The following is a 72089-nucleotide window of genomic DNA, read 5'->3' as shown; positions in this document are numbered from 1 at the left end:
AAGTGGTAGTAGGCAGGCAGGCAGGCAGGCTCGAACCCCTATTGTGAAGGAGGAAAAGAATGTGGAAAAAAAAAAAAAAACGTGACGTCGTTGCCAAATATATCCATCGCCAAACCGGAAGTGGTAAAGGTTTAAATTAAGGCTAGTCAATCGAAAACTTTCGAAAATATTGCCGAAAAAAGCGACCCCTCCTTGTAGAAAAGTGCCCAGTTGAGGATGAAAGAATTAATGTTTTTAGCCAATTTTTCGATATTTGTCGCCCCAAAGGGTCGAGCTTCAAAACGATACCGATCTCATGAAAATACGTCACCTCTGTCAAAAGTTTAAGGCAGATATACATACATAGGTGTATCAGGATTTTTGTAGGAATTTTTGACACCCCTAACACGAAACTGCGAATAAAATATAAAAAAACTCGTAATTTCTCTTTTAAAAGTCGGTTGTTTATTTTCTTTATGGATTATACTTCGAAAATAAACTATTAAAGTTGTTTTAAAACTAATAGAAATATATTTTTTTTTATTTTTTTAAAAAACAGTAATGAAATTAATTGAATTTTACGAGCTCAGTATTTTTCAATTTTTAAACTTTAAGAATCTATCAAAATTTTTCTATTGATTCTATTTTTACGATATTTTCAGGGTCAATGTGAAATTTTATGCTCTTTCCAATAAACCGAATATAATATTTTAGACAAACGTTTTTTTTTTAATTCACGCCCCTCCCCCCATTTTCAAGTGTCTATTAAAAAGTAAATAATTAATTTACTCACCAAAGTTTTATATATTACAAATTGGAGATAAAGGATCAATAAATAATATATTCAAATTTAAAACAAAAAAAAAAATAGTGTTCTTTAGAAATTTACCTGTAAAGTCCGAAGTCTAAAAACTTTTTTTTTTTTTAAAACCATGTTGTTTGTTTTTTCTTTTTTTTTTTTTTTTCTTTTTTTAAATGAAACCTTGGTCCTTGCTCCTTTAATTGAAAAAAAAGGGCTTGAATTACATTTTTCGAGGAGTTATAAGCTGGGAAAGACAGGGGGTCGAATTAATTCACACCTCCCATTTTGAAATGTCTATTAAAAAGTAAATAATTAATTTACTCACCAAAGTGTTATATATCACAAATTGAAGATAAAAGATCAATAAATAATATATTTAATTTTAAAACCAAAAAAAGTAGTGTTTTTTAGAAATTTACTTGTAAAATCCGAAGTTTAAAACCTTCTTTATTTTTAAAAAACACGTTGTTTGTTTTTGTTTTTGTTTTAATGAAATCTTGGCTCTTGCTCCTTTAATTGAAAAAAAAAAAATAGGGCTTGAATTACATTTTTCGAGGAGTTATGAGCTTGGAAAGACGGGGTGGAATTATTCAATATTTTTCACGAAATTTCTAACACACCTACGTACATACATTTAAACAGGCAGGTGAGATTTATATTATAGATTATATTCATCTGCATTATTTATTGACTTTATTTTTTGGAAAACGCAGAAAAAATAGCTTGGACATGATAATAAATTTGATTGAGCTGGCAATGAATGTCTTAAATTTAAATAAACAAAAAAAAATGCAAACAAATACAAAGACTTGAGTTTTTGTATAATTGTTTATTCTTGAAAAAGAAAAAAAAATCAAAATGATTGGTCCTTATTTAAAAAACAAAATTATAGAAAAATCTTTATGATGTACGTACTCGTCACAGAAACGAAACTGTCATATTCCAAAATTCACAAAAAGTTACCAAGTAGTTTTTTTTTGTTTGTTTGTTTGTTTTTTGTTTTGTTTTGCTTTTTTAAAGAAAATCAAATTTAATGACCAAGTTAGACGTAGTGTTTTGATTCGCCAGGATCTATGAATAAGAGAGACAACTCTATGCGAACTATCGAAATCAAAATTAGTCTTATAATGGATACAAATTAGTATTAAAATCGGTACAAATCGTAAATTTTGATTTTCTCAGTAAAAAAAAAAAAAAAAAAAAAAAAAACTTAATTAATTTACATGATTTTTGGAATATGGCATCTTCGTTCCGTGACGAGAAAGTACAAAGATTTTTTTTTTTTGTATTTTATTTTTAATAAGTGCAATTCCAAAAAACGCACCATGATTTTATACGTGACTAGTCATACAACTGATGCACCAAATATTAACAAGTGATTTAAAAAAAATCAACACTGAATGGTTTTAAAAAAAAAAATAAAACACCTCTGAAGTTTTATTTAAGAAAAAAAAAAAAAAAAATCGGTATTGATGCTTTCTTCTGTTCGTAAGGAAACAAAAAGGGGAGAGAACTATGTTTCAAGGGAGGTAATTGTGTTTATACACATATCGAGGTTTCACTTTCTCTTCTTAACATCCGTAATATTAGAAAGGTAATATGTACATATGAGAGGGTCATGATTAAAAATTGAAAAATAATTGCGGGGGGGGGGGGGATAAATGAAAGAAAAGAAAAACTTAATGGAATTTTTATTGTCATTCAAATAAATAAAAAAATAAATAAAAATTTAGTCCCAAATTCTAGAAGAAAGAAGTCATAATCAAGGAATTGTTGGGTTCAGTAGATACATATTTCAGATGGGATAAGAAAACTAAATGATCCAAGTTCAAATTTCAATTAAGTTGAAAAGGAAATACAGAAAAATCTATTTCAAACGTAACTGTCATGGAACGAAAATGACATTTTTGAAAAATCACATAAAAAAAAAATATTAGATCATTTTAACTAAGAAAATCAAATGTTAGATTTTTTACCATTAACAGTATATCGTAGCCATTACAAGATTAGTTTTGATAATCTCGGCGGTTCGAATTGAGTTGTCTCCTTTATTAAACATGGCGGATCAAGAAACAATGTCAGGTTTCCTCATAACATTTGATTCTCTTAGTTAAAAAAAAAAAATACCTGATCAATTTACATTATTTTTGGAATATGACATTTGCGCTCCATGATAGATACATATACCATAAAAAAATTTTCTGTATTTTTATTTTTAAAAATTTAGGTTGAACTCTGGATTTGCACCAAATTAACAGACGACTATGCTAGAAAGTTGATTCTTAACTGAAGAAACGAATATGATTAGGAGAGACACACATTATAATAAAGTAGAAAATTTTGAAAAAAAATAAATAATAATAATATATAAAAATATTTAATGAAGAAAAGATAAATTTAAATCTGAATTTTTTCTTTATATAAAAATGTATTTGGTGCATGTGCAGATGAGTGATGTTTAAACCAACAAATTTCAGGTGAAAACATAACATATTTACCTGCCATGTATAAATTCCAAAAAGTTACCCAGATGTGCTAGATTCAGTTTTATAAAAAAAAAAAAAAGAAATCAAAGAATAAAACTAAAATAAAAAAAATAAATAAATAAATTTTTTAAAAAAATCAACGGTCTGACATTTTGTATTTTGAATGGCGGATTATCAAATTGATCGATTGCAGTTACCTCCCCTGAATTTTGAGAAAGTCTTCATATCAAAGCATACCATAAAACTATAAAATCGATTAATTCACTTCAGTTTATTCGACATAGGTTAAAACATGTTAAACTATTATTAAGAAATGCGCGGGAAGATAAAATAACTAAATAAACAGGGAAGTGAACATGAGTTAAGGCTGCTACAAATTTAAATGGTCGAAAATACCAACTGTCCAACTTCGTTTTGAACTGATCGCGTGTTAGTATGGTAACACGCTCAAGCGTCAAGGAGCCAATATGCAGATGGAAAATACGGCTTTGTATCGATTAAGCCAAAATCTTCGATGAAAGAGCTTCAGATCGTGTCCTCTGTTCATGTTCAGGTGCCGGGGTGAAGAAAAAATCCCGTGGGAGGTCATGAATGCCATAAAGGAGGTTATAAGCCAAAATTAGGTCGCCCTTAGTCTTTAGCGCTCCAGCGAAAAAGGTTCAGCAACTGCAGATAGGTCTCATAAGGAAGGTCACTAAAACCTTGCACCGACAGAGTCGCCAGCCTCTGTACTCACTCCAGATGCTTAATATGATGAACCAGGTATGAAGACGACAACTTGATGCCATACTACAGCAGAGGTCAGACGAGCAATACGTAAATAGGTAGGAAGATTTCTGGAGTGAGGTTAGTGAAAGAGCGCTTGATGAGAAAAAGGGTACTTCTTGTCTTGTTGGCAGCCTGAATGCAGTGACTTGACAGCTGGAAGACGGACACAACCAGCATCCCGAGATCTCTAGTTCCCTCACCATTTTTACTTGTAATTATTTTTTCTACTTTTTTGGAATTTATAATTTCAACATCACATGTAAGTATGTAATCATGTTTTCACCTGAAAGGCGTTTGTTTAAACCATCACTTATCTACACAATCAAATACTTTTATTTAAGTTTACAAAATAAAGAGTGGACTAGTACAATGCACACACACTCCTTTATATATATATATATATATATTCTTTAGTTAAATTTTCAGCTGATTATTATCGATTGGAAACTAATCTACCAGATTATCTAAAAGAAAAATTTTTTTAATTCAATTTTTAAAAGGTTTATAGGATATGCTCAGTTTCTAATATGTTCCAGTAAATCGATCCCCCATATTGGAACCAGTCGACATTTGAAGGTCAAACCGCTATAATAAAAAAAAAAAAAAAAAAAAAAAAAAAAACACTCAAATTCGCAAAAATTGGCCTTTTCAGGGTTGCCAGATTGACTTTTTAAGGCCAAATCAATAAAATTTGGTCTTAAAACGTTGACTGGTTCTAATATGGGAGATCGGTTTACTAGAACTTTGTTAAAGAAACCGAGCATCCCTTAAAAAAATCTTTAAATAACGAATTTTACTTTCTTGCATATTTTTACGGGGGTGGGGATAATCTGGTCGATTAGTGTCCAATCGATAAAAAATAAAAAAATAATGGAGAAAAGATTAAAAATATATATATATATATATATATATATATATATATATATAAGGGGTGGGTGGGGGTCATTGTACAGGTTAACCAAATAAAGGTACAAAAATAAATTGAAAAAAAAAAAAGAAAAAGTTAGTAAAATACATTTAATTGGGTAACATCGTTAACAATCAACAATGTTTTCTTTTGTGTGATCACATGAAGTTTTGAATTTCTTGAACATCAAACTTTCTCCACCAGCATACCTATTCAAGCTACAAAGATAACAATTATTTGATTTTTAACTTGTTGGGTTGCAATACTACTGTTATTAATGTTGACATTGAATCAAAATAAATACTGGACCTTATACAAAGAAAAGCGACAGATAAAACAAGGGAAATAAATCGTAGGCACTTCTGCATTATGCGGGTGGTCGCCATGTTTTTTGGTGTGTATCACTAAACTGTCGCCAGGTGCTCCTTTTTGGAAAAAACTTTCCGTTTGGAAAAGTAGGCTTTTTTTTTTTTTTGAGTCTGGACTTCCATTCAAAAAATGTTTCGGAAGAAAAATATCGAATATTGCTTTAATTCGGAAAAATGTTGTATTTAAATTATTAATTTGTTTCTGACTCTTCAATTTTGATTTAAATCGAAAAATCTTTGATTAAAATTATTTGTTAAAAAAAAAATTTTTTTTTTTTTTTTTTTTTTTTAAATCCCATGTTGCTTTAATTCCAAAATTGTTTTATTAAAATTATATTTTCTTAGGCAAACTTTTAAATAAATGTTTTTACAATTATATATTGATACATTTTTATACAATAAATGTTTTCGTTTTGAAATATTTTTGTGTTCGGAAAAAATTTTGTTTGTTACATATTTGGCATGTTATTTGACCAAAAAGAAATTGGGAGTTATCTCCCCCTAACAATAGCAGCCACCCAAATACTGCAGAAGTGCTAAATCGTGAAAAAAGAAAGATAAATAAATAAATAAATAAATAAAAATAAAAATAAAACAATGTTTCAATCGTAACAAAAGGCGGGTAATCATTTTCTGGAAAATAAAAATCTTATGCCAATTTTCGCTAGTTGTCTTTGAAAATTGTTTTCATTAAGAATTAATTTTCTACCTGATCGTTTTTATAATTTTTGGATATGTCCATTAATGTGACATGACGATTAAGTAGATACCATTGGTTTCATTTGAAATTGAATATTTCAATTTTCGAATTTCGTTATTATAATTAAGAAAAACCAAAATACGCTTTATTAATTAAGCAATCCGAGTTATGTCCCTGGTTTCTGCAATCTTATTTTAAAAGTCTATCTGTCGCTTTTTTTTTGTACAAGCATCTAAATATAAACATTTTTTTCTTTGTTTTAAATTGAAATAAAAGAGAAAAAATTAAAGAAAAGGGGCGAACTTGTATGAGAATGTCTACCCTCTAAAAATTCATGTTTTTCACCCCTTTTTTAAGTTTTTTTTTCCTACAATTATCATAGATTACAGAGTTTTATCATATTAGCAGAAAATAATTTGAAAAAAAATAAAAATTAATGACTTATAACGTTCTAATCACGTGACACATTGGTAAAAAAAAAAATGGACAGTAAGTCAGGTAGGAATGAAGTAGAACGTTATAACGAGAAAGTGAACCCCCTTCTAAAAAGTCATTTTTTCTTTTTTTTTTTAATTTTTTTCTGCTAATATGATAAGTAAGTCTGTAATCTATGATAATTGTCGAAAAAAAGTTAAAAAAATAAATAAATAAATAAAAAAATTAAGGACGGACATATATGGAAGTGAAAGCAATCCACAACTTCATGAATAATTGTAAAGAAGTGTTGTTTCATTTTTTTTTTAAATAAAATATAACTGAACTTCTAATTTGTTAGAAATTTATTTATTATTTCTGTTAAATCAAATTTTAGTCTTTGCTCACCTATATTACAAAAACAAAAATGAAGAAAAATCGGATGTACCTACCTGTGACGAAAGGAAAATATCATACTCCAAAAATTATGTAAACTGATCAAATAGGTTTATTTTTAAATAAGAAAATTGTATGAGTATAAAAGAGCGGCTATCTTGCCCACCATTTTTTAAACAATCTAAAACAGAAAAAAAAAAAAAAAAGAAGATAACTCTATGATCAAAATTTTTGGTATTTGTTGTAGTGCGTATGAATTCCAATTAATCACTTAAAAATGATTTTCTTTGTAAAAATAAAACTATGTGATCAATTTATGTGATTTTTGGAATATGATATTTTCATTTCTTCACTAACACACACATTATACAGGTGTTTCTTTATTTTTGCTTTTAACATTATGGGAATTGTGAACAAGAACCCAACATTTTTTTTTATCTATAAAAAAAAAAAAAAAAAGAAAATTAAAAAAAAAGAAAATCAAAAAAAAACTTTTTTTTTTTAAATTGGCTTCTGAACCCATATTTGTTTTTTTTTTGTTTTTGTTTTTTCAAATGTTAGTATTGTAGCATATGCACATAAGAAAGGCAAAACTTGCAGGGATGAGAAATTGGCAGTCCTTCAAGTGGTAAGATGGAGGGACTGTCTACCCAGCGAGCTTTCTTGGTTTTAAGCTGGGTTTGAACACAAAACTCTGGCACGAAAAAAAAAAAAAAAGAAATTGTACAAATACCTCAATCACAAGGCAAGTAGAACAGAGTCTAAGATTTTTTTTTTTTGTCTCTGATGTAAAAAAAAAAAAAAAAATAATCATCACTCACAAATGACTACATAAACTACTTGTGCAAAAAAAAAAAAAAAAAAAAAAATGATGGTGACCAGGCAAGAATTTTTACAGAAATACCAAAAATACTTTTGAAGCACCAAAAATACAAGCATATTTAGTTTTATTGGGGTTTTGTCTTTGAGAAAAACAAACAGCAAAGAACCAGATTAAACAAAAACAGAAAAAAAAAGGCAATTTTTTTTCTTCCAAACCGTTTTACTATAAAGATATTTTAGTGAACCTGAAGAATCTTACACCTCCATTTTTTTTTTTTTTTTTTTACTTTTCGTCTTTTTTTTGCAATTTTTTGCAGCGGATTATTATCCAATGTACACTAGTCTACCAGATTATCAAAAAAATGTTTAAAAAGCCAATATTTAAATATTTGTAGGGGTGCTCAATTTTAAATGCAACGTTCTTGTAAATTAATCACCTATTTTAGAACCACTCAACATTTTAGACCAACTTTCACGAATTTAACCTTTTTTTAAACAGTTTAGCCTTCTTTTGAAGATTATTTTAGAAAGCGAAATTTAAAAAGGCTAAACTGCCTTAAAAAAGGCTAAATTCGCGAAATTTGGCCTAAAAATGTCGAGTGGTTCTAAAATGGGTGATTGATTTAGTAGAAGGTTGCATTAGAAACTGAGCACCCCCTACAAATATTTACTTTTTTTTCCTTTGATAATCTGGTAAACTAGTGTCCATTCGATAATAATTCGCTGCAAATACTGAAAAACTGACAAAAATTTAAAAAAAAATAACAAAAGAAAGAAAAGAGGGTGGGCAAGATTCTTCGGGTCCGCCGATATGTTGATTATTTTTGGTTCTTATCCCCTCATATGAAAAAAACAAAAGTAAAGAAAAACCTGTATGATATACGCCCATGTAATGAAACAATATCACATTCCAAAAATTATGTATACTAGGGAGACCTGTGAAAATTCATATATAATATATTGCTGCTTAGAATTCTGTGGGCATTCAGCATGAATGGAGACCCTGCGATATTATTGCAGCCCTTTTGTTAAACCTGTAAAAGTATTTATCCAAGTAATCTGGTCGATGTAGTATCAGAATATATCTTATTACAATTTAAAAAGGCTAAACTGCCTTAAAAAAGGCTAAATTCGCGAAATTTGGCCTAAAAATGTCGAGTGGTTCTAAAATGGGTGATCGATTTAGTAAAATGTTGCATTAGAAACTGAGCACCCCCTATAAATATTTTTATCCAAGTAATCTGGTTGATGTAGTATCAGAATATATCTTGTTATTACAATTTATCTTTAATATCCGTATAATAGCCTGACATATTTGCATTGTATGGATGCCTGGTGCAAACGAAAACCCCACAATATCAGTATACCATCTTTAGACAGAACAGATACTACCCTTGGATCCAAGCCAGAATATCGAGAAATTATATTTTAGTTTTACATATTGCCCAAAACGACATTTAAAATTTTTTTTTTTTTTTTTTTAAACATTGTGTCTTTGGTGATCGGGAGATCCTATTTATTTAAAAGGAAGACAGAAAGTGATAACCTACTACAAACATTAAATTAGTGTATCTATATATTAATTTAATGTTCGTAGTATGTTTTCACCTTCTATCCTCCTTTTTAATAAATAGGATCTCCTGATTGAATAATTTATAATCTGGAAACCGCGACACACGTACGTTAAAATTACTACGGTATTAATATATAGATGAATCAAGTAACTTTATTTTTAACTAAGAAAATAAAATTACCAAAGGAGTGATTTTCTCGCTCGGCATTTTGGAAACTATTTAAAAAAAAAAAAAAAAAAAAAAAAAAAAAGAGATAGCTCAATAATTCATACTTGCCAGATTTATGAATTCCTAATAACAGCTAAAAAATCATTTTCAAAAATAAAACTACTTGATCAATTTACGTGACTTTTGGAATATGATATTTTTGTTTCGTTACAGATACATACATCTTATAGCTTCCTTTATTTTTATGTTTTTACTATAGGGGGCATTCTGGACTTTAGTTTAGAACGTTATTTTATCAGTTTAATCCCCACTCTTTTTAATTTTTTTTTTTTTTTTTTTTATATCTACCTTACAAAAAAATTAAATACATGCATTCGAATTTTGGGTTAAAATATTTTCAGATTGTTAAAGTGTATATCAATTTTGTGAAACTATACAATGAAATTCCTCAAAATCGAATTTTGAGATTCATAACAGATGATTAAATTCAGTTTTTTTTTTTTTTTTTTTTTTGGTAATGTTCAGATATGGCATCCTAGAAGGAAAATGGCCGCTGAGTTCTTAAAATGCGACCAACAAGTCTTGTAAATGATTTTTATGACAATGATTTTATGTAGACTGAAGAAATAACAATATTTTAACTTGTCATGAAGTTGTTTGACACATTCGAAATGATTCAATGGATGGCCAAGCTTCGGTTAATCGCCAATTCTTTGAGGTGAGAAATCTACCATTATTCACAGTCAATTGATGGTTGGAAATTGAAATGTTAAAAAACATGAGTTTCATTGTTCAATAGGATAAAATACTTTTTTTGGAGCAAAGCAAAAGTTGCCGATGAACAATTATCTTTATAATTTATATATGGAGCAAGGATTTCTTTCAGTTTTTACATAAAATTCAAACTCAGCGGCCATTTTCTTTCTAGTTTGTAGTTGCTACACGTTATCATTTTTCTTTTTAAATAAAATATATTAGCCGAGAAAATGATTTTGTGGTGTTACCACCACCCCCTCTTTTTCGAGGGTCTTAAATTATTAACCATCACGGTACTTGTCCAGAAATCACTCCCCACTCATGAGAAAATAAAAATAAAATTCTGTATGATGTACATATCTGTACAGAACACAAACTGGTTATACCTAGTGTGGTATTAGCCCTGGGTTAGCTATGCTGGTTTCCTCCAAAGGAGGAAGTTTACAGGGAATATGAAATTCACAAACAGTCCCCACCCACATGTTTATCTTGGTCTGGGGAAAATGATATACAAAACCTAGCATTCCCAAATGGTCACTCATCGGATACTGGCCAGGCTTCATGTTGCAAGGTTAGTTTTTACTGTGGCGAAGATTCAGCTCTCAAAAAAAAAAAAAAAAAAAAAAAAAAAGGGACACTCTGGATAGGAACAAAAATAAAAATTGTCTCAGTCATGAAGGATTTCTTCTATATTGTCCGAGGGTAGAAAAGTGAGGTGTAATATCAAAACAAATATTACACTTTGCTCCTGGCCAAATGGTGTTTCTAACGAGATTATGTCGTATATAATCACCAGTAGAACATATCCAAACTCAGGAAAGTCGTCGTACTGAATATGTCATAGTCGAAGTTGATGTCCTTAGCATGAGGCCTGCATACCTTCCGACGTCTCCCTCACATGGTGTTTTCAGTCTGTATTTATGGTCCAACCAGCCAATCAATTTTTTATTTATTTATTTATTTTTTACATAGGAATCAATTATTAAGGCCCAGAGGCCACTCGAGGATAAGGGTTAATTAGTCAATGGGATTATAACGTAGTAAACATAAGTAGTGGAAATTTTGTAAATTAGATTACTTAGGGGGAAGGTTTATCAAGAACTTGTTTACGTCGGACTTGAAGACAATCAAATTGTAGTCAGCTGGAAAGCAGCCAAACAGAAGAGAGTTCCACAGGCGTGCAGTTCTAAGAAAGAAGCTTTGTTCATGGAATCTGCATTTAGGTTTAGGCACAGATGTAGAATGTGGGAAAGATGTTGCAGGGAAGAGAAAAGGGGCATCCCACATTAAGTTACAAAGTCTATTTTTGTCAAGGCAGGATAAGCTGTTTCTAGCAGCTGCTTGTATGTACTCATCTTCATTACATCAATATGAAATTTACAAACGGTTCTCAGCCGCATGTATATCCGGGTCATGAGATGACTAACAGCACCTAACATTCCCAAATGGTCACCCATCTGATACAGGTCAGGCTTCACTTTGGTGATCTAATAAGAACCAGTGCTTCAATGAGATAGTTGTTTATAAAAGAAAATACTGTACAACAAAATCATTTTAAGTGATTAATGGGAATTAGTAGGCATTACCAAAATATATACACAGCTTATTCTAAACTATTTCTGAAGAGCTTTAAGGGGAATAAATCAGTGATGAACTTTAATTAATATATGAGAGAGAGAGAGAGAGAGAGAGATGTAAAAGGAACAAACCAAGTTATGTGTTCATCAACGTTTCGTCTTTATTGTAAGACTTCTTCTGGATGAATAAACTGAAGAAAATAAAATACCAGTACAATATTTGAAAATATATTTGTTGTGAAAAGTATGAATATATATTTTCAAATATTGTACCGGTGTTTTATTCTATTCAATTTATTCATCCAGAAGAAGTCTTACAATAAAGACAAAACGTTGATGGACACATAATTTGGTTTGTTCCTTTTTCATCTATCTCGTCAGAATACTATTTCCATATTATATATATATAAACACTACAAAACTCTTATTTTGAATAATCCTTTTCCAAAATTCTAGGTCCTGGATATAACCTTAAATTATATCCGATGGTGAGGCCCCAGCTTGCGGGCTTTGGGGAGCGTGGAGCTACCCTTTAATTGCCATTGCTCCCAGGTTCACTCTGACCCAGACTGGTAATACCTGTTAGCGTCCCATTTATGGGTTAAATAGAAACCGACTTGAAAAAAAAAAAAAAATATATATATATTCTATTAAAAAACCGTTCTTCAAAATCACTGGATTCGGCATTAAATAACCTAAAAAGGGTTGATATGCCGGAAAACATAAACAACCAACCAAAACTCTAGCATATTACTAAAAAAAAAAAAAAAATTTGGCACAAGTTTGAATTATTTGGAGTTATCTCCTTTATCGCACATTGTTTGGCCATAAAATTTTCTTTATAAAAATAAAACTACTTGATCAATATGCATAATTTTTATTGTACAATATTTTCGTTTTGTCATGGTTACATACATGATACAGATTTTTATTTATTTTTATTTTTCATGACGAGGCAGGCGAGGAAGTTCTGGATAAGCTGTATCTCAAAGGCAAGCTAAGTACATAGTGGGAGTTAACAAAATGGAGCATCTGCTAGATTTTTCCTCTTTTCTTAGCTAGGACAAGACAACTCCAACGTCCAAAGACTTGGGACGCAACAAAAACCCTTCAACCTTGGGTTCAACTTTGACAAGATGAACGCAAGAGTCAACCCGATACATGCGTAAACATCGGAGTTGGCGTTTTCTTTTTGATCCTGTTTTATTTTCACACTTGTGAGCCTGTGTGCTTTTTTTGACAGTTGCCGATGCATAAAAGACGTAAGCAGATAAGATGAACGAAAAATCCACGGCACACAACGTTGGAGTTGGCGACATGTAAGTGTCACATATTCATTGGCATATTCCAACACTTTATATTCATTCCTTTTATTAACACATTAATGAAGACGTATCAAAGTCATTTTAAATTGTTGTGGTCGGAGAAATGTGACATTAAGATCGCTGGATATGATAACAAATAGACGGACTTATTTTTATTTTACACCATTTTATTCACGGTGGAAACAGTAAATTATTTACATGACGATATTGCGTGTCCAAGCATGTCGTTATCTTGCTAGTCTCTCCAGTCATCAAGGGTCTTAACTAGTGATGGCACGATTCCAATACAATTATTGATTCCATACTAAATTCCCAATTCCGATCCCAATCTATAAATATAAAAGCGAAAATGTATGTTTGTATGTGTGTTCGCTTTTTTCTGTATGTCTACAAAAGACTTTTTTCAGAGAAGAGGTCGCTCGCTTCACAACTTTTTAAAACTTTTTATACCACATATAAATCGTAATATCTCACAGTTAACAACGAAGCTCGCCTGTCTATTTAATTTGCTCAATTTTGGGAAGATAAATATTCAACATTTGTCGCTCGCCGCATGTGGGTTAGTCTTTTCCCTATAACATCTTTCTCTATAACTTCATTTACTCACATAAAATTAATATACGAAAGTATAGATTTATGCGTAAACTTTAAGTATTTACTTCAAAAGTGCTCAATACGTAGGTAGAGCTAGTTAGTAATTTATAATATGTATATATATATGTATATATATGTGCATATATGTATGTAAACATATGTATATTTATATATAAACTAAAAAAAAAAAAAAAAAAAAATTAACCTAGTTTTAAAACAAATCCTTTGTCCGATAAAATGCATGCCCATTGGCTGGTAGGAAGGGGCGCGGTGGATACTAGAAAGCTGATTGGCTAACTAAATCCTCAATAGAGAAAGACCATATAAAAACGATAAACAACAACAGAATTCGCGCATAAGCCTAAGGAATCCTAGAGTGGATGAAACGCTGAATATTCAGCGTAGCTTAATCGCTATATATATTTTATAAATTACTAATATATATATATATATATATATATATATATATATATATAGAGAGAGAGAGAGAGAGAGAGAGAGAGAGAGAGAAAATAAAAAAGGAACAAACCGTATTATGTGTTCACCAACGTTTCGTCTTTATTTCGAGACTTCCTCTGGGTGAATCATAGCAGAGGAAGTCTCAAAATAAAGACGAAACGTTGGTGAACACATAATACGGTTGGTTCCTTTTTTATTTTCTCTATTTTGTCGGAATACTATTTCCATTATTTTCATCATATATATATATATATATATATATATATATATATATATATATAGCAGTGAGTGTCTATTTAAATGGACATTTTAGGAGATCGCTTGCAGGCACCGATCCAGGCCTGGAGGTTAGGACTGCCGACTATCAACTCAATGGTTGTATGTTCAATCCCTGGCTAAAGAAAAGTGCTGGTATAGCCGCACTGATGAGCTATGATACAGCGAAACAGTACTGTATGTGGATTACTATATTACTCTCTCATATATATATATATATATATATATATATATGGCAGTTTGGAATAACAATCCATTGTTCTAAGGACGGTAACTTACTAAAGTAGTTAAAAAAAAAAATTCATTTTTTCTTACAATAACTGGAATGTTATAAGAAAAATTACAATATCGTTGTATTTCACTTTATTTTTTTTGTTATTAATGTTATAAATCTTTAGTTACCTTAAATAAAGTAATGTTTCAAAAAAATGTTTTTCTAACAATTCTTAGTAAAATAGAGTTAACTCCCTTAGAACCAGTTGCTTTTCCGAATTGCTATATATTTATGTATAATTGGAGAATATTTCTCCAGATTGTAAAGAACTAATCAGTTGTGTACAGCGTATCTACATCCTTTGCTCTTCTTTATCCCAATTTGACGCGTATCACCTCATCCTCCATTTTCCTTGGCATTTTCCTTCTACTTCTAAGAACGCTCACAGGTGTCACCTTGACCAAACCAATAAAGTCTCCTGCAAACAAGTCCCTATACCCTCCAGATTTAATATTCCTCAGAGTTCGGATCTTAGACACAGTACGCACCCATCATATCATTCTCATATCACTTCTCTCCATGCAACATATATCCTCAACTCTCACTGCCCAGATTTCACTTCTATATATCAAAACACTGCCACTGCATACAGATACCTGATAAACTCTTTGATTGACAGGGGTAATGCTCTGTTGGTTAATAATGACAGAAGTTGCTTGAATTTAATCCATTCAATTTTAATATCACCAACAACAGTTCTTGCCTGTACTAAATTATTATCACAAATTAAAAAAAAAGCTTTGGAACAATTTAATAATCATCCAAACATACTTTGTCCACATCTGAGTTGTCATTCGTCTTCATCGTCTTACACAAACTCGTTATCATTTCTCAATCTACTTATAATTTCACTGTGATTCTTGTGCACCCAAGAGACTTTGCAAGCCTGTCTCCGCTTTATCATTAATTTTCATGGCAAGTGCTCGTCTGAGCTCCAATCTATGGTCCCCTCCTCGCCAAACTTTCACAAGAAACACTCGTCTATCTATCATTTCCCACACTCTTTATCAGTGCCTAAACCTAAACGTAAATTACTTTAACAAAGCTTCTTTTTTAGAACTGCATACCTGTGGAACTCTTATTTGCCTGCTTTCCAGCTGGCTACAATGTGGTCGTCTTCAAGTCTAATGTAAACAAGTTCTTGATGAGCTGTTCCCCTGAGGCCACTTGAGGATAAGGATTAATGAGTGTACAGTAGTCAATGGGACAATATCATAGTAATCGTTAATAGTGCAAATTTGGTAAAGTAGATTACTTAAGGTGACGGCTCACCAAGAACTTTCACAATTGGACTTGAAGGCCATATTGTAGTCAGCTGGAAAGCAGGCAAATGGAAGAGAGTTCCACAGGTGTGCAGTTTGAAGAAAAAAAAGCTTGGTTCATGTAATTTAGGTTTAGGTACAGATAAAAAGTAGGAGAAATTATTGACAGTGGTTTCAGCTAGAGGAGTGTTTTTGTGAAAGTTTGGTAAAAGGGGGGGGGCATAGATTGGAGCTCAGATGAGCACTTGCCATGATAATAACGATACAGCAGAAACATGCTCGCAACGTTTCTACTGTGGAACAGAAGTTGCAGGGAAAAGAAAAGCGCATCCCCTATTAGGGTACAAAGTCTATTTCGAACTCTTCGGAGCAGCTCCTGCCCAAATGTGGCAACAGTACTCTATCCTAGGACATACGTGGCTCTTATATCGATAGAGAATTGCATTAGCAGTGAGATATCTACTGGAGTGGTAAAATGATCCCATTATTTTTCCAGCAACCTTGGCTACGGATTTGATGTACGTGCTCAATTTCAGATCAGGAGTAAAGGTCAGACCAAGAAGCTTGTCAAAACATGGAGCCTCCTTAAGACGAGAGCCATCCATTTTAATTGATGCTAGACGAGGATCAGAACGTTGATGATGTAAAGATTGAAGCTTGATTTGAGATACATATATGATCTCTTGCAGAAAACCATTCAAAACTGGATGATGCTTGTAAGACAAAAAGGACTCAATATAGACATCTAATGTACTACAACTTTGACAGTAAAGCTATGACTAAATGTATTAGTATTTCTGGAGAACAGATATTTTATATATATATAGGTGAAAAGGGTCAGAAGTTCATACCTTTCTCCAGTAGCAAATCTTGCACATCTAAGATAGTTTGAACAGTTTACTATTTCATAGGTCTGTGTCAGTGAGCAAAATGTCAATTTAAAAAAAAATCTATTTTTTGTTCTTTTGTTATCGATAGTTGTCTTATAAAATCAATATTTCAATCTGAATAGCCATTTTATTTTGGCAATCATTGGTCCATGTTGTTCAGAAAAATAGAAGTTAATTCCTTCCAGAACATAATCTGATTGAATATATTTTTGCTTAAGTGCCATTGTATATTTTTATTTTACTTTTTAAAAAAAAGGGACATAACCAACGGAGAAATATTTTGAAAAGAAAAAAAACTTTTAATCCGTAATAGACATAAATATAAATTTTTTTAGAAAAACTACAAACAGCACAGTTTCAAAATAAGAAACGCTAAACAAATTGCAAATAAATGAACTACCGTGCCATTATTTTCATGACAAGTGCTCGACTGAACTCCAATCTAAATCACGACAATTTCCCCTACCCTATCTGCGCCTAAATCTAAACGTAGATTCCATGAACAAAGCTTCTTTTTCAGAACTGCCTGGCTGTGGAACACTGTTCCATTGAACTTCTTCCTAGTTGGATACAAAATGGTAACCTTTAAATCCAACGACCCCATAAATAATAAAATTCTACCAAATTTACACCATTAACAATGACTACACTACCACTATACATTCATTAAATCTTATCCTTGAGTGGCCCTTGGGCTTTGATAATTTGTGACTCTCCCCCCCCCCAAAAAAAAACCCACTGGGTTTAGTAATTTATGTGCAGATATATTTATTTAAATTTACACCTACCATATTCTCATTTGATATTTAAAAAAAGACTTATGAAAAAAAAAAAAAAAAAAAAATCATTGGATATCTTATTACTTATTACAAGAACGATTATGAATAATTGTGATAAATCTCAGAAATCTAAAAGAATTTTTCTTTTTATATGTAAACATTCACAAGTTTTAAAAATTAAAAAAAAAAAAAAAAAAAAATTTAGTTTGAAACGATATTTTTTTTTTACTCTCATTTTTATTCATCACTAGAATTCTTAGTCTTTCATGTTGAATTTTTTTTTTGTACTTGTTCAGAATTTTCCCATTATGAAAAAAAAAATTTTTTTTAATCTGTATGATGGATCTAACTCTGTTACTACTGTTGATTTTATAAAATTATTTTTATATATAAGTTGCCTTAAAGTTTAAAATACAAAAATCAAGTATCCTGCTTCAATTGTGCTCTTAGCAGAAACATTCAAATTTTGTGACCAGACAAATAGTGATTATATTGAATCACCATCTTAAAAACAAGGGAAATAACTCCCAAATAATTCAAGCTTGCAAGATTTTAGAAAGCCATTCTTAACATGATGACAATGGAAAAACTTAGATTTGCTTAAAACTGATTTTCTTTATAAAATAAAACTACTTGATCACATGATTTTTTAAATATATTTTTTTCATCACAGGTATGACAGATTTTTCTTTTTTTTTTTTTTTTCATAAGGAGGAAAGAAATCTGGACAAACGTCATTTTTTTTTTCTTCTGTCCTCATATAATCTGGTCAGACACCATAACAATATCAGCAAACATGCACATGCAAGCATTCACAAAAATATTGGTATATAAAAATAAAATGAAAAAAGTGTGAAAATAATGTATTTTAATAGTTCAGTAAAAGAAATTAAAATAAGTTTGTAATTTGCATGTCACAAAGAATCAAAATATATTTCAAACATTTTTCTGTTTTTTTGCCCAAAAACCGCCCTATGTTAAAAAACAAAAAGAAAAGAAAAATGTGCATGATGTACGTTCCTGTGGCAAAACAAAAATAGCATATTTCAAAAATCAAATTAATTAAGTAGTTTATTTTTTTTTTTTAAAGTAAATATAATTTTATGAGTAACCAAACAGCAGCTGTCTTGCCCGCCATTTTGAAAACGATGTAAAAGAAAAAAAAGGGGAGATAATGTAACAATAATTCAAACGTGCAAGATTTATGCTATGAGTGTTTTTTTTTTTTTTAAATAAAACTACTTGATTAATTAATGATTTTTGGAATATGACATTTTAATTTTATCATGAGTATGTACATCATACAGATTTTTTTTTTAAATATAGGGAGAAATCTGGATAAGCACTGTTTATTTTTTTTTCTTTTGACTGGCAACAGATCATGATCTCTCCTACAATATTAACCAACATTATTTTTTAGCATTTACTCACTTTGAGCTCTCATATCAGAAAATGCCAATAATTGCTGACAAGTGGTTATTATTTTTAGTAAAGTTCATTTTCTTTTTTTACATGTAAAGCTTGGAAAGTCCAAATATACGCTGTTTAGTATGGATTCATTTTGTCACAGATGGACAAAATTGGAATGACAAAAAAAAAAAAAAGGGAAAAATAAGTTTCTATATTAAAATTGGTGTCTGAAGTTGAAGAAATCAGTTTAGAGATGCAATAAAAAAATATAAATGAATAAAAAAAATAAAGGAAAAAATTGATTTAAAAAAAAAAAATACAAAAACTTTCCCAAAATTTAGAAAAAATATTTTATACAGTCCCTTCTCCCTATATCAGTGCATGTAAAAAAAAAAAAGAAAATCTAGAATATTTGAAATTGGATCCATTATGAAAAAGAGACCCCACCAATTTTTTCCTAAAATAAGATACTTATTCAGAAAACAAAAAAAAATTTAACTTAAAATGAGAAGAAAAATTTTAAATGAGAAGAACAAAAAAACTTTATGTAAAAACGTAAAAATAAGCATAAATTAATTTTTTTTTAAATAAAAGTTTTTAATTCAAAAGAAAATATAAAAACTAAAATATTTTAATTTTTAAAAATTTTAATTTAAAAGAAAGTATGGGGCAAAAATGATGAACACTAATACTTCCAATTGACAATTTGAAAAAAAAAAAAAAAAAGCACATGCTGAGAACTGGCAGAACATAGTAAAAATACTCCTAATGCAATACTCTACCTACATAAGAGTTAGATATCTCCTAAGATAGAGTACTGCTGTCCCATCTGGGAATGAGCTGATCATAGTACTCTTTTTTGCCTTGACAATCCTTCAGTGGTTCTTGGCCTTGATAAGCTGCGATTCATTATTATTTAAGGAAAAAAAATATATAATGATAAAAATAATGTCAACAAATATTTCAACATTTCCCAATAAACAAGATTGGAATTCAAAACCAAAACCTGGGGAGAACAGAAACAATCAACAACAACGTGAAATAACAGTTGACTTGCTATGCGTATTACTTACACGATTCCAACCATTATTCTTAATTGACACCATCATCGTTTTTTTTTTGTTTTTTTTTTTATTTTTAATGCACACATTAAGAGGCATGATCCACAATAGTGAACCTCCATCCAGGTAGTTATCTAACTGGACACATCACAAATCTCATTACACACCTAAAAAAAAAAAAAAAAAAAAAAAAAAAAAAAAACTAACATGAGGATCAACTGCAGAGCTTCCGTGTTATATCTATCTACAGCAGTTTGTTCCAAGGCAACTGGAAACAATACTAAGATAATCAGAGAGCACATACAGCACTTGGTATTCCCAAATGGTCAACCATTCTACTACTGACCAAGCTATATGCATAATGTTACGATTCAATGATCTGGCATTCTTAGAGGTTGTTGTCTTATTTAGAGGTAAGTATAATTAATGACTTGAACATGTCTACCAAAGTCAGTGTGTACAGAGCCGCTGTACTGACTATCCTTTTGTACGGCTCAGTCGTGGGTCACCTATCATTGTCACCTGTGGCTTCTCAAGCATTTCCACCAACGCTGCCTCCATACCATCTTAAACATTTACTGGAATGACTTCATCACAACCTTGAAGTGCTCGATCAGACCAAAATCTACCTTCCCAAAATCACCTTTTAAGGCAAACTGTCCACTGGCCACTGCCACAAAAGAAAACATGGGCAAGCCCCTTACTAAATCTTTGTTTGCAAAGTCATGACGATGATGATGGGTCATGTGGACACATTGGTTCCCTTTTAGATCAATGTTAAGTGAGATTGAGCTAGGTTAGTACCTAATTGGCAACCACTTGGGGATACCATTCGCTGTATCAGAGAGAACAGTGACAGCCCCCCTCCCCCATCTTTGCAAAGAACTAATGTTAAAATCACGTCATCTTAGATGGATACATATGCAATGGGAAGGGAAGGGAGATCACTTGTAAATTTGATATTCCCTAGAAACTTCATCTTCAGAGAAAGGTAACTCAATCTAAGTTGGCCCAGGACAGGACATGTTTTCCATCACATTAGTGAAAAACCTGAGGACGTTATGTTGTGGACAGAAAATAATTGTTCGTCTCTCTGAAAACTGAAATGTAACCGTAGTTGCGATGCGGCAGTCATTTGCTTTATATGAATCTTACTGACCTCGCAAGGTTCTTGTCCAGAATTCCCTAATATTAAAAAAAAAAAATCTGTATGATGTACATGATGATAGAATGAAAATGTATTTCAAAAAATCATAAATTGATTCAATAGTTTTATTTTTAACTAAGAAAATCAAATTTTATGAGTAAGAGAAGAGCAACTGTCTGGCATTGCTATCTTGAAAATAATGTCAAGAAATAAAAGAGATTACTCAATAATAATTCAAACTTGCAAGATTTATGTTGTAAGGTCTACAAATTTTCTTTAATCGTTTAAAACCGATTTTTTTTTTCTTATCAAAATAAAACTACTTTATTAATTTGCATGATTTTTGGAATATGAAATTTTCGTTTTGTCATGACTATACACATTAAACAGATTTTTCATTTTGTTTTTTTTAATAATTTTTTTTTTTAAATATAAGGGGAATTCTGGACAAGAGGCGATATTAATTAGTGAACCAACCAACCACTTAATCATACTGTAAACCTGCTAAAAATTATTTCCATGCATAACAGACATCGCGCCCCATAAAAAACGCAATAAATAAATGTATATTTAGGACTAGATATATCACTCATTGATTAAAACTTCTTTTAAAGATGAATAAATAAAATGGAATTTGCCACAGTCTAGTGAGACCTTTTTTCTTTGGCTATATAGTGATATAAGGGAGGGCGCCACTCTTGATAAAGTCACATGCTAGGTCGGACATATTGGATCATATTAAGCAAAAGGGAAATACCTCAGTTGAAACAATTTGCAGCAGACAATTTATTCAGAAAATAAATAAATATAACTGTTTTTTTTTTTATCTTATAGGAACTGGTTTTCATGAATTAATTTTCTGCTTTATTATTTTTCATAATTTTTGGACATGTTACCATATGAGACCTGACAATCACGTAGGTATCATTTGTTTACTTGAAATTTAATATTTTTTCGTTATTAAGCACAAAAAAATATTTATGACATTTACTGTAGGTTGATTTGTTTTATTTGCATTTTTCTCCATTTAAATTACTATACAATGTTTTCTCTTATGATTTTTTTTTCTAGTGTTTTAACATTTGATTAGCTCTCCACATATTCTTTAGGTTTACATAAGATGCTGGAATATGCGGAGACATCATTCACAGAAAAACGCGTCGTTTTCTGCATTACCTTATTTAATCATCTTGTGCTTCTTTCTTTTCAATGAGATTTGATTAAAAGTATATACCACTAGTTGTCCCATGGTACAACAATAGCAAATGAAAATTGGCTTGTCAGAAGCAAAGTTTTATTTGTCAACTGACATGTTATTTGGGTCTGACTTTGGATATCAGACAATATAACTTTATATGTTCACTTTCGCACACCTGAAAAATGCTTTTGTAGTTAAAGAAAATATGAAAAAGATCATGCTAAGTTGGAATGTAGCAATAATTATGCAAATATATCATTCTTTTTAGAAAAAAAATAAAATAAAATAAAAAAATGTCATTTTCAGATAAAGTTGAAAAGTTGTATAAAAAATTGAAATAGAAAAGAAATTGATTCTTTAGAAGTGGAATTGCAACAATTTATTGTAACAATTGAAAACAGATCTTAAGCGGTGTGTGTGTGTGTGTGTGTGAGATGTAAAATCAATCAAAGATCAATGACATAGGTAATTGTGACACTGCAAAAAAATATATATATACAATGTAAACCAGAGATATAAACATTAGATTTGAAAGGATGACCAGAAGTTTTCTTTGAGTAGCCAGATCTTATATGAAATGAAAACTTGGTAAAGGAAAAAAACAAAATAAAAAAAACAACTTAGTAATGGAAAAAAAAAAAAAAAAACTATGTAATGGAAAACCAAAAAAAAAACTATGTAATGGAAAACAAAAAAAAAAAACTCAGTAATAGAAAAACCAAAAAGATAAAAACTCAGTAATGGAAAGCCCCCCAAAAAACTATGTAATGGAAAGCCCCCCCAAAAAAACCACAGTAATGGAAAGCCCCCCCCAAAAAAAAAATGCAGTAATGGAAAAACCAAAAAAAAAAAAAAACGCAGTAATGGAAAACCAAAATAAACTCAGTAATGGAAAACAAAAAAAAACTCAGTAATGGAAAACCAAAAAAAACTCAGTAATGGAAAACCAAAAAAAACTCAGTAATGGAAAACCAAAAAAACTCAGTAATGGAAAACCAAAAAAAAAAACTCAGTAATGGAAAACCAAAAAAAAAAACAACTCAGTAATGGAAAACCAAAAAAAAACTCAGTAATGGAAAACCAAAAAAACTCAGTAATGGAAAACCAAAAAAACTCAGTAATGGAAAACCAAAAAAACTCAGTAATGGAAAAGCAAAAAAAAAAAACTCAGTAATGGAAAACCAAAAAAAAAAACTCAGTAATGGAAAACCAAAAAAAAAAACTCGGTAATGGAAAACCAAAAAAAAACTCAGTAATGAAAAAAAAAAAAAAAAAAAATTCAGTAATGGAAAAAACTCAGAAAAAGAAATAGAATAAAAACTTAGAAAAGATAAAACTTGGTAAATTGAAAGAAATGAAAATTATTTTTTGTTTATAAATTGAAAAGTATTTCAAAGGAAATATTTTTAAAGTATTTAAAAGATAACATGCACGTATTTGAAACATTTTTGCCTATTCTATTACTTTAAATAGGCAATATATATTTTCTGAATGTTGATTTAAAGAAGATAATCAAAAATATATTTTTTAAGAAAGCCGATACATTTTTAAACAAGGCAGAAATCAGATCTAAAAAGATTTCACACGGAAAATAAGTGTAAAAATTAGAAACATTCAGTTGAAAATTTTATCATTCTTATTACGAGAGGAATTTTACAAGTTTTCATGCTTGTTTCATCTGAGACGTGCTCAAATTGAAAAAAAAAATATTTTAAAATTAATAAAAATATTTGTTGTTCCCAGAAAAATAAAAATTGTACACAGAATATGAAATGATTAACATAATCATGAAAAATGTTTTAAAAATCTTTAGAAGAAAAAACACATTTAGATTTTCACATTTCATGCAATTTGTTTTTTTGTTTTTTTTACAGTAATTTTTTTGTTTGACGACATTTTGCAAGTAAAACAAAAAAGTATCACACAGACATAAAAAAATCTTAGGGTTTCCCCTCACCAAAAAAATAATAATTAAAAATATTGCACGCAAAATGAGACAAATATTTTTTTTTAAATAAAAAAATATTTGAAAAAAAAACAAAGAATCTGATTTATTTTTCCCTCTGGAATAATCCGCTTCAAATAGAAAAAAAAATGATCAAACATTTATGCGTATTTAATAATTAATAGTGTTTAAATTGAGTTTCACAAATCAGAAGTTCCCAAAGAATATGAATTTTACATGAGAATTTCGTTTTCATGTTCTTCAGGAATTTTTATTTTCAAAACGAGATTCAGGTGTTCTTTTAAATCTTTGAATATGTATTATTCAGCTCTATTGTGTGTACAACAAATATTGAGCTTACCCATGTCAATTCGGAATCGATTTGTATAGTTAATTCTAAACAGGATTTTTGTATACAAAATTGACTGTAACGGTATTAATTTCTTATCTCTCTCTCTCTCATATATATATATATATATATATATATATATATATATATATTCGCGCATATTTTATTGAAGAGGATTTTCGTTCTTCTTTTTATGATCTTTCTTTCAAATTTTTCTTGTTTTCGTACAAGTATTTTTGTTGTGGGATCCAAAGTTCTTATAAAGTCTCCTAGTTTACCAAACGTTTTCAGTCTCGATTGACCGTCAACGTTCGGTAAACTAGGGGACTTTATAAGAACTTTAGATCCCACTACAAAAATACTTGTACGAAAACAAGAAAAATTTGAAAGAAAGATCATAAAAAGAAGAACGAAGATCCTTTTCAATAAAATATGCACGAATAATGAAATTCTGCCTATATATATATATATATATATTATAGTTCTCAAAGTTCCAAAGGCCAAGTTTCCTCAGTAATTTATGGCTTTTTAAAAAGGTAACCATTAAAAAAGCAATAAATTACTGAGAAAACTTAATCATTGGAAGGTTGAAAACCATTATATCATATATATACACTGGAATAAAAAAAAGAGTCATTGAACTTGGACTTCTTTTAATTAGGAAAAAAAATTTTTAATCCATTATGATTGGTTTATACTAACTGATGAATGTTTCAAGTAAATGATCTACCTAATATATATATATATATGAGAGCGAGAGAGTAATAAGTTAGTATATATATTCTGAAAGTGTTGAATACCAAGTTAGTTGTTAGTTGAATTGGTTTATGTATGTAGTTTGTTCAGCTTACAATGACAAGTCACTGTTTTGGTGTGTAAAACCTCTTCAGGTGACATACCAGAAAATAGTATTCAAATAAAAATACTTTTTATTTGATGGTGATCCAATTTATTCCTTATTCACGCTTTCTCTGGTATAGAATAGAAAAAAGAAATTACATTTAATGCTAAAAATTTTTTTAATTTACATATGTATGTATGTATGTATACATACATATATTAATGATTTAACAAGTTGCTTTATTTATAACAGAGTGCTCAAAAAAATATATATATATTACACACACGCACCTATATTAGCAAAGTAATTCACAGGTTATCTTATGACATGGGAGTGCTCAATATCAAAGCTAGAGCATATCAGTATAACTATAAATTTAATGAGCATAAACATCATATATAATCAAAATAACTCCCCTTCAATTAAAACTCATTAGATTATCCTCATAATTACATAATTTACATTCCCTCTATGGCCATTAAATTTTTCATCAATTTTGTTTACATTTTTAATGAGAAAAAAAATTTAATGGGGAGAGAAAATTTTGGATGCGAGAAAAAAATTTTTTTTTTTTCTTCAATGTCATTTTTGCTATCACCAATATATTTTTTTTTTCTTGCGTTTCCGTTAAAAATGCAAGGAATAAAAATTGTACTTTAAAAACGTCCGGATATTTATGCCCCCCCCCTCCTCTCCAACACATTCTTCTTATTCAAAAATAATACTTATTTACTTACATAGCAAAAAAAAAAAAAAAAAAAAAAAAAAAAAAAAAAAAAAAAAAAATTTTTTTTTTTTTTGTTTTTACAAACACCGAAACGAGGTTAAAAAAAATGTTAACATTTCTTTGGTGTTTACAATGTACAAACAATCATCATCATTTACCAGCAATCATCATCATCATTTGGCATGGAGAAAGCATAGGACAGCGATGATTTTCATGTTGTCCAAGTCCATCACATACTTTCAGCACCCGTTCTTACAAACCATGACCACGGTGATGATGATTATCAAAAGGGTTCCCATCGCAAAGCTAGCATAAATAAGCCACACTGCCAACTTACTGTCTCTCTGCATCAAGCCGTACAGACCTTTTGACTGATGTTTCATGGCTTTCGACACATAGTGGTACGCAAGGGCACCTGAAGGGGGACACATGAGCAAGCTGACATACGAGGCAATAAGAATCCACTGCAGGTGCTTCCAAGGCCTCGGAAGCATCTCTGAAGAGGGCACACGCCGTACCATATGTGGGACAGAGACGGTGGTCTCGCGGTAAGGGTTATCCAGCGTATTCTGAAACACAGGTTCGATGGAAAAAGAGCGCATATCGTCGGCTCCCCCACCAGACGGAGTGTTCTGGTCGATGAGTGACGTGACATCAACAGACATCGCGCCATTATGAATGTTTAGGTCATTTGAGAAGTCCGTATCGTCGTGGATTTCCTTGTGGAGCGGTTGTCGCTCGCTGGAATGATTTCCGTTGATACCAGAAGACATGGCACCTGCAATGTTCTGGTCAGCTTAGTGTGTCCCTGAAAAATGTCAAAGAAAGAAATATAAGCAATTTTTTTTTTTTATTAATTATTCGGTTCTTGTCCTGAATTATATTTAAAAAAAAAAATAAAAATAAAAAAAGGAAAATCTGTACGATGTACGTAGCTATGCAGAATCACCTAAATTGATCAAAAAGTTTTCTTTAAATAAGGAAATTAAATTTTATGAGTGAAGAACAGTCTGTCATTTTAAAGACAATATAAAAAAAAAAAAACACAAGTGAAGCATGCATGGTACCCCATGAGTTCTCAGTGAACGAGGCATAAAAAAAAAAAAAAAAAAAGACTCAGTTCAGCATTTGCACCCCTACCATTTAGCCCCAAAAGTCCCCCAAGGGACGTCAAATCCTGGTGAAAAAGAACAAACAGTACAGTTTTAGGCCTTTTACGTAAATTTGAGTTGTGCACCATGCAAAAAAAGAAATGACAAAGTCCATCATTTGCCCCCCCCCTCCATTTTGTTCCAAAAGTCCCCAAGACCTTAACATGTTTAAATTTGAGTTCAGCACCATGCAAAACTGCTAAATAGACATACATAGAAAAATTTTGGACAAATATGATAAAATAGTCCCAAAAATGGAGTGTTTTTATCAGCCCTAAAAGAGCGCCTGGGGCAAACCAAAGAGTTATCGCAAAGTATAGACAAACAAAATTATATAGAAATCAGTTTGTTACAACTTTGCAGAAAATTTTATAAAAATCCAAGGCATCAATTTTTTTTAAATAAGCACAAAAGTGTCAATTTTAGCCATTTTAACCCGAAAGGCATCCCTAGGAGGACAACCAGAGTTTTCCCGGAAAATCTGTTCTGTTACTTTTTTTACTCATATCAGGTTTAATGTTTGTGCAAAATTTTTAAAAATTTCAAGGTGTAGTTATTGAGAAAAGTGCGGACAGACGAACAGATGAACGGACAAAGGTGAATTTATAGGTCCACCATCCTTTTGTCGGGGGGACCAAAAAAATTAATAATGGAAAGGTAACTCAATGTAATTCTTACGAATTCCCATTAATCGCTTAAAGATGATTTTCTTTATAAAAAATAAAACTATCAATTTACGTATTGTTGAGTTATCTCCCTCGTTTTTCGGAATTTTTTTTCAAAATGGTGGGCAAGGCGGTCATCTTCCATTTCTTGTAATAAATAATTTTATCAAGAATTCTTCATAAGTTTTGGCTACAGCTTTGATTATAGCTGATGACACTGAAGTCTATCTTATAACTAATTTTACCAAGAATTAGTCATAGGTTTTGGTTTCGATTATAGCTAATATATATATATATATATGTATATTTCATTTATTTTCACAAATTTCTATTCAAGCTAATGCCCCCAAGTCATATAGATATATTTTCTTATTTTTGAAATCGCAACTTTATAATATAAAAAAATAAAAAATAAAAAATCGATAGAACATTAACTGTAATAATATATATGAAATCTGCAAGAATTAAGATATCATATGTAAGTGTACCTTACAACCGGGCTATGCCGAGCTTCCCTGCTAGCTTAGATAAATACTTTTGCAGTTTTAAGAAAAGAGCTACAATATATCAGAGCGTCTCCATTTATGCTAAACATCTACAGAATGCCAACATCAATATATTACATATGAAGAAGTCCCCTGTGGAATTTCCACAGGCCTTGCTGTTGAAAAATAATTTGTTAAAGAGTAAACCAGCTGTTTTCAAATTACAAAAGTTGGTTCTGGTGAATTGTACAAACCGAATGCAATTACTATTTCATATTACAAACCAAATTTCTCAAATACCCAGTATGGCTGGATCAACAATGGCGGGCACTTGTACATTTATGTTACCGCGCTGAAATCACATTATTTAGAAAGCCATTTTTAATATAAGAGGAGGGTATTTTGTAACTCTTCTGTATTTTCATCTACCAATTTAATAAACAAAAATATCGTAAAAGTTGAATTTAACTTGAGAATACTATTCATCTATTTATTGATTTGCGGACTGTTATCTTTATCTTCATACTATGAATCATAGATGTTGTTGCTTCATGGCCTTTGTCAGGTGGTTAGCCACGATGGGATAGGAATGCCGAGTCTCTTTAGCAGCATCCTCGGTAATTACAGCCTTTCATAATTGTTTTGGGCCAACTAATACTTGGCATAATAAAATATACCATTCAGTACGGACCCAACAATGGAAGACATGATAAGAAAGAAAACTTGGATTTATAAGACGAAAAAAATCCAACCTTGATTGTCCCTCAGGGCCCATTGCGCAGTGGATAGAAGTGTTGAATCTCTACAGTTCCAGGTTAGCATTGTTTGAAGATAGTGTTTTCAAGTCTACCCAAAGCAGGCCAGAGGATTAGTTGGCCAAAAATGTAAAGACAACAACTATGGAAGGCAGTAATTACTGAAGATACAGTTAAGAGACTCGGCATTCCTATCCCGCCATGGTTAACTATCTGACAAAGGACAGAGGAATAGTTGGCCGAAACGTCATGAAAAAACAACTATGAAGATAAGGATAACAGACCCACAAATAAATATACAACGTACTCATCTCAAAGGATTCTGACAATAAAAAAATTGAAAATTCTATAAAAAATTTTTTTTTTTTTTAAATTGAACAGATTTCCTAGTATTCTTAACAGCACTTGTATATTCCGGTGGCCATGTCAGCTGCTGGTTGACCCCGAATGGACATTTACGAGAAATCCAGTTCATAACCTGCCCAATTACGAATTTCCAGTTCGTACAATGCATTAGCACCCAAAAGTTTTAAGTTTCTGAAATTCTGAGATGGCGATTGGTTATTTGATTCTTCAGACTACTGTTCTCATCAAGTACCCATGGCATAGCAGATAAATCACTTGGTAAAATCAGTTACAAGTTACATTCTTCTGATGGTTGAAGGCCGACAGGAAAAACACAATTGCAAATTACTTCGGACTTCTATCCAGTCATGGCTAACAGAACATGCTATTCCTATGTATTGAATAAAAGGGTCTGTTTGAAATTCCATGCAGATTCCAGAGTTCTACAAGATATTTCTGAAGAAGGTCAAAGGTTGCATTCACCAAAATGTTGTGCAAAGAACACTTAAGATAGGAACAGTAGTTGAAATAATCAAAATAATATGGATTATCAATCTTCATTTAAAAAAAAAAAAAAAAAAAAAAAAAAATAGAAACTGGAGTTGTTAGACAAACCGATTAGTTTCAGCAGGTTAGCTAAGCATGCTTTCTAGAACATTCAGGTTTTTACAGCATAATTTCTTTATCTTATACAGTGTCTATCATTGTTATATTGACAAGAAAATAACCAAATAATCACAAAATTATTTATAAAACTCACTATGTCTGCCTGTCTCCATATTTTCAAACTATCTTTCCCAAACCTAAAATCATTAGGAGCCTCAAATGTTTGAATTTTTTTATGAACCGTTCTTTTATGGGTCTTTAGCCGGTTAAAATAATTTTTAAGAGGTTAAAAAAGGGGTAAATTTTTTTAAAAAATCGCTGTAAATTTTGTACATTAATCAGTTCATATACATGTCATATTAATACAGTGGTAACACCATAAGCTTTGAATGTTACAATTTGATTTTCAATTTCAATTCCAGCTGATGGCATCCAAAGACGTTTTATTTATTTATTTTTTTTTTTACTTTTGAAATCACGACTATAATATATACGAAATCTAGAATATTTTACGACCAGGCAAAGCCGGGCGTCTCAACCCCCACCCCTGCTAGTAATATATATGAAATCTTGACAAATTAAAATATCATATTTAAGCTATTTTACAATTGGGCACCCTCTCTACTATTAATATATAAGAGATCTGGACAAATTAAAATATATTTTATGATCAGACAAAGCCAGGCGCCCCTCCCCCATTCACAAATAAATAAATCGCTCATCATTAACACACACATAAAATAACAAAAATGTAAGAAAAAAAAAAGTATTTGTAATGCTTACGGTTCAAAAGTTGTTTTTCTCGTTAAATCATAGACACCTCAACAAAAATGGAAAAATAACTTTTGCTCGGTTTAGGAAAAAGCTTAATAAATACAGGCTGCAACAATTAAAAACAAAAATTAAAAACTTATATTGAATGTAATTACATTTCTATTGAAATTAATGTCACATGTGACCATCTTGAGTCATCATACGCTTATAGTTAAACGGTTTTTAATTAATATCAATTTTTTCACATTCGGTTGTTGAAAAGTCGATCTAAAAAAATATTTAGGTTTCATACACAAACAGGATTTCAGAATTATTTGAAAGCATAAAGAAAAACGAATGGAACTAAACTATATTAGCAAACCTTGAAATTTTTAATATTGGCTTTCAAGGCAAACTAACGGTTTTTACTTAATTGTCATGTTACAGTAATGAATATATCCCAAAATTATGAAAAACTACAAGGTAGAAAAAAATTGATGAAAATTAGTTATGATTAAAATAAACACAGGAGAGTTCCAATGGGGAGGTAAATAGCATGAAAGGCACAGGAATAAAGTGTTGTAATGTAGACCGCATCGTTGCGGAAATGCATATGCTAATTCTCTAGTTATTCTCAGACTGCTACGTTGTAAAATGAAAATAACGCCCAACAAAAATGTCCAGGGTTTATATCCTCTTTACAAAAGTCTGATTACCAATGACTATTTTTAACACGGCTTTCGAATTCAAAAACTGCCCGCTGTCATCGTCTGATCCACCCAACAGAATTTTAATATGATCACAAAATCACGACAAAAACACAATAACCTCTTTCTGCAGAAAAAGTGAAAAAATAATCATAAAACATAGACAATTTGACCGACTGATTGGCAGAAGACAGACATTAGGTGCGGACAGCTTTAAAAGAGACAATGTTGTCGCAGTCAGCTTTCTATTTCACAAATGTGTGGATATTGTTGCCACATGTGTATGTACATAAATGTATATGCTTGCAACTATTTGTAATCGTATGTATGTGTATGTGTTTTTGTGTGTGTGTGTGTGTGATTTGTTTGGGATATCCAACTTGAAGCAGTTACTCATCTAAGCACACTGAAGAGCTGTGATATAGTAAAACTGTGTCTGGATGAGATTAAATATATATATATATATATATATTGCTTTTAGATCTTCAAAACAGTTTTTAATCGTAAACAACTGATAATACATAAAATAAAAGTCTAGTGTGAATTCTTGGAAGCAAACTAATGTGATTGGAAGAGATTAATTGATTTACAAGCAAAATAGTTTTCCAACAAAGGACTTGGGATTAATGTTTTTTGTTTAAGATTATATATATATATATATATATATATACATACATACATATATATATATAAGCTTGCAAGTATTTGTACTCATCATAATTTCATCCATTTCACTTCATTTGATTTCTTTTCACTTTGAAGTATTTTGACATAATTTTTTTATTTTAGATTTTCTTTGGTTTTTCTAATTTCTCAATGGTTATTTTAATTATGATTTTAAACATTTAGGTTGACAGGATTTGAATATTTTTCTTTAATTTTTTTAATAATGACATTTGTGCAGCCCGTGACCTGTAATTGTAACACAAACCGGCCCGCAGGGTTGAAGGAGTCGCAAATCTCTGCTCCATATGGACAAGACGAGACAGGAGGCGAGCCGAAGTTAAATACCGAATATTCCGGCAGCTGTTTGTTGTCTGCGCAGCAAACTTTCTACAAAATCCCTCAACTCTGAGAATCACTTTATAAAGATTAATTCTTTCTTTGATCTACGAGTGGCTGTCAATATACTCAGCAGCCATAGTCCCAAAGTTACTTAGTGCCAGATGACAACGCTAAAAATGTTTGAAGAGAGAACCCTCCCTTACTCCATTCAGCAATGTCATTCATGGAATCATTAAAATTACTGTGATTCAACCACATTTTATACAAATAAACTTCAGTCTATATCTGACTTGTCCAAGTTTTAATCATAAATGTTCAGTCCTAGTTTTAAGAAATATTCACTTAAGCTGAGTTTTCATTGAAGGTGATTATTTAAGAATGTTCATATATTACCACACTTCTGACCAGGATTAAGTAGTTGGGTTTGGTTTTTGAAATATTGAGTCGTGAAATATGTTAGTTTATGCCGATCATGTTACGGCAATAATAAATCGAACTTGGCTCATCAGAATCAAATTTTATAACTAAAATATGCCCACTTACTGGTAAATAAAATAAACTGCCACAAATAATGAATAAATGCAATGTGATTTGTGTTAACAACTGGAGCTTTTAATGTTTGAAAATGTTTATCATTGTGATTTTGGTCAAATAGTTTGGGGATAATAAGTATGAACTGTCGTCTAGACACTAGAGATTCTATCCAACTTTAAGCACTTGTCTAACCACACTAAAGAGCGGTGATACAGTGAAATATATATATATATATATATATATATATATATATATATATGAAGGGAGGAGACGGATGACATGGATAAGAAAGCCTTTTTTAATAGCATGAATAGGTTAGCAAAATTAATCTAAAGCAAAAACTAAATCCAATATCTGGAAAGATTCTGTTCTTGTTTCATATAAGGGAGGTGGTGCTTGGTCAATATTGCTGGGGCGCCATAATCTAATACATTATTTTGTTTTCTTTTAGATCTTTGAAACAGTTTTTTATGGTAAACAACTGATGATCCTAAAATAACATTAGGACTAGTGTGAATTCTTGGAAGCAAATTAATACAGTGATTGTGTATGTGTGTGAAATGACACTAACCCTATTTGGGTTTAACCTGCTTCCTCTGAAGGAGGAGGAAGAAGTTCCATGAGAGGATGAAATTCACAAGCGGTCCCCAATCACATGTATAAAGTGATTGCAAGAGATTAAATAATTTACAAGCAAAATAGCTTTCCAATGAAGGACTTGGGATTAAAGTTTTTTGTTGTTTTTTTAAGACTACATAATATATATATATATATATATATATATATATATAAATGAAATAAAAAGGATTGTGTTTACCTGATAAAATGGTAAACTTCAATCTAATATAAATATCAGTATTTTTATATAGAAAATTTAATCCCAACCGAATAAAAAAGCTCAATACACAATAGTGAGTAGAGCTTATTATAAGAGAAAGAAAATTAAAACCAAGTTGAAACTTACAATCAAATTCATTGTTCGACTGAATACTCCAATACCAATTTACAAAGTCCTTATTCCACGGAATTTCAAAGAATGCTATTCTTCTCATCAGAAATCAGCAAATTATATTTGAAGCAATGCTAGATTTGCTAGTTATGGCATAAAGTGAAATTGCAATTTATTATAGTCATAAATTGCCAAGAAAAACAAGTGAAAAAATGTTGGATATGTAAAAAAAAATATATATATATAACAATCTGTACATAATATTTCAGCTTGCATGAAGATTTTCTCAAGGTAATCCGAAAGGCAAAAGTAATTCTTTAAAGGGAATGAAGTCCAAAATTAAATCCAGTATGATGTTCACAGTCATAGTCTGGTTGGGAAGTTTTCAAAGCAGCTGAAATGGAAATTGTTTTGTTCCAGACAGTGTGCAATAGTCCAAAGAAAAATTAATCTCCAGTCAAATGGGATAGAAAAATAAAAACAGCATGTTATCTTTCACAGCTGGGTTAATTAGAAAATTTTGATTGCAAATTTCAACTTACAGTTTTTTTTGGTTTTTTTCTCATATATATATTAGTAATAGGACGATTCCAATACAGTTACTGATTCTGTTCTAAATCGAATTCTTGAGAGGGGGGGGCATATACTACAAAAGTAGATTTTTCTAAATATTTTTTTCCCAAATGCTTTCCTTGTAATTAACTGAAAATTGTGAGACAAGATGTGTCTTTGTAAACAAAGGAGATTTGCATTTATTTGTTGTTAAATTAGTAATACACACGGACGAAAAAAACGCTTTGGATAATCACAGATTTCAAGGTAGTTCTACTAAAATAGCCATATTTTTTTAAACCAAAGCACTTCAAGTCTTCAAATTACTACTGTTTTGTTCGGAAATGAATATACTTTCAAATGAATTAATAAATATGAATGTACATTATATATTTTAAGAGTTTTAAGCAAATAAAGTGATAAAAATGTGAACGTCATAAAATGGCGTTTTCAGTAAGGTTTTGTAATGACCCCCCCTGTTTTCTAAAGGTCCGTACCGTGATTGTATGAAGAATTTCGTCATGAAATTTGGGAACCAATTAGAAGAGGTGTTAATCTTAATACTGTCAAGTGTCCGAAATATTTTTGACCATTTCTTTTTTTGTCGTGTTAAAAATAAGACTTTAATATGACGAGTATTGAACATTTTGAAAAACAAATTCTTCGGACACCCAGTAGTAAGTAAATCAATCTTTTTACTATCTTTATCAATTAAAAGTATTGTCTTATGTTGAGTAGGACCGCGGTAATTGATAATTTAAAAGGACCTACCCGAAAAAAAAATTGTTTCTATTTCTCGAATTTGGTCAAATGAAGTTTAAGCAGCAGCAGCAGCTCCAGCCTGTAGAATCAGCCATAGCACAGTTGTAAACAAACACGCGTTCTTTAATTTTTATTAACATGAAAATATGAATATAAATGTTCTTATATGTTTAATGAGAGCTATTTTGTTATCAGAATAACATTAGTTTAGAACTATTCGGTTTTCAGAATGTATAATAACAACAATCCTAACCAATTCGACATTATGAATCTGTTGCAATTACTCACAAATCTCGTCAAATTTAAAAACATGGTTAAAAAAACAAAAACTTTTGTAGATATATAGCTTGCATGCACTTTTATTCTTTAAATTAGTTTTGAACAACGAATTAAAACAATGTTTTACTGCGAACAGCCACAAATGTTTTTTTTTCAAAATCAAAATAAGTATCAAAATCTCGTTTATACATAGATTCGAAAAAGTTGTCAAAAAACAAATATATAACAAATAAATGTTATCAAAGGCAAAATAAGTTACTTTTCTACCAAACTGGATATATTTTTTGTGTTTTTATTCAATGTAACATGTTTATTCAGCTCGAAAAACATACAGTGTTTACCGTGGAAAATTAAAAATGGCGCCCGGCCCGACTCTCTTTGACACGGTAAGTTTGAGAAAAGGAGTTAAAAATAAAAAAAAACTATACAAAATACTGTAAAAACTCACCGAATATATGTCAGCCTATGTCACGGTAACATATATTGAGCGAGTTTCTAGCAGTATTTTGTCTACTTTTTTATTTTTAACTCTTTTTCCCCAAACTTACCGTTTCAAGAAGATTCGGGCGCCATTTTAAATTTTCCAAAACATCGGTAAACACTGTTTTCAAGCTGAATAAACATGTTACATTAAATAAAAACACTAAAAAATTATCTAGTTAGGTAGAAAAGTAACTTGCTTTTGATAACATTTATTTCTTATATATTTGTTTTTTTTGACAACTTTTTCGAATCTATGTGTATAGTAATATAAACCCTCAAAATCTATATCAATATTCTTGAAATTTTAAAAGCAGTTAGAAAACACATCAAACGACAATTAGGAAGCTTTTTATTTCGTTATTTTTTTTTCTACTTATTAAGTGAAAGATATTTTTACAACCTGCTCCAGCGTAGTATAAACGGCCTATGCAATTAACACTTTCAACCTCGAAAATAGAAATCAACAAATTTTTGAACGCTCTTTTTGAAAAAAAGCTCTCTTAACTTCACCTCTAATACAAATTATGTGTGGCAAGTCTCCTCCTAAAACACTCTTTAACCCTAACAATAACACTAAGTTCGAGTGGCAAGCCCCCCCCAACAAAATACCTCTGTAAGCCACATACAAGCATCTAAAACAAACAAACAAAAAATAGATCCTTCCTTAAAGAAAAATACACATAAAAATAAATTGGTTAACTGTCCTAAAATGCTAAAATGGCCAGGAAATGATGAATTATTTTACATTAAATTTTTGTGAAACTAACCGCTCCCCCCTCTAATATTGTTTTTGTTAGCTTTGTCTCTGTCAAGTTTTCAGTATGTTCACACATAATTTTCCTTAGCCCTACAATTAGTTCAAAGTCCGAATGGCAACCCTCCCCATATTCTCATTGCATAGAAACCCTCTTAAAACTACACATAATCATCAAAAAAAAAAAAAAAAAGCGTGTATATTTTCCCATAGAAAAAAAAAACAGTTAACTGCCCTAAAATGCTAGAATGACCTGTAATAGGAAATTATTTTACATTCAATTCTAAAATAATTTGTTTATCTTTCATTAAAGTTTTTCATGGCATTTTATACATAATTTCCTAAAAAGGTAGAATCACATTTTGGAGGGGTGGTCAGAAGGAGTTGAGTGGGGTTAAACAGAAGGTGTTAATCTACAATAATACCAAAGAAATATTGCAATATATTCATTTTTAAGTGGTCTTATGTTTAGATTAAAGTTTTTTGTACATAAAGCGCATTACAATTCAACTTTGAGTTCTCCAACTTCTTTTCTGTTTATGGATACATGGCATTTTTAAGGAATTGCTGCATATTTATGCACATTTACTGCAGATTATTTGGAAACCATAAACTTTGGGAGATTTTCAGTTGCATATTCTGATTCCTTGTACAAAAATACACTTATATGGTAAATTTGATTTCTTAGTCTTGTGTTTTAACAAAGATATGACATTTTTACTGAAAAAGTAGTGTAAAAAATGTGACGAACGCATATGGTCTTAAAGAGGGAAAAATATCCAAACGTGTGAGGCACAAAAATAGCCATAACTTCCTTAATTTTAATCAGATTTAAAAAATTTAAAAAGATTCTTAGCTCATCAAGCTCTTTCTATGCATACCAATATTGAAATATTTCAAGCTATTTCAATTTTTTCATGTGTATTGCTAGTTAAATGCTATTTGAAATTTTTATAAGCAATTAAAGAGTTGATAATTCGTATGCAAAATAAAAAAATAGTGTAGGAACAGAATAGCTAACAAAGCTTGTTCCTATGTTAAGAACTAGTTTCTATATAATATTACTCTTTAGAAAACCATTCTTAACATGATGTGGGGGACTGTTAACTATTCTTAACTCTTCATCAAAGAATGTTTATATCATTTTCTCACAATTATAAAGATTTAGTTCATTATTAGATTGATTTGCAAAATCGAAAAACAAGATACACCTAATAATAACGAGCAGAACCAGTGGAAATTTTACGGTAGATGAAAATTTTTAAAACGCATAAATAAAGTGAAATAAAAAATAAAACAAAACAAATAACGAATTTAACAATTTAAGAAATTCTTTTTAAAGCTTTCAAAGCTAAAAAGAATTGTTTTTAAAAGTTTAGATTTTTTTTAATGAAAATTCAACACACAGCATTGTTTTTCTTTGTTTTTTTTTTTTCTTCTGAATAACATTTTCATAAAATGATGAAGAAACAGATGTCAATTCACTTGCACATTGTTTTTAATTAAAAATATATATATATATATAATCTAACAAAAAACTTAGTCTCCTTTCAACATGGCATTTTTTTTTTTTAATTATAAAATAAAATAGCCAATTTGAAATCGTAAACAGAGCCATTTTATTTTTTGAACATTTTTGAAGAGGAAATGATTTTATTTATTTTTAACTGATAAAAAGCGAACGTTTCTCATTAATTAATGTTTGCAATGATGATGTTTTTGTTTTGTTTTTTTTTGACACTGGACGTATGGACAAGTAAATTAAGATTTAGATGACAATTTTGTAGATTAAGACCTTCACCTATAAATCAATCCCTCAATGAGATTTCCCCCTTTTTAAGGCAAAAAGAAAAAAAAAACAATGATTTTAGAATTTTAAATAGGAAGCCAGTTTTGTATATAAATTTAACGTAACTGAATTTCACCAAGTACTTTTATTCACATGATAAAAGCTACACTCTTCTGGAGGTTGAAGGTTAAATCCGCAGTATGACACTCAAAATACAACTGAGCCTTTACCCAGTCGTGACTGACACAACAAAAGCATGTTACCTCCACGGATTAAAGCGTTCAGTTCAAAATTCCGTGCAGATTCTCGAGTTCAACAGGTTCAACGAGATACACCTTAAGTAGGTTGGAGGTTATATCTAATGAAACGTGAAAATAATGCAATGAAAACAATAGTCCGAATGATCCAAATAAAATGCATAATCAATCTTCATCTCAAAATTCCATAATAATACTTCTCAATAATCCTTATACACACATATTGCTCCATACTTCTCTTCTAACGTTGTCTTGAAGATTCTTTGATATTTCTTAGCAGGTTATAAATTAAAACTATGATTACTATTTAGAGTATTTAATTTCAACACTTTGTGATGATTCCCAGAAATCTGTAGAGGATATTCAATGCACATGTCCAGTGGGGTGGGAAGGGTTAGAAACAGCTAGCACAGAACCCAGGTGCGGGATTTTCTTTTCTGGTAAGATGGACCTGTAGAGCTTCTCGGATCATCCAGTGAGAAACAGAAAAAAACTGATTTAAAACCTGTACTAAAACTTCCAAAGCCTTGAGGCAAATCACGGACGAGGGATACATCGTTACACCTAGACGATCAACCTTTCTAGAGGTTTTTTTTTTTTTTTTTTTTTTTTTTTTTTTACTTATGTTCACCCCTAACAACACATACCGCCACTTAGATGTAAGGGGCTACTATTTGGGACATGCTTAGGAAAGAACGTTACATTTAAACTTCTGCACGTCAGTACAGTCAAGGAAGCAGATAACAGGAAAAGAATTCCAAAGTCTAGTTGTTCAAGGGAAGAAACTATTAGAGTAGAAAGCTTTCTAGCATTTACGGACGTCATCAGTGAAGGGGTGTGATTTTGTTGCTAAACAGATTTGTTGAGGATATGGACATCGAGGGGGCACAAGTGCAACGAGTTCATCAGAATACATTCTATTAAAATACTTTTAAAAGCAGGCACAGAGATTTAACATAGCGGTGATGGGGCAGAGGTTGGAGCTTAGTTGACAAAGTGGGACATATTAGATTGGAGATTTTTTTTAACCCTATCCAGTAGTGAGGGATTAGTGGTAAATGCACCAGCCCAGATGTGGTAACAATACTCCATGTATGGGTGAATGGTGGCCTTGTAGAGGTATAGGATACTCTAAAATAAAATATCCAGTTTGCAGGAGTTTGGTAGGCAAAATTCTTTTCAACAAAAATATATACACAACCATAAATATATATAGAAAGAGGTTTGTGTTTACAATAAGCTTTTTACACAAATATTACATAAGTATAAATCAAGTAGAATACCTGCATGAATAGAATTACATGTAATAGTTAACTAAAGATTATCATCTCATCAGAAAACTGAAAAAAAACTAATAGGGAATTAATTAAAATGAATGCTTAAAAGAATATGCAAATAAGTTAGATCTTTTGCAGATGAATGCAATATCACGACCCATATATAACAAAGTTGTATTTTCTTTTTAAATAAATAGAGAAGAGGGTTTTTGGCACGAATGTCAATACATACAAAAAAAAAAAAAAAAAAAAAATTATAGGAGTATAGATATTTGACCAAGGATCAAAATCTAGAATCAGACGATCATACCTCCATGTGCTTCAGACTACAGGGTGGTCAAAAAGTCAGGTAACATTTTAAAGAAAAACGATATTAGCAATACACGTATATTTAAGTACCATACATTGAAATATAAAATGAAACAAACATGAAATATGTTTATTTTGTTAATTGTCGTCCATTTCTCTCTATCAATCGCTGGAAGCGATTAACCACTGATTGTGTAACACGTGTAATCATGTCAGCTGATATCCGCGCAATCTCCTCTTCAATAAATAACTTTAAAGACGCTATTGTATCAGGCTTCTTGCCATAAACGCTATCCTTTACATAGCCCCAAAGCCAGAAATCAGGAGGGGTAAGATCCGGAGATCTGGCTGGCCATTCAACTGGGCCACGGCGACCAATCCATCGTTGTGGAAAAATTTCATCCAAGAAATAATATTAAACGAATAGAGATTATAATGGATCATATTGTTTTTTCTACCTTTAACATGTTACCTGACTTTTTGACCACCCTGTATATACTTATATTTCCTCTGCCGTTCTCCTTTGACTCACAACTGTACTCTATTTGACCGTGCTAAAAAATATTGACACCCGACAGTATCTTATATACCTCCAAAGTCATAATTCACCTATACATGGCATATTGTTGCCACATATGGATCAGTACAACAACCATTAGTCTCTCTCTACTCGACAGGGTTCAAAAAGGAGTCTCCAATTTAATAAGTCCTGCACTATCAACAAAGCTCCAACTCCTCTCATATCGCCGCAATGCTGCATCATCGTGCCTGTTTTACAAGTACTTTACTGGAATGAGTTCTGATGAACTTGTAGCACTGGTGCCCCTCAACGTGAATATCCCAGCAAAAGCAAAGTTACGTATCGAAAAAAGTCATAAGGAAACTCAGTTTTTATATAATTATATATCTTTACAAGGCAACAATTCGCACATGCATAGGGTATTGTTGTCACATTTGGGCCAGTGCATCACTCCTCTCTGACTCTAAAAAGAATCTTGAATCTAATAAGTCTGGCACTATCAGTCAAGCTCCAACCTCTGTCCCATCACATGGACTCTGAAACTGTGGAGCCGATTTTTATGAAATTTTACACAAATATACTTTATGTGCCTGGGAGTGTTCTAAGATAGGTTTTGTATACAATGGCTATGATCCGTATCAAAAATCCTTAATCGATAATCGAAAAATGTGAATAAAGAAGGAACAGCCTGACACCTTATAAAGCCTAACATCACAAGTGCATTCAAGAAGTTTTATCACTGCACAAGCAGAAAGGCCCGATTAATAAAATTAACAGTACGTTCTTTGTTTGAAACAAATGTTTCTGTTTAGAACACTATTAACAGTAGGTTCTCTACAGTGCAATGTAGACTACAATGTATTATGGACCAAGTCATTGCTCGGAGGCATATAATTTACTCCCAGTGCACTGTAGAGAGTCTTCAACTAGAGCAGGTAATCAATCGATTCGATTAAAAAAATACGGACGATTCCACCGATTTCGATGACAATAAAAATAATGTGGAATATTCGTCGATCATTCAATTCCAAACAAGGTTAAAATTAAGTTCATCTTTATTTACATTCTTCTTAAGTTGATCCGATGCCCTGGAAAAGTCACTTCTGATCATTGTTTACCATTTTTTCTTTTCTTTATTAAGCCATGGTCATAAAAAGTGTTAGCGATAAACAAAGATTACCTAGCTAACTAGGGAATGCATAAAACTTAGAAATATCACGATAGTTAGACAATACAGAACTCCAAAAACGTAACAGTGATACATGTTTATTCACATAATTCTGAGGCAGCACGTACAGGACTGCAGAACACAATGCTAATGGAGATTGCTGGTAAAAATCTGAGCAAACACTGGTGTGATTATGCAGAGAGTTTAATGTGAATGTATATTACCACAGGTTTGTTCAGCTGCAGTACATATTTTAGCACTGTGGGGTAAAAGAACTATGAAATAATCTGTAAGCAACAGACGCAACTGTCACATTTTGGTGAGTAGACAGCAGATCTAATCCAAGCAGACCATATACTCCCGAGAGAATAGGGTCATAGCAGGGAATATGTAGTATATATCAAATCGCACAATGCTGGATACGCTCAAGAAAATAAGAACACCCTGCCAACTCCAGTAAACACTAGGGGTCCATATTCTAAGTGGAGATAAATCATTGCCTTACAAAGCCTAGTCAGCAAATGCCATTCACAAGGAATTTGGTAGCTTAGGATAACAGGTAAAGCTCCCTATTAACTCTATTATTAGATATACAAGACAAGTGGTTATCAAACCTGACATTGCGAGATATTATTACCCGCAGATAGTTATGACATTTCGAGAATGGCACGAATGTGTCCTGAAACCAAATTCCACAGAGAGAGGAGAGAGGCGTCTAGAGGACAAAAGCACAACAGTTTTGGAACAGCACACCCCAGTTCCTTGCCTACTCAGATGCAAAAACAAGCAGCAACTGCAGGTATACCGACGCTATGTAAGGGTTTGGGTGTAACACGAAAATTTGTGCCATCGGTAGAAGTGCTTGGAATATAATAAAACCGTTGGGAGTTAAAATGAGATGTTGTACTGTCCATTAATGTCAGCAGGTCGTTGATGAAGAAAAATGACATTGGTTTGCAGCACTCTGGTTGAAACAGGAAGCTCATCTGATAAACAACCAGCGACCTAAGTTTCTTACAGTTGATCAGACATAGTTGCAGACCCAAGAAAAGAGCCTGCCTCGGATGGCAAATGAGGGTAATTTCCGCTGCAAGGTTGAGTGAGGAACGGTTACAAATGCATTAAGATCCAAAAATGCCAAAATTGTGCACTTCTTAGCTTCGTTTTGAGGAAGAGTTGATAAAGATAAGCTGCTTGTTGCGTCCACCTTCTTCGCAGCAGCCTTGACAATTCCCTCAATGTATTTGTTCCAATTCATGTTCTCAGTGAATTGGAAGCCTAGGAGTTTGAACAAAATACTTTCAGGTAGTGTATTACCTTTAAAAATTTGATTTTTAGGGGTATTCAGCATTTTTTTAAAATAAATATCACATCTAAAATTGTTGTCGATAAGTAGTTACTATAATATTAAGACCTTTAGTTTCCGGTAAATTTTTACGATGTGCCCCAGCGTATTGTATTATAAACACCCCAACCTCCCCGTGTTAAGAACGGCTTTCGGAATAAACACCCCCCCACCTCGAAACATGGGGAGGTTATTCCAAAAGCATGGGGGTGTTTATAATATGCTGGGGCACGTCATAAAAATTTACCTTATTTCCAATGTATTCCGTATTGTCTTAACTAGTCGCTATGTTTGTTTTTGTGTGCATGCATTCAATTTTTAGTACATATGCAGTTTTTGAGCCATGCTATTTTTAAACAAGATTTTCAAGTTAAATTCAATTTGATACTTATTGAACCATGCTATTTTCAAATAGTATTAAAGTTTTACGATATCTTTTATTAAATTGTTAGATGAAAGTACAGAATAGTTACAAAAAACCCTCCTCTCCCATGTTAAGAATGGCTTTCTAACATTATTTCAGCACGGTTCAATAATTCAATTTTTACAGTTTGTTAGATGAAAGTACAGAACCGTTTAAAAAAAAAAAAAAAAAAAAAAAAAAGAAAACGTCCTTCCCTCATGTTAAGAATGTTATTTCAGCACAGTCTGTATTCTGCATTTTCAACGCAAATATACCACAAGCAAGGTATTATTGGTGCTTGCGTAGTTTACGAACTGTGCTATTTTATTTTAGATAGGATTTTTAAGTTATATTCAATTTTTACGGTAGGTGAAGGTACAGAATAATTAATGAAGCTCCCTTCCCAGTGTTAAAAATGGATGGCGGACGTTGTCGAGACTGCCCCCCCCCCCTCTAAATTCCACAATTTTCCGTTTTTTGGGTTTTTTTTACCTTTTGTTTTGTTAATCTTATTCATGACAGACTTGAGTTTCAGATTATAAAAAAAAAAAAATTGAAAAAACATACTTTTTTATAACTTTTCACGTGGGGGTTCAGTTTTCAATTATAACTTTATACTAAATTGAACACGAACTTTGTGACCACGATGAAAAAAAATGGCAACGGTCTCTGATGTGACCGGAAGTTAGGGATTAGAACGGAGGAGTTAAAAAAAAAAAAAAAGATTTCTTTACCCTCCCTTTCATCTATATATCCATCTCATCTATCTACTCTATTCATCGTGGCCACAAAGTTCGTGTTCGATTTAGTACAATGATATCATTGAAAACTGAGCCCCCATGTGAAAAGTTATAAAAAATTTCCATTTTTTTTATAATCTGAAACTTAAATCTGTAATCGATGATATTAACAGGAAAAAAGGTTTTTAAAAAAAAAAGTGAAAATTGTGGAATTTAGAGGGAGGGGGGGCAGTTTCGACAACGTCATCCGAGTGGCTGTCTAATAACATTATTTCAGTACGGTCCGTGAACTGAAAGAGTACCCCTTTTTTATTATTAAACTGTTAGGTGAAAGTACAGTATACAGTTATTATCCCTATGAATAATGAATGAATTTCTAAATGTTATTATTTCAGCACATTTCGTAGTCTAGGGAAGTGCTCTTTTTGATTATAAAATTGTTAGGTGAAAGTACAATATAGTAATCACAGCTCCCTTCCCCATGTTAAGAATGGGTTTCGGCACTTGTACAGTTTAATCAAAACATTAAAAAAATGAAAATATCGAAAAAAGGTTATATTTTACGTATCCGTTTTGAACTGAAGATCTCCGCGCGGTCCGTATACGTATTGGATTTTCAAGTCAAATTCAACTTTTGCGGTATTTTTTGTTTATTAAATTGTTAGATGAAAGTACAGAATAGTTAACAAAGCTCTCTTTCCCATAACGTTATTTCAGCACAGTTCGTAAACTGGAATACCATTTTTTTTATTATTAAATTGGGTCAATGTGGCTTGGTTGTCCCACTGAAGACTTACCTGCAAAGGTTGTACATTACAAACGCCGTTCTTAACATGGGGAGGTTGGGGGGTAATACTCCTAAAAAGCAACTCCTTGCAGGTAAGTCTTCAGTAGTGGGACAACATTGACTTTAAATTGTTAGGTGAAAGTACAGTAAGTCCCTATCCCCGTGTTGAGAATTAGTGTCAAACGTTATTTCACCACGTTTCGTAACCTGGAAGAGTATTTCTTTTTTTATTAAATTGTTAGGTGAAAGTACAGTATAGTTATCAAAGCTCCCTTTTCCATGTTAAGAATGATTTTCTGTCCCTAAACTGGGGTGGGAGTACCCTCTTGTTTATAAAATTGTTAAAGTACAGTATCGTTAACAATGCTCCCTTCCCCGTGCTAAGAATAGGTTTCTAAATAATGTTTATCATTTCCACACGGTCCGTAAACTGCACAAGTACCAAAAACAGAAAAAACGCACACGTCAGCCTTTTGTTTGTTTGTTTGAAGAGTTCATTTTGAAAGAAGCGAAATGTAGTGATCGAAATGAGCGAAATTAATTACGTCGGATTTTCACGTTTGAACGACGAAGGATCGAAATGGATCGGGAACCTGTCGACTAAATGAGACACTTAAATAATTATAAAAAGTCAAGAATGGTTCAATAATAGAATTTTAAAAAATAAGACAAACTCACCTGTCTTTATTATTATTATTATTTTAGTTCTTCAGAATTTGTTTTCTAAAAATATGGAAATGTCGACTCTAAAACGGAAACGGAAGCAAAAAGAACTCTTTGCGGCAAGGAGAGTCAAAATGGTGCTCGTCCTTCTCTGTCTTGCAAAAAAAAAAAAAAAGCAGCCGAATTTTCTTTACGAAGATTTTCTCTGTACGTATGCAAAATACGGATCGTGCTGAAATAATAACGTTATTATTTAGAAACCCATTCTTAACATGGTGAACGGAGCTTTACTAACTGTTCTGTATCTCCACCCAACAATTAAATAAACAAAAAATAACATAAAAATTGAATTTAACTTGAAAATGCAGCGGTACGCCACGGATCGTGCTGAAATATTAGCGGAATTAGAACCCCATTCTTAACATGGGGAAGCGAGGTTTATTAACTATGTTGTACTTTCACCTAAAAGTTTAATAAATAAACAACTAAAAAATAACGTAAACAATCGAATTTGACTTGAAAATCCAATATACAGAATACGGACCGGGCGGAAATGATAAAGTTATTATTTAGAAACTCATTCTTAACACGGAAAAGAAGCATTGTTTTGCTATGCTATACTTTCACCTAACAATTTCATAAATAAAAGATACCGAAAAACTTGAATTTAAATTGAAAATACTATTTAAAAAATTAATAAAACTGTTTTCCCTCTGTATAAACACCTGTTCTCTTGCCATTTTTTAAATGTCTATCTTCTAAATATTTCGAGGATGTAGGAAAATATAACATAAACAACGATTTATGGCAATTTATAAAGAACGCAGCCATGAAAACATGTATTAAAAATAATTTTATGTTTTTTTTCCCTTAAATATTATTAATTTATATTATTAATAATTATTACATAAGAAATCATTTTGAGTCAAAATTCGAGTTTTGTTGTTAGATGAACACGACATCAGGCCAAATTCGGTAGCTATTTTAATTTGCTTTGGACTCTTTTAGCATAACGTAGACACTTTTCAAGCGTGTTTTTCTCAATTTTAGATACATAATATTGGATTTTTAATGGAAATGATTCCGTATTTAATAAAAATAATTGGTTCTCCTTTGGTATTGTAGTGAAATTCGAAAATTGAAATACTGAATTTCAGGTGAAACCAATGGTATCTACTGAATTGTCAGGTCACAGTAATCAACATATCCAAAAATTATGAAAAACTATCAGGTAGAAAATTAATTATTAATGAAAAAAATTTTCAAAGACAATTCGAGAAAATTGAGTTTTGCAAAAAAAAAAAAAAAAAAAAAGAAAAAGAAACCGGAGAGTTCTAATTGTAACAAAAGGGAGGTAAATATTTTCTGCAAACTGAAAATCTTTGGATAATTTTGCAAAACAATTTTTGTTAATTGTGTTCAAAAACTATTTTCATTAATAATTAATTTTCTTCCTTAATATGTCCAGGTGAACATGCAAGAAACGAGCATTAGGACTGGGAATATTTCCAAGGCTGAACTTAGTTTGACGATGTATTTTGGTAGTCTGACAGGAAATACGTGTCTAGGTCCATTGTACTAGTGTACGCCTCACATATTGTATTTTTGTTTTCGACAAAGTTGAGTCCTTTTGTTTGGCAAAGTATAATGTTCATTCATTTTATTTGGATTTGTAACGACCACTACATATGACCGAAAAAAAATCTTCAGGAGAGACATTTTCATAGCAATTACCGTTTAAACATCCACGGATATTAGAACATGCAGGATTACAACATTGTAATTTGCCCATCCACACACATGGAATAAAGGAACTACATTGTGGCCCATGCACAGTGATACAACAAACTGGAACGTTCCAGAACACCTCTATATAAGATTTTAACCGCCAAAATTCAAACAGTCAAGGATGCAGTTCTATGAGTAAATATCCTCAGCAAATACACCGGATTCCATCTATTCAGATGTAAAACAGCTTCACCGAGAATGCACCTTAATTCTCATCATGGAAAATTACCCTATCGAATGAGAATTAATTCTTCTTAAACAAATTTTATTTCGAACTACTATTTCTTCTGTGATGAATACACACACACACACACATCCAGCTTGTTTTAATGACTATCCCCCCCCCTTCAGAAAATAATGATGTGTGGTACTCCATCCATAAAAATCAGTAATAAACTTTGTACCATTTTTACGAGACACTCAGTTAGCTAAGCCTGCCTAATGAACACTAAAACCTTAACGTTGGAGCAATTTGAATTAATGTTTCTTAAACATGTAAATAAATGTTATTTCATTGTAATACAGCGATCTCAAGTTCTTTGTCAAGTGTCACTGTTTTTCCATAGTTATTCACATTTTTCTTTTATATATGATAGACAGAGATGCTGTCGCTTGTGTAAGGCATGCCTTGCATTACCTTCAGTCCATTCCTGCCATGATGTCGTCATCACAAACAATGCAACTTGATGTAAGCCTCTTTGTTTGTGTTTCTTGCATAATGAGGGAGCAGCAATTTCCACCATCTGAAAATTACACCAAGACTGTTGTTGCTTTCCTGTGAGTAAACACCCAGAGTGCCTTCCATTAATCACAGGGAATGACCAACTTGATCTGCTTGACACCACACAAAGAACAGGTCAACTCCCTTCTTTCACCTCAGTTCACCACAGATGTAGATCTGTCAAACTAATGGGATCAGTTTCAAATCAAACGTTGCATTTGTTATTATGTCACACACTAACAGTGCAGAAAATGCCGAAATAGCTTGTAGTTGTGTTGAAAACATGCACAAAAAAATCAAAGATCTGACTCCTAAAATGTATTGATAATTTTTCAAAATGTGAAATTTGTTAATCAAACAAACAACAACTCAATTCTTTGTCTTTTTCTCTTGTTTAATACTCGACATGTTTCCAATTCGTTAAATTTTCTTGTGATGAATTTAAAACCATTGGAGATTTCATTACTGTTTTTATATGGAGAAATGAATTGACTTCTGTCATATATGTTGGTTGATGACTTGTAATAAATTGAAATAAGATTTCCTGGATTCCAATTTCTTCTTAAGACACCTTAAATTTTAAACTTTTCTAGAATCCAAATCATGTAATGGGTTTTGATCAAAATTGGAATAAGGATTCCTTTGATTCCAATTTCTTCTTTAGACGCCTTAAGCTTTACATTTTTTCTAGAATCCAAATCATAATGCATTTTGATTAAAATTGGAATAAGGATACAAGGATTAATAGTATTATATTTTGATTTTAACTGACATAATGAGGGGAGAAAAAATCGGTGTAAAACTGTTATGTTTGGAGAATTAATTTTACCTATCCTAGGACGGGTATTCTTGTTTTTCCATCTGTAATTCTGTAGACTTGGCTTGTGAGGTTGAAACACAAAAGATAAAAGGAAAAAAGAAACAAAGATAAAGAGATAGACGTGTGGTTTAGGGTTAGGGTTCCTAGAGAAATGAATTTACCTCTGACATAGATGTCGAGCTAATCACATGTAGCAAGACATGTACATGTTCTTATTTTGAGTTTGTTCACTATATCCACCATTAGTCTAAAGCAGTCAGCTCACATCCCCTTCTGTGGTGGTGCCCTCATTACGGACAATAATAAACTCTTCCATAAAGACAGAGAGAATATGTCTTGATGTTATGCAAACTCTGTAGTCAGACGCATATATAACCACACTCTATACTGGTATTCGCTTTTCTGTTCAATATATTCAGCTGTGTCTTTTTCCTGGACTCTTACTGATCCACAACGCCTTCTTAAATTCCAACCTAAATGGTAACATAGTAGTTTCATACTTATCTGGCTTACAGGGCTCTGGTGAAAATTTAGATGAAGTCAACCTCATGATCTATCATCCTCTGATCCTTTCTGTCTCTTTGTGTGAAAAGCGAGGGCACGTCAGGCATGGAACTGCAAATTCATGCAGTAAGAATAATAATGTTGCTATTTAATAAGAATGCTATCAAAATTTATTTCTTAATAATCCCCAATTTAGAACCACAGATATCAAGCTTTAATTAGATAAGATTTAATAAAACCTAATCTAGCAACGTCCTTTGCAACAGAAATTAAATGTAAGTGCAACAATACAAAACAATGTCCTTGCAATAGACAGAGTAATGTTATGATTTAAAAATAGAGGAAGAGAATCTAATTTCTCGATGTTTCACCAGCCTTACACAAGATTTTTAACAGAGTGAAACAGCTAAAAATGGCCCATGACAAAAGGGTAAATTATTTTTGGAGTAAATATGCAAGCAACATAATCATGTTTAACACACCGGTTTCCATCAGATCACCAAAGTTAAGCAACGATGAGCCTGGCCAGTACTAGATGGGTGACCATTTGGGACCTCAAGGTACAGTATGTGCTCTCCGCTTATCTCAGCATTGTTTCTAGTCGTCCTGGACTTCTCCTTGCCACTGAACTCAAGCAGTGCCGATTCAGGTGAGGTATGGTTGGTAATTGCGCAAACCTTGCCACACAATAACACGTGCAGCTGCTCCTTTGTCTGAATGGAGGCAAAAGGGGAGAGCACTGTATCAAAATTTATGTAAATCAGGAAATTATATGAGTGTGGGTACATATACTCGAATTTGCAATATAAACAAGAAAAAAAAATGTACACAGACACAAATTTAGAATTAACTGGTTTCCAAATTATTTTCATTAATGATATTTTTGGATAATTGAGGAGATATGGGATCGAAGCCTTTCCTTGTTTTATTGTGGTGGAACGGAAATAAAGGTGGATTCAATGAAATGACATATTGATTTATTGTATATTGTTTTTTTTTTAGATTTGCGCTTTCAAAATCAAAATGATGACCATACTTCATGATATGAAAGAAAATGGCGGTGAGCATGTTATTTGTTTTTACGTGTCTTATGTGGTCATAAAGTCTCCTGTCCAGTTCTCGTTGAGCTATTCTAAATCTAAATTTTATCACAATCAAGACAGGGAATAACGATATCTACATATACTATTAATCTAACATTGCATTTGTATATATTTTATTGATATCAGTAAATAGCACAACATCTACAAAAGGCGAATCTGTTCCCATTCACTCCTTATATTCCAGCTTTTTACGCCAATCTATCATGTGTTCTGAGCAAGGTCTTGCACGAATTCTGTATGCAAATGTTGTTTAAGCTGGGGAAGAGGTATCCTATCGGATGGCAGACAGTCATCCATTATATCATATAATCCAACTGAGAGATCTAAACTGTCCTTTTAAGTGCAATTGTTTGAATCTCTCTTGCACTTGGTTCACAAAGTATATTTTAATATTTAAGTTTTTTAAATTCTTTTTCATGAGTCCAGTTGCTCATATAATTACTTGAATGATGGACATATTCCTAAGATTTCAGTTTGTTTTCATGCTGTGCATAAGAGTTTGGTATTTCGTCTGATTGTTTCTGCCGCTGTGTGTGACAATCAAGGGCGTGTCAGGCATGCGATTACAAATTCATGCAGTAAGGTTAATAACGTTGCTTTTGTATATGTGAAACCACCATTCTATTGCGTGTTCTTATCAAGACTTTCCATGATTTGTATGCAACTGTTGGGTTTTTCTGCTTTGGGTGTTGATGGTAAAAATCTATCATCTTGCAGTTATAACGAATAGCTACAACCAACAATGATAATATGAGAGAATGTTTAATCATGAAGCAAAAGTTGCACAATCCCAAACATACTCTCTTGAATCGACACTGTCTGATTCCAGTGGCAAGGAGAAGTCCAGGACGTCTGGAAACAATGCTGAGGTAAGTGAAGCGCACATGCAGCCCCTGGTATTCCCAAATGGTCACCCGTTTAGTACTAGCATCATTAAATAAATATATGCCTCTAGATGGTGAATCTGTTCCCATTACTTTTTATGCCAATCTATTGGATGTTCTTATTAAAACCTTCCACGACTTTGTATGCAATTGTTGGATTTTTCTGCTTTAGGTGCTGATGGTAAAAACCTTCCATCTTGCAGATATAACAAATAGTGATAAAAAACAATGATAATATGAGAGAAAATGTTTAATCATGAAGCAAGGGTTGCATAATCCAGAACACAAGTCTTTTGAATCGGCATTGCCTGATTCCAGGAGAGCTTCAGGCAGACTAGACAATCCTAAGGCATGATTTTTGTGGACTTTGCACAGAAATCTGTGGCAGTTATAGTCATAAATATTTGTTTCCTCTGGTGGAGCGTATAATGTTGTAGGCTTGGCTTGCAGGGCTGAAACAAAAAACAAAAAGAAAGAAGAAACAAAAACATAGAGAAAAACATGTGGTTTCAATCGGCGTTGTCGTAGATTACTGTTAAACATTAACATTTTTGTTATTAATGTTGTAAGCTTTATTACATTAAAAAAAGATGAATTTCTAAGTCAATGAGAGTTATTTCCCTTGAATCAGTGCTATAGTCTACATGAGCACGAAAAGGTCTGGTGCTTTTAGCATTGTGCATTTCAGTCGATTAAATGGATAACAAGTTTCACCTAAAAAATAAATTATTTTAAAATCTGAATATATTATAAAAGTCACTGTCCGTCTGTCTGTCTGTCTGTCTGTCTCCCTCTCTCTCTCCCTCTCTCTCTCTCTCTCTCTCTCTCTCTCTCTCTCTCTCTCTCTGTGAGGAACAATCTCTACAAAACTAAATTTTCAATTCTGACCCTGTATTAGCTTCTTTTTTTTTCAGCTAAAAACAAACCAAATTTGTTTCATAGGTCGAAGTATCTGATATGTCAAGTTTCAAGTCTGTAGACCAAAACTACTCTGTCAATTTTTCTACAGACTTGAAACTTGACATATGAGATATTTGGACCTGTGAAACATTTTTTTTGTTTGTTTTTAGCTGAAAAGTTAACTTAATGTGTATCTTCTGTGTATGCGCAAATATACATTTATAAATTTAACTGTATTAATTTGTAAAGTTTTGACGTGCATGTGTACTTAGCTCAGATGGTAGCAAATACCACTGGAGAACTAAAATGTTTGGTTTTGATTCATACTGATGGCACCTGAGTCATACTTTTTTAACTAACTTTTGAAATCACTACTATATATTGGGTACAATATAATAATCAATAGAGAATTAAACAGTAGGGGGAATTAAATTCTACTAGAACTTTGAAGAACTACGTTCAGACCCTTAGGGATTTAGATGGCGTGCAAGAAAGCGTCATGACACCAACAACAAAAAAAAAGACATCCTCTCTTTGCCTCTGCTCACTAGACAGCTGAGTGAAGCAATTTTTTTTTTTACACTACTTATCAAGGCCCAAAGGCCACTCTAGGATAAGGGTTAATGAATGTATGGTGGTAGTTTAGTAATCGTTAATGGTGTAAATTTGGTAGAATTTGATTATTTATGGGAACTTGTTCAATTGGATTCGAAGGCTACCATGTTGTATTTAACAAGAAAGCAGGCCAGCGAAATAGTGTAATACAGGTGGGTAGTTCTATGACAGAAACTTTGTTCCTGGAATCTGTGTTTCAATTAAGGCTTTGTTCATGAAATCTGTGTTTCAATTAAGGCTTTGTTCATGAAATCTGTGTTTCAATTAAGGCTTTGTTCATGAAATCTGTGTTTCAATTAAGGCTTTGTTCATGAAATCTGTGTTTCAATTAAGGCTTTGTTCATGAAATCTGTGTTTCAATTAAGGCTTTGTTCATGAAATCTGTGTTTCAATGAGGCTTTGTTCATGAAAGCTGTGTTTCAATTAAGGCTTTGTTCATGAAATCTGTGTTTCAATAAAGGCTTTGTTCATGAAATCTGTGTTTCAATTAAGGCTTTGTTCATGAAATCTGTGTTTCAATTAAGACTTTGTTCATGAAATCTGTGTTTAGATTAAATAAGAGAGTGGGGGGAAATTATGTAATAGTGGTTTAGCTAGTTGAGAGTTTATTGAAAAAGTTTGGCAAGCGGAACCATAGATTGGAGTTCAGTCGAGAAATTGCCATTAAAATAACGATAGAGCAGAGATAGGCTTGCAATGTCTCTTCTGTAGGAAAGAGGTTGCAGGGAAGAGAACGGGAAAATCGTCTACTGGGTTTAACAGTTAGTTTTGAACGTTATCAAAGCTAGATAGCGCGCGTCGAGCAACTCCTGCCTAGATGTGGCAACAGTATTCCATTTTAGGATGTACTTGCTTTTTATACAGATAGAGGATTGCATCGTCAGTGAAATACCTAATCGAGCAGTCGAGCGATCCAAACATTTTTCAAGCAATCTGGGTAACAGATTTGATGTATGTGTTCCATTTCAGATCAGAAGTGAAGCTCAATCCCATAAGCTTGTCAAGATAAGAGCTGTTCATTTCAATTGGGGCCAAGTTCCTCCACTGTAGCGCTGTTTTAATTTTTGGCAACCTACACCCAATGGTGAAGGTCACTTAAATAAATGCATATCATTGTTGTTTATAAAAGGGCTTCCACCCTGTCGTAACCAAATATTAAGACTTTAACTTACATGCAAAGATTAGCTCCTATAAATCCAATTCATTCCTTCTCCTCCTGTTAAACAACAACAACAACAACAACAACAACAACAACAACAACAACAACAGGACCTATTCTGTTCGACAATCACACATGAAAGTTGTTAACATGTATACATAACAATTATATTTATTTGTTTTTCATCCGATATCGACATTGTAATATTAGCACAAGCATGTATGTGGCAATATTTTTGGTATGTTGATAAGAGTAGAGATTTATTTGCTGCCACTCTCAGCAAGATGTGACTCAAGGTTGGAAGATGGGGTATTTAAGTTAGCACACCTAAAAGAGGAGTACTGTGACCAAGCAAACATAGCCTAGACAGCGCCGTCAGCATTCCCTGGTTGGAGCGCCTCAGGCAGTAAGCAATAAACTTACTTCACTCAAAAACCGGGTGGCAAGGCCTGGAAAGGTAGATCTCTTAGGTGATGTACCTCAGTCAGACAGGTACTAGGTCAGTTCTTGGCCCAGCACCGATTAGGCTGATTATTAAGAATGGATTCTTAACTGCTAATTCTACCCAGCCTCCAAGCAACTGGAGGAGTGAGGAGACCCATCTTCATAATTCAAAGAATGAATGAAGGCAGATATTTAAATGCTGCCCATCACGGCAAGATGTGACACAAGGTGAGAAGGTGGGGATGTCCAGTCAGTGCCCCTAAAGAAGAGACACTCTGGCCTATCAAAAATTGCCTGGGCATCCTTGTCGGCATTCTCATGTAGGGGCGCCTCAGGTAACAAGCAATAAACTTGCTCCAGCCAAAAACTGGGTGGCAAGGTCTGGGAGAGTGGATTTCTTAGGTAATCTCCTAGGTAGATGGCGTACCTCAGTCCATGGACTCTTGACTCTTACTTTCTCCAAGCAGCCAAAACAGCAAGGAGACCAACCGTGCAACATAATTAGAATGTTCTATATATAAACAGAGGTGAGAAGAAGTGACCAATCAGATGAAACCACACTCTGCTACCCACCAACCAGAAACCGGAATCAATCCATAAATATGTTGAAGCTCTTAAGAATCGTTGCGCTTAAGATTTTGTCTTTACATGGGAAGGGACTTGTGTTACATGAAAGGACTGTCTCCTTCTCATGTAAGTAAAAAACATACTAGATAAGTGACAATGATATTAGGATAAGATTAGAATCGAACCCTGTAGGCAAGTGTTAAAGATAATAAATAATGGAATGTCAGAAATTAAGTCCATTGTTAATTCTATTAGAAATAGTTAAATATTGTTAATTCTATTAGAAATAGTTAAATATTGTTAATTCTATTAGAAATAGTTAAATATTGTTAATTCTATTAGAAATAGTTAAATATTGTTAATTCTATTAGAAATAGTTAAATATTGTTAATTCTATTAGAAATAGTTAAATATTGTTAATTCTATTAGAAATAGTTAAATATTGTTAATTCTATTAGAAATAGTTAAATATTGTTAATTCTATTAGAAATAGTTAAATATTGTTAATTCTATTAGAAATAGTTAAATATTGTTAATTCTATTAGAAATAGTTAAATATTGTTAATTCTATTAGAAATAGTTAAATATTGTTAATTCTATTAGAAATAGTTAAATATTGTTAATTCTATTAGAAATAGTTAAATATTGTTAATTCTATTAGAAATAGTTAAATATTGTTAATTCTATTAGAAATAGTTAAATATTGTTATTCTATTAGAAATAGTTAAATATTGTTATTCTATTAGAAATAGTTAAATATTGTTATTCTATTAGAAATAGTTAAATATTGTTATTCTATTAGAAATAGTTAAATATTGTTAATTCTATTAGAAATAGTTAAATATTGTTAATTCTATTAGAAATAGTTAAATATTGTTAATTCTATTAGAAATAGTTAAATATTGTTAATCTATTAGAAATAGTTAAATATTGTTAATTCTATTAGAAATAGTTAAATATTGTTAATTCTATTAGAAATAGTTAAATATTGTTATTCTATTAGAAATAGTTAAATATTGTTAATTCTATTAGAAATAGTTAAATATTGTTAATTCTATTAGAAATAGTTAAATATTGTTAATCTATTAGAAATAGTTAAATATTGTTAATTCTATTAGAAATAGTTAAATATTGTTAATTCTATTAGAAATAGTTAAATATTGTTAATTCTATTAGAAATAGTTAAATATTGTTAATTCTATTAGAAATAGTTAAATATTGTTATTCTATTAGAAATAGTTAAATATTGTTATTCTATTAGAAATAGTTAAATATTGTTAATTCTATTAGAAATAGTTAAATATTGTTAATTCTATTAGAAATAGTTAAACATTGTTAATTCTATTAGAAATAGTTAAATATTGTTATTCTATTAGAAATAGTTAAATATTGTTAATTCTATTAGAAATAGTTAAATATTGTTAATTCTATTAGAAATAGTTAAATATTGTTAATTCTATTAGAAATAGTTAAATATTGTTAATTCTATTAGAAATAGTTAAATATTGTTAATTCTATTAGAAATAGTTAAATATTGTTAATTCTATTAGAAATAGTTTAATATTGTTAATTCTATTAGAAATAGTTAAATATTGTTAATTCTATTAGAAATAGTTAAATATTGTTAATTCTATTAGAAATAGTTAAATATTGTTATTCTATTAGAAATAGTTAAATATTGTTATTCTATTAGAAATAGTTAAATATTGTTATTCTATTAGAAATAGTTAAATATTGTTATTCTATTAGAAATAGTTAAATATTGTTATTCTATTAGAAATAGTTAAATATTGTTATTCTATTAGAAATAGTTAAATATTGTTAATTCTATTAGAAATAGTTAAATATTGTTAATTCTATTAGAAATAGTTAAATATTGTTAATTCTATTAGAAATAGTTAAATATTGTTAATTCTATTAGAAATAGTTAAATATTGTTAATTCTATTAGAAATAGTTAAATATTGTTAATTCTATTAGAAATAGTTAAATATTGTTATTCTATTAGAAATAGTTAAATATTGTTAATTCTATTAGAAATAGTTAAATATTGTTAATTCTATTAGAAATAGTTAAATATTGTTAATTCTATTAGAAATAGTTAAATATTGTTATTCTATTAGAAATAGTTAAATATTGTTAATTCTATTAGAAATAGTTAAATATTGTTAATTCTATTAGAAATAGTTAAATATTGTTAATTCTATTAGAAATAGTTAAATATTGTTAATTCTATTAGAAATAGTTAAATATTGTTAATTCTATTAGAAATAGTTAAATATTGTTAATTCTATTAGAAATAGTTAAATATTGTTAATTCTATTAGAAATAGTTAAATATTGTTAATTCTATTAGAAATAGTTAAATATTGTTAATTCTATTAGAAATAGTTAAATATTGTTAATTCTATTAGAAATAGTTAAATATTGTTAATTCTATTAGAAATAGTTAAATATTGTTAATTCTATTAGAAATAGTTAAATATTGTAATTCTATTAGAAATAGTTAAATATTGTTAATTCTATTAGAAATAGTTAAATATTGTTAATTCTATTAGAAATAGTTAAATATTGTTATTCTATTAGAAATAGTTAAATATTGTTATTCTATTAGAAATAGTTAAATATTGTTAATTCTATTAGAAATAGTTAAATATTGTTAATTCTATTAGAAATAGTTAAATATTGTTAATTCTATTAGAAATAGTTAAATATTGTTATTCTATTAGAAATAGTTAAATATTGTTAATTCTATTAGAAATAGTTAAATATTGTTAATTCTATTAGAAATAGTTAAATATTGTTAATTCTATTAGAAATAGTTAAATATTGTTAATTCTATTAGAAATAGTTTAATATTGTTAATTCTATTAGAAATAGTTAAATATTGTTAATTCTATTAGAAATAGTTAAATATTGTTAATTCTATTAGAAATAGTTAAATATTGTTAATTCTATTAGAAATAGTTAAATATTGTTATTCTATTAGAAATAGTTAAATATTGTTAATTCTATTAGAAATAGTTAAATATTGTTAATTCTATTAGAAATAGTTAAATATTGTTAATTCTATTAGAAATAGTTAAATATTGTTAATTCTATTAGAAATAGTTAAGTATTGTTAATTCTATTAGAAATAGTTAAATATTGTTAATTCTATTAGAAATAGTTAAATATTGTTAATTCTATTAGAAATAGTTAAATATTGTTAATTCTATTAGAAATAGTTAAATATTGTTAATTCTATTAGAAATAGTTAAATATTGTTATTCTATTAGAAATAGTTAAATATTGTTAATTCTATTAGAAATAGTTAAATATTGTTAATTCTATTAGAAATAGTTAAATATTGTTAATTCTATTAGAAATAGTTAAATATTGTTAATTCTATTAGAAATAGTTAAATATTGTTAATTCTATTAGAAATAGTTAAATATTGTTAATTCTATTAGAAATAGTTAAATATTGTTAATTCTATTAGAAATAGTTAAATATTGTTAATTCTATTAGAAATAGTTAAATATTGTTAATTCTATTAGAAATAGTTAAATATTGTTAATTCTATTAGAAATAGTTAAATATTGTTAATTCTATTAGAAATAGTTAAATATTGTTAATTCTATTAGAAATAGTTAAATATTGTTAATTCTATTAGAAATAGTTAAATATTGTTAATTCTATTAGAAATAGTTAAATATTGTTAATTCTATTAGAAATAGTTAAATATTGTTAATTCTATTAGAAATAGTTAAATATTGTTAATTCTATTAGAAATAGTTAAATATTGTTTATGTCAGAAAAAGGGTCGATTGTCCATTCTTTTAGAAATATGAATATTAAATATGTCAGTTAAATGAATGCACAATGCAAGTAAAAATATATTGTTTAAAAATAGGTTAGAATTAGAGTGAGGATTCTTTGTTTGCCAAAAGTATGTTTGGACAATCATTTGTAAATCCTCGTGAAGTAGTCACATTGATAAACACACTTCTGACGTCATAAACAAAGGAGATTTCTCGATATAGGAATCTGAAGGTTCGAACTTAGAGAGTTGATGAGGATAAGATATTTAGAGCAGATCACACATGGTGATAGTCAGTTGGAGAGCCCCTTAGAAGCGAAGGGAGGAAAATAGACCATGTAAATCAAAGTTTGAATTCCTGACATCACCGATCGCCCGATTGAAGAATAAAGAAACGAACTATGTTTGTAACTGATGTTTCATGTCATCATTTCTTACAACTAAAAAGGTAAATGTGTTTTTATCATCATCTTGTAACGAACTTTGTACAACCCTCCTAAGTATTATGTGTCCTCCCACCATCACCATAAGTGAAGTATCTCCTCCCCTCTATATGTTTTAACAAGAATCATCCTAGTCAGACGTAAATGTTTCCCTCATTATTATCACCATCTGTTCTGAGTCCTGTTATATGTACCCCGTTATATATGTGCCCCCCCCCCCCGATATGAACCCGTCATCCCTTCCAATATGAGCCCCCTTCTATTTAACACTTGGCTCTTCATCTCAAGACTTCAGATTAACTACTTCATCTGCAAACTTTTACAATTCAAAGTCTTTCTGGATTGATACTGCCATTTTGTTTGGAACATTTCTTTTCTCAAGATTAAATGGCTTACAACTCCCAAAATGTACTTGATTATCGGCGTTAAAAAATTTGACAGGCATTAAGGAGAGTAGAAAGTAAATTTTGTAATTTTCACTTCCCTTATTTTTGTCCTTTACTCCTCACATTCCATGAGAGATGTTTCTGACAAAGTGAGAAGAATCGCTGTTTTCTAGGTCAGAATCTAGCAACACTTATCGTTGGCTGGTTTTTTTACTTTGAAGCAGTATTTTTTTAACTCCTTTAATCAAGTGGCTTCATGCATTGTCTGGAGCGATTTCCATAAATATATATTTTTTTCATTATTGAATTGAAAGCATATTTTTGAGTGCCAGAATCGAATTATATTTTCCAATTGTTAACTGCTGGCTTTTTTACATCATCATCATCATCATCATCATCATCATCATCATCATCATCATCATCATCATTGTCGTCATCATTGTCATCATAATTTTAATCGTTGACAACAGCATTATCATAATTGTCATCATACTCAGTGTCAGCATCATCATCATCATCGTCGTCGTCATCATCATCATTGACATCAACAACATCATCATTGTCATCATACTTAGTGTCAGCATCATCATCATCACCGTCGTCATAATCATTATTGATATCAGCATCATCATAATTGTCATCATACTCAGTGTCAGCATCATCATCATCATCGTCGTCGTCATCATCATCATTGAGATCAGCATCATCATCATTGTCATCATACTCAGTGTCAGCATCAGCATCATCAGCAGCAGAAGCAAAAGCAGCAGCAGCATCGTCATCATCATAGTCTATGATCGTCTTAACTTTCTCACACCATCTCGCTCTATCGGTCATCAAACCCATCGTTGTCGTCATCATCATCTTAATTGTTGACATCATGATCATGATGATGATGATCATCATCATCAGCAGCAGCACTTGTCGTGGCGATGTCATGGATCCTCCTGACTCTCTCTTGTCATCTTGCTCTATTCTCCATCAAACCCAATATGTGCTCATAAATACATTGTGAGTCCTCTGCAAATTGCTTGATGATAAACTCCACATCCGTTTAATCATCCACAAAAACTTTGCTGATGATATGTCAATTTTTTATTAAAAATTTACATATGTAAGTTTTTGTACATAAAAAAAGTGACTAAGATGTTTGTTTTGAGTTTAGTATTAAGTTTATTCATGAGAGAAACAATTCACAAAAGAGAGAGAGACAGACAGACAGACAGACAGATAGAGAATAGTATTCAATTAATTAATTTTCTTATTTAACTTTCTTATTAAAAATACATTATTTGACACAGCGAACAAAGATCTTGGGGAAAGGAGCATTCTGAAGTTAGCGAGTATCAAAGTTTTCCTTCAGTTTTCCTCCAGTTATTATTAGCGCTGTGTTTCACGCGACTTTCATAAACAGATTGATCCAAAACCTTAGTTTCTTTGTCAACCTCGATAGAATCATTTGAAGAGTACAAAAGGCTAAAACGGTTCAAGTGGACAGTTGAGTCGGTTGATGCATATGCCAGTACAATCAAAAGATTGGATGGACTAGCAGGATACCTAGGGATGGGACTAAATCATACAGCCAAACTTGCTTTTATCACAGGATTTCCGGATAATGTATCTGTGGCTCTGCAACAGCTACTCCATGTAGAGAGAATGGATGTCAACAAACTGATACCAACTGATCGGCTTTTAGTCAGCAAAAGAATTCGAGAGACTGGAACAGTGGCAGCAAGTGCAAGTGGCCAAAGCAATATGCAAAAAAGCATTGTGTTTGAGATGTTGAGGACCGCATTTTATGAGATATTGTAAAGAGGGACCTAGAGTGAGGTGCTACAATTGTGGAAAGATCGGCCACATAGCAAGATATTGCCCTCAAAGTCAGGAAAACAGGCAAGGGGGGAGCTTCTGTGCCAGTAGCTACCCTCGCAACAGAATAAAGGCGGAGGACTGGCCTCTTTCAATAATAGAAATGGAGGTGAATCATAAGGTAATGACCACATTGTTGATTCTGGTTGGTTGGTTGGTTGGTTGTTTTTGTTTTACGGCATATCAACCCTTTTCGGGTTATTTAATGCCGAATCCAAAGATTTTGAAGAAAATTTTTTTTTTAATAGAATATATTTGTTGTTTTCACGTCGGTTTCTATTTAACCCATACTTGGAATCCTAACAGGTACTACCACTCCGGGTCAGAGTGGACCCGGGAGCAATAGTAATAAAAGGGTGGCTCCACACTCCCCAAAGCCCACAAGCTGGGGCCCTCACCACTGGATATAGTTTAAGGTCATATCCAGGACCCCCATTGAGGGACTTTTACCCTCTGCAGGGGGGCAGTCGGCGTATTCTAATGCCCCACCGACAGGGCCGTTGATTCTGGATGTACCAGCACATTAATTAATTGTGAATTTATCAGTTGATGCGGTAGGAATGGCACTTTGAAAACAGTTGATGGAAGTGCCATAACATGTAGAGGAGCTCGGAAAGTGGAGATCAAGGGCCATGGTGTACATGTAGAAGTGGAGGCGACAGTAATGAGTCACATCATTAATGGAATTGATGTCATAATTGGTATGGATGTCATCAATGAGATGACTATAAAGAAAGCTGAAGTAAGGTTTGGAGGCATTCATTGTGTTGTAGCTGCCCATCGGCCGGATGTATATAAAGAGGATAAAGACTTTGAGGCTAAATTTGATGGCGAAAAATGGACAGTGAAATGGAGAAATTAGTGGACGAGAGTTATTTTCTATCTGTGACAAACTGTTGGGACTTCGACCAGCATGTAGTTATGTTAAAAGAAGAGCAAGTGAAGTAGACTGGGAGAGCAGAGTTGATGACCAAACTGTCAAAATAATGCAGGATATTCTAGCTTATGTAGGAAAAAATGACCCTATTGCTTGAGCTTGGAACATACCCGAAACAAAAATAGGAGTGGTGTGGTGTGATGCAAGCAATATTGCAGCCGGTGTGGCCATAGAGATTGACGGCTTGGTGGTGGAAGATCTGGTATAGTTGAGGAAGGCTAATGATTACAATCATATTAACATGGCTGAATTAGACGTCGTTTTGAAAGGAATCAATTTAGCTATAAAATGGGGCTTGAGAGAAATCGAAATAAGAACTGATTCAGCCACGGTACTAAGTTGGGTAAACGCTACAGTGGAAGAGAGTGGAAGAATATGAACAGAGGATGCTGGAGAAATGATGGTAAAACAGAGATTAGGGATGCTTGGAGAGTTAGTATTTGAATTTCAACTGCAAAAAAAAGGCAGTGTTTGTGCCTTCAGAGAGAAACAAAGCAGATGCATTAATATGGGTAAAAAAACAGTGGTTAGTTGAGAAAGAAGTCCCGATATGTTGTTCAGGAATTTGGTGAACTAGAAGAATTGCATGGCATGCACTACATGGGAGTGAGGTGAACATTATATTTGGTGGGGAAAGTTGCTCTACATATAAAACGGGAAGAAGTTCAAAAAGTGGTTAGGAATTGCCTCCAATTTTAGTCAATTGTTCCTGTCCCGAATGTACATGATTCTGGGGAGATTGGGACTATGAAGAATTGGACAAAATTAGTGATAGACATAATGCACTATTGTGGAGAGCATACTTCTTAGTAATTGATTGTGGTCCTGGAAGACTGGCAATATGGAAGGAGTTAGATGCAGTATCGGCGTATTTGGTTGCAGAGGAACTGAAAAAGGTGATGCTAGAACGAGGTCCAGTTGAGGAGGTGATAATGGACAATGGCACTGTTTGTCACTCAGAAATTCTTCAGACAATGCTAAAAAAATAGAAAGATAAGAAGCTATTACAGGGCAGCCTATAGACCCGGAGGAAATGGAATAGTAGAGCTACATCATCAGACGGTGAAATCAATAGCTGAGAGAGGAAGGATATCACCTGAAGAGGCCGTACAACATGGCTCCTGAGGTTGGACAGAAAGAGGACACCATGCCACATAGATCAATTTTTCTTTATAAATGGAGGCATCCAAGGGATACGTCTCCAGAAAATGATGAGTTAGGGCCCTCCAAAATCCAAATAGGGGAAGAGATTTGGGTGAAACCCCCGAATGCACGATGGGGAAGAGGAGTGATTACTGGGGTGCAATCCCCTGACAACTTGAGTGTAGATGGAATGCTGCGGCACATTTTAGATTTAATGTGTGTGGTCCATAAAGATGATGATGTAAATGGTGGATCAGAGGGCAGTGGAGAGGAACCACTGGAAATGCACAGACTCCAAAGAGCCCGTAACGAGCCAGTATGGGCACGTGATTATGTAATGTAAAATGATCGTTCAAGATCAGGGGGGACGTGTGGTCTGACATGTTTAAAAAGTTGTTACAAACCTGCCTTATGAAACTTGTACAAATCTGTGACGACCAAATAGGAATGAAGAAAAAAGAAATAAAATTAAATCATTTCTCTCCGATAGGCTCATAAGAGTAGTGGTTGATGGACAAAAATCAGAGGCCTGCAGTATTAATGCTGGAGTCCCTAAGGGGTCAATCCTGGGCCCAACTCTCTTCCTGATCTACATCAATGACCTCCCTAAACACATACTTAAATCATTCGTTGACATCTATGCTGATGGTTACCTTTAATGCATCTAAAACCAAACTCCTATCCTTACATCATCAACGCTCTGATCCCCATCTGGCATCAATTGGGATGGATGGCTCTCCTCTGGGAGAGGCCCTGTGTTTTGACAAGTTTCTGGGTTTGACCTTTACTTTTGATCTGAAATGGAACACGTACATCAAGTCTGTTGCCAAGGTGGGATCCTTCTACCGCTCCAGAAGATATCTCACTACTGATGCAATTCTCTACCTATATAAAAGCCAAGTACGTCCAAGGATGGAATACTGCTGCCATATCTGGGCAGGAGCTGCTAAAAACAGCCTATCCTGCCTTGACAGAGTACAAAATAGACTTCGTGGCTTAGTGGGGGATGCCCTTTTCTCTACCCTGCAACCTCTCTCCCACAGAAGAGACGTTGCGAGCCTATCCTTGTTTTATCGTTATTTCCATGACAGGTGCTCGTCTGAACTCCAATCTCTGGTCCCCCCTCGCCAATCTTTCACGAAAAACACCCGTCTAGCTGAATCCACTGCGAAAAATTTCCCCTACTCTTTATCTGTGCCTAAATCAAAACGTGGATTCCATGAACAAAGCTTCTTTCTTAGAACTGCACGCCTGTGGAACTCTGTTCCGTATGCCTGCTTCCCACCTGACTACAACTTGGATGTGTTCAAGTCCAACGTTAACAAATTCCTAATGAACCGCCCCCTTCAGTAAACACTTCATCAAATCTCCACACTAACGTACTGTACTTGCAATAACCCTTATCCCTGAGTGGCCTCCGGGCCTTGATAAGTGGTGATCACCGTGTAAAATAAAAAAAATGCCTGCCTTATCTCTTTATGTGCCTGCAATATTACCACCTGATATGTAATGAGATGCTCTTGGTTGGAGATAAAAGAGGCCTGATTTTTCAGAGAGAGTGTTCATTTTGGAGTTGGATTTTGAAGAAGTAAGTTCGATCAGCAGAAGTGCTTTTCAAGTTGAGAGAGTAATAGCAGAGACTTGAGTTTTTGGACTAAGGAATTTTGAGAGCAATGTGTCAAATCTAACAATTGAGACTTGACTAATTTAACTACAGTCAACCTTGAATTTATTTTACACCATGTGGTTACCTGTGCCATTTTAAAATAGAGATTTTTTTCTTTTCTTTGCAAAAATTTATTGTGAAACTTTGTTAGGATGAAGATTTTTCTCTTAAAATGTTTTTTTTCCTTCTTGTAGGGAAAATTGTAATGTGAATGCAGTCACGGAGGCAGGCCGTCAAGGGTGGCATGTGCGATACTCAGAACTTGAAACCCGACCAATAGGACACGAAAAGGTGACAAATGATCGGGTTTGATCACGTCTTAATTTGCATATCAATGAGGCTAGACACTGGAATGAGGGAATATAAGGCCGACAGTGAAGATGTTGGCAGTTGAGTTCTGGAGAACCGGACTGAACGGGTCGGAGCTGAGAATGTTCGAATGCTGCCAAGAATCAAGTCCAGTTTTTTTTTCTATTAGAATTATTAATTTAATTACCTTGCCTATTAAAATATAAATTTGTTGCTGTATGAGGGGGAACAGATATTATTTCTTCTTCTGTATTTTATTCCCGTTTTGTTTTGTCTTGTGGATATTGCTTCGGCTTGTTTGCAGAGGTCCTTCATAATTTTTCCTTGCTTTGATATGGTTGGTTCTAAGTGCGCTATTTTGTGTAGCAGTTATTAGTGAATCAGTTTCGCTGCTAAGGCTTCCTTTCTTTTGATTGCATTTGATATTCATGGGCACTTAACAGTCGATTTTTATTTTATTTGATTATATTCATTTTTGATGCGTATTTAGCAGTCAGATTGACGTATAACCGTAACCTTTTATTTTATTGTAGTTAATTTTTATGCGTGTATAGCAGTCGGTGTATAACCACAACATTTAACTTTATTTTCTTTGGTTTTTATGCGCACTTGGCAGTCGGATTGAAGTATAACAGCATTTTATATTGATGTATTTTATTTTCATGCATACTTAGCACTCATACTGACATGTGACGACATGCACAATTATTGTATTTAAATTTCATGATCACATAGCAGTCAGATTTACATATGACCACAACCTTTTATATTATCGTATTTAATTTTTATGCACATTTAGCTGTTGAATAGACGTCTAATTACCTTATTTAATTTCTATGCACACATAACAATCGGACTGACGTATAACGCCAATTTTATATTTTATTGCATTTGATGTTCGTGCACACTTGCAGTCGTTTTTTCGTATAAACACAAATTGTACTTGATTATATTCAATTTTGAAGCGTATTTAGCAGTCAGATAGACCTCTAACCACAACCTTTTATTTTATTGTAGTTAATTTTCATGCACACAGTGCAATCGGATTTTTTTATTTGATTTTAATGTGCACTTAGCAGTACAAATTGACGTAAAATGACAAATTTTCATTTTATAGCATTTAATTTTGTGCATACTTTTCAGTAAAATGAACCACGTTTTTACTGTACTGTTTTTATTTTGCATGCGTACTTAGCAATGAGATAGACGTATAATCACAAACATCTATTTTATTGCATTTATTAGGTTGATGCAAAAATAATGTCGTTCTTATACGTTCAACTTAACGTCAAACGAAACGTCGTGAAACAGTACCTAAAAAGATGAGGATGATAGTCCGCACTAAATAAAAATAATAACCATTCCACATTGTGAACATTGAAGTCTCCACAGACGTGAATGCTAGCCTTTCGGATGAGCAGAAAATTAATCTTCTTTTGTCTGATTTTTATAAGTTAACTCAGCTTTGTGTGAATGTGCCGAATTAATAGGTGTAAAGGACTAGGATATATAAATCCCAATCCAATTACAAAAGAATAATGAAACGAATGGGATTGAAGGAAACAAAAACTCAATTGATGGATAAGATAAACGTCGTTTATTTGCTGTTGAAAGAATGAACGTTTTAGTTATAACATGTGTTCATGTCCGCGCGTGTGTAACCAATGTTTGTTGCGGGACTGGTGTTGTAGAAAGAAAAGGAAATGTGTGTTCATCTCAAGTTTGGGTCACTATCGTTTGTTCGTGCGTGGGAAGAGAAATGAGTGTTGTAGTGGAAATTGGAATGATAGTCCAGCGTGTAGAAAAAGAAGAGGATATGAGAGTTGACATCAGTTAGTAGTCAGCTACGCGAAGGTGTTCTCAGGGACCAGTAGTAGATAGAGAGAGAAAGAGTGTGAATGTGTACATACAGTCTGTTAGCTCGTGCCCCATACATAGTAGTAAGTGGGCATGACGCACACGGTCGGTCTTCGGACCAACCGGCTCGAAAGCTCGGCCTAAAAAAAAAGGAGCCGCTTGTTGCTCTCTCTTTTATACTCGTTTCCGGAGTGTCTTTTGCGTATGTGTATATTTCCTTTGAAAGCGGAAGTGACGTCGTCCATGTGTGCATTTGTGTGCGCGTGTGTGAGTACATGTGTATACATTAGCGTGTGTGTATATACACGTGAATATGAGTGTATGTACGCAAACGTGAATATATGTATGTGTGTGGATGTGGGCGCGTACGTTTGTGGGCGCGTATGTATATGACATAGCTTGAAATGTGAATGTGTGTTTTTGTGCGAGACTAGAAAAGGCTTGCACATAGGTGACCATATTTTGACACATGCATGATTGGAATAGTTTTCATCTTTATTTATATTCATCGTAAAATAAAGTCTATTCTTCTGTATACAGTAGTTAGTTCCTACGCCCCAATTCTCCCCTGACCCCAAAATATGGTCGTGTCGGCATTGGCTGATCTCTCACAACATAGTCGTAAAGGGTCAAGGAGGATTCTACAGTTTAATTGGTTTTAGAAATCGTTAATGTTTAGTATTTCAAATTTCTCATTCAAACATAATCTACCCAGGTAGTTTAAATTTCTAAATGTACCAGTTTTCATATTATTTTTCACTCGATTTCAGTTTTAAGCTTCAGTAGTGCTGTTTTATTTTGTATAGAATATATCACGGGATCATGTGTAATACTCTCTTCCTCGTATACAAGACCCACTAATATGCCTCTTAAGCTTGTTACTTAGAACCTCCCTTCCTCTTCTGATGAGAAGCATTAGGCTTCAAAAATGCCTGGCATAAAGAGCTTTCATAACACCTACAGACTTGTTTCAAATTGATTAATAAATCTATATAGAAGGAATATATTTTTCTATTATCTATATATTTCCTTATTGCGTAAGGATATATACATATAATAGAATATACAAACACACACACACACACATATATGATTAGTTCATTTAATCACATAATTTAATATACGAAGATATAATTTTATGCGAGAATTTTCAGTATTTACTTCAACAGTACACAATACATAGGCAAAGCTAGGTACTAAGTTATGAAAGTGTACAGGGTGATCCTCCCCCCCCAAAAAAAAACGGGCCCCAACTCTAATTAGGCCCCGTTACTTAGTGTCTTGTCTAGTTTATTATATTCAAAACATCACATCACATCACATTGTTCTCCTTTGACTGTACAATGCTCACAAAAACAATTGCATGTCCTCTGGGTTTTTTTTGGAGGTCACCCTGTATATGGCAATTAAGTGACACAGTATATTCTGCGTTTCATTCTTGTGAGAATTCGTCAGGCTTATGGCAATTAAGCCTGACGAATTCTCACGAGAATGAAACGCAGAATATACTGTGTCGCTTAATTGCCATGTATATTTTTATAATTTATATATATATATATATATATATATATATATATTCAAATTAAATATGTTTTTAACTCTTTTTCAAAGTGTTTTTTAACATGTTTTATTAACTATTTTCTCTTATTATAAGCTCTATCTCCTATTTGGTTTTATCGAGCTTTTACATCTGGTTGAGATTAATTTATAAATATTAATTCTTTTATATTTATAATATACTTTAGTTTTACTATCTTGGATCATTTTTGTAAATTTAATTGTAATTTTTATTTTATTATAAGCTTCCACTTGGTTGAGCTTTTTTATTCTCTCCAGATATGTTTGAAAAGAAACACATTCCTCTGTCTGCCAAAAATATCTCTATTCCTACCCAACAAGAATATATTCACAAATTTGTTCCAGCTTCGAACACTTTCCTAAAAAAATATAAGGTGGAAGGCTTATCACCATGACTTAAGCATTAAAAATAAACTTAAAGCGCCTATTTCCTCTGAAAACCAACTTCACCCAGAAATCGTAACAAATGAACTCCCTATCAACTCTCATAGAGAACAAAAGAAAATCGAAAGAATTGCTGCTAAATTTTACGGATTAAAAACCACTGCCTACCCCAAATACAACCCTTACCCCGGGGAGTTTGAGAATTCCATGTTAAATTTAGTCAGAAAAATTAAATTTAAGAAACAAAAACACCATTATAATCCGGTTACTCGAAAAATAAATAATTTTGCCGAGAAAGTTCAAAAGAATAAACATATATTCGTCCCTGCTGATAAAACAAAAAATGACTATAAACTTGACTATCCTACATATAAAAGACTTTTGTACAAAGAACTTAATAAATCTTATAAAATAGTCCCTCGTAAGACTTTAGATTCTCTTAATTCTGAGGCTAAACATTTACAGACTTCTATGAATATTCATACCTTCACTGAAATAATTTCTCCGGGTACCCCTAGATTCACCGTCAAGGATCATAAACCTAATTTCTATGATAACCCCTCCATCAGATTGATCTGCCCATCTAACTCTGACTTAGGTGTTGTAAGCAAAAATATCTTAGATAGAATCATCCCTTCTATTAAAGAAAAAGTAAGTTTCCCTCTTTGGCTAAATTCAGATTCCGTAATTAATCGGTTTGTCTCCCTTAAAAATAAACACCTCCTTAACTTCATAACATTTGACATCCAAAATTATTATCAATCAATTTCTCCGATCCTTTTAAATAAGGCTCTAATCTTTGCTAAAAGCAATTCTGACTTAACTGATTTAGAAATTAAATTAATTCTCCTAGTGAGAAAGTCCCTTATACAATTTAACAATAAGTTTTGGACTAGAAAGGACACCCCTAATAATTTTGACATCTTGATGGGTGCTTCTGACTCTGCAGAAGTTACCGATTAAGTGGGACTCTTCTAACTGAAAGAACTTAAATACCACTTTAAACATATCCAAGGGGGCCTTTATAGAGATGATGCCCTTTTTACTACAACAGTCAGGCCAAGAAAGTACAACAAAACAATTAAAAAATTACATAACTTCTTTAATAACTTTGGCCTTTCTATAATTATCGAACCAAACAAAAAGAAAAACTGCAAATTTTCTAGACGTTACACTTAATCTCAACACCAAAACTCATAGCCCCTATCATAAACCCAACCTTACGCTTTTATACGTCCACAAATCTTCTAACCACCCCAACTCAATTATAAAATCTATAGTACCATCCGTCTCTTGAGAATTTCTGCTCTTTCTGCTGATAAAAACACTTTTAATCAAAATGCTACTTTCTTCAATAATGCCTTAAAGAAGTCAGGACACAATGAAAAGATTAAATACAACCATTATGCTATTTCGCCTTCAAGTTATCCTTCTTCTCATCTTCCATCTGATATAGTTACTAATCCAATATGCTACTCGAGCAGCCCCAATTTACAATCATACAAATAGCAATAATGATAATGATAATGATAGTAATAATATGAACGAGAATAATAATATTTCTCCTAACAGCCATCCTAACATTAATAACACTCATTATCCCTTCCAAAACAGTCGTCATACAATCATTGTCCCACCCTTTGTTGAACATAATGGACAAAATTCAAACTATTTCCCTAATACAAATCAGCAAATTAATATTAATTTCAGACCTCGAGCTTTTAATAAAGTACATATATCGGCGTTACTTCAACATTAATTAAGAAAAGAATATCAAACCACATTTCTTCTTTTAACAACCATAATTCTAATAATAACCAAGGAACTTCTCTAACCACTTTAATTAAAAAACTTAACTCTAACAATACCCCTTTCTCAATCAAATGGACTATCATAAATAAAGTTAAATCTTATA

General features: G+C 31.9%; 1 protein-coding gene across 1 annotated transcript; it reads right to left on the bottom strand.

Moving 5' to 3' along the window:
- Positions 1-26313: 26313 nt before the first annotated feature.
- On the bottom strand, positions 26314-46617 carry LOC145291941 (uncharacterized). The gene is made up of 2 exons (XM_080137865.1): positions 46313-46617; positions 26314-27062 (listed from the first exon to the last, which is right to left on the bottom strand). The coding sequence occupies exon 2, from the start codon at positions 27025-27027 to the stop codon at positions 26494-26496; it is 534 nt and encodes a 177-aa protein (XP_079993991.1). The 5' UTR covers positions 27028-27062; positions 46313-46617; the 3' UTR covers positions 26314-26493.
- Positions 46618-72089: the final 25472 nt, after the last annotated feature.

This window comes from Euprymna scolopes, chromosome 13 (genome assembly GCF_053919585.1).
Source record: "Euprymna scolopes isolate OS-2025 chromosome 13, ASM5391958v1, whole genome shotgun sequence".
NCBI classification, from domain to species: domain Eukaryota; kingdom Metazoa; phylum Mollusca; class Cephalopoda; order Sepiida; family Sepiolidae; genus Euprymna; species Euprymna scolopes.
This window is presented reverse-complemented; position numbering and strand designations above follow the sequence as displayed.

What these genes read in the sequence shown, in the direction of transcription:
- LOC145291941 (XM_080137865.1), bottom strand. Translation starts at nt 27,027, where the DNA reads ATGTCTTCTGGTATCAACGGAAATCATTCCAGCGAGCGACAACCGCTC.